Below are 60,948 nucleotides of genomic sequence, written 5' to 3'. Positions count from 1 at the left end.
TGGAAGTATTCTTGAGGTCATTGTCCATTTGGAAGACCCATTTGCGACCAAGCTTTAACTTCCTGACTGATGTCTTGAGATGTTGCTTCAATATATCCACATAATGTTCCTTCCTTATGATGCCATCTATTTTGTGAAGTGCACCAGTCCCTCCTGCAGCAAAGCACCCCCCCCCCCCCCCCCCCCCAGCATGATACTGTCACCCCTGTGCTTCACGTTTGGGATTGTGTTCTTCGGCTTGCAAGCCCCCTCTTTTTCATCCAAACATAACGATGGTCATAATGGCCAAACGGTTCCATTTTTGTTTAATCAGACCAGAGGACATTTCTCCAAAAAGTACGATCTTTGTCCCCATGTGCAGTTGCAAACCGTAGTCTGGCTTTTTTATGGCTGTTTTGGAGCAGTGGCTTCTTCCTTGCTGAGCGGCCTTTCAAGTTATGTCGATATAGGACTCGTTTTACTGTGGATATGGATACTTTTGTACCGGTTTCCTCCAGCATCTTCACAAGGTCCTTTGCTGTTGTTCTGGGAATGAGTTGCACTTTTCGCACCAAAGTATGTTCATCTCTAGGAGACAGAACGCGTCTCCTTCCTAAGCAGTACGATGGCGGTGTGGTCCCATGGTGTTTATACTTGCATACTATTGTTTGTACAGATGAACGTGGTACCTTCAGGTGTTTGGAAATTGCTCCCAAGGATGAACCAGACTTTTGGAGGTCTACCATTTTTTTCTGAGGTCTTGGCAGATTTCTTTTGATTTTCCCATGATGTCAAGCAAAGAGGCACTGAGTTTGAAGGTAGGCCTTGTACATCCGTCAATTAGCCTATCAGAAGCTTCTAAAGCCATGACATCATTTTCTGGAATTTTCCAAGCTGTTTAAAGGCACAGTCAACTTAGTGTATGTCAACTTCTGACCCACTGGAATTGTGATACAGTGAATTATAAGTGAAATAACCTGTCTGTAAACAATTGTTGGAAAAATGACTTGTGTCATGCACAAAGTAGATGTCCTAACCAACTTGCCAAAACTATAGTTTGTTAACAAGGCATTTGTGAAGTGGTTGAAAAACAAGTTTTAATGACTCCAACCTAAGTGTATGTAAACATCCGACTTCAACTGTATACCCAATACACACAAATCTAGTAAGGAATGGAATTTAAGAATATATACATATATGGACAAGCAATGACAGAGCGGCATGGACTAAGATACAGTACAATATTATAGAATACAGTATATACAGTGGGGGAAAAAAGTATTTAGTCAGCCACCAATTGTGCAAGTTCTCCCACTTAAAAAGATGAGAGAGGCCTGTAATTTTCATCATAGGTACACGTCAACTATGACAGACAAAATGAGAAAAAAAAATCCAGAAAATCACATTGTAGGATTTTTTATGAATTTATTTGCAAATTATGGTGGAAAATAAGTATTTGGTCAATAACAAAAGTTTCTCAATACTTTGTTATATACCCTTTGTTGGCAATGACACAGGTCAAACGTTTTCTGTAAGTCTTTACAAGGTTTTCACACACTGTTGCTGGTATTTTGGCCCATTCCTCCATGCAGATCTACTCTAGAGCAGTGATGTTTTGGGGCTGTCGCTGGGCAACACGGTCTTTCAACTCCCTCCAAAGATTTTCTATGGGGTTGAGATCTGGAGACTGGCTAGGCCACTCCAGGACCTTGAAATGCTTCTTACGAAGCCACTCCTTCGTTGCCCGGGCGGTGTGTTTGGGATCATTGTCATGCTGAAAGACCCAGCCACGTTTCATCTTCAATGCCCTTGCTGATGGAAGGAGGTTTTCACTCAAAATCTCACGATACATGGCCCCATTCATTCTTTCCTTTACCCGGATCAGTCGTCCTGGTCCCTTTGCAGAAAAACAGCCCCAAAGCATGATGTTTCCACCCCCATGCTTCACAGTAGGTATGGTGTTCTTTGGATGCAACTCAGCATTCTTTGTCCTCCAAACACGACGAGTTGAGTTTTTACCAAAAAGTTCTATTTTGGTTTCATCTGACCATATGACATTCTCCCAATCCTCTTCTGGATCATCCAAATGCACTCTAGCAAACTTCAGACGGGCCTGGACATGTACTGGCTTAAGCAGGGGGACACGTCTGGCATTGCAGGATTTGAGTCCCTGGCGGCGTAGTGTGTTACTGATGGTAGGCTTTGTTACTTTGGTCCCAGCTCTCTGCAGGTCCTTCACTAGGTCCCCCCGTGTGGTTCTCGGATTTTTGCTCACCGATCTTGTGATCATTTTGACCCCACGGGGTGAGATCTTGCGTGGAGCCCCAGATCGAGGGAGATTATCAGTGGTCTTGTATGTCTTCCATTTCCTAATAATTGCTCCCACAGTTGATTTCTTCAAACCAAGCTGATTACCTATTGCAGATTCAGTCTTCCCAGCCTGGTGCAGGTCTACAATTTTGTTTCTGGTGTCCTTTGACAGCGCTTTGGTCTTGGCCATAGTGGAGTTTGGAGTGTGACTGTTTGAGGTTGTGGACAGGTGTCTTTTATACTGATAACAAGTTCAAACAGGTGCCATTAATACAGGTAACGAGTGGAGGACAGAGGAGCCTCTTAAAGAAGAAGTTACAGGTCTGTGAGAGCCAGAAATCTTGCTTGTTTGTAGGTGACCAAATACTTATTTTCCACCATAATTTGCTAATAAATTCATTAAAAATCCTACAATGTGATTTTCTGGATTTTCTTTTCTCAATTTGTCTGTCATAGTTGACGTGTACCTATGATGAAAATTACAGGCCTCTCTCATCTTTTTAAGTGGGAGAACTTGCACAATTGGTGGCTGACTAAATACTTTTTTTCCCCACTGTACATATGAGATGAGTAGTGCAAGATATGTAAACATGATTAAAGTGACTAGTGTTCCATTTCTTAAAGTGGCCAGTGATTTATATAGGTGCCAAGCCAAATTTCTTCAGCCTCCTGAGGTTGAAGAGGCTCTGTTGCACCTTCTTCACCAGACTGTCTGCGTGGGTGGACCATTTCAGTTTGTCAGTGATTTGTACGCCAAGGAACATGAAGCTTTCCATCTTCTCCATTGCAGAACCCGTCGATGTGGATAGGGGGGGTGCACCCTCTGCTGTTTCCTTAAGTCCACGATCAGCTCCTTTGTTTTGTTGACGTTGAGTTAGATGTTATTTTCCTGGCACCACACTCCCAGAGCCCTCACCTCCTCCAAGTAGGCTGTCTCGTCATTGTTGGTAATCAAGCCTACTACTGTTGTGTCGTCTGCAAACTTGATGATTGAGTTGGAGGCGTGCTTGGCCACGCAGTCATGGGTGAACAGGGAGTACAGGAGGGGGCTGAGCATGCACCCTTGTGGGGCCCCAGTGTTGAGGATCAGTGAAGTGGAGGTGTTGTTTCCTACCTTCACCACCTGGGGGTGGCCCGTAAGGAAGTCCAGGACCCAGGGCCTCGAGCTTAATGATGAGCTTGGAGGGTACTATGGTGTTGAATGCTGAGCTATAGTCAATTAACAGCATTCTTACATTGGTACTCCTCTTGTCCAGATGGGCTGAATCAATGGGTACATATCAATTTATAAGTCAAATAAATTATGTAGCAACTGCTGATTGACCCTTTAAACTATGGCATGTGTTTTCTAAAATAAATTCAAACAAAAGAACATGCACAAAGGATTTCCAAATCCATACTCCTTTATAAAATAATTGTCACTTGGAAAATTACAATAAAATACAAAGTACTTTTTACAAACTCTTCTCCAAACTACCTTCTTGAAAAATAAAATAATGCATTAGCAGAATAGGCCTACCATCTCCAAATTAATCTGGGTGGTCATTAAAATGTGGATACAGAAGCAATCACATTGTAAATGCCTTCATTTTAGTGACCCATTCAACATACTGGCATCCCTGCAAATAATCATGTCTTATCAAGAGACTGACAGTACTATGAAATAATAAGACTGAAAATTAAAACTGTTATAAGTTGGTAATAACTAGTGACATTGTGGGAGTTACCTTTTTGTCTCCCAAATTTTACAGCATTTCTTTCATAAATGGCAAACCACTGAATGTGTCCCAGTTGTCAAATGTGTGCATTTGTTTTCGATTGTCAGAGAGAGAAAAAGTATAATCTTTTACATAATAAATATAATTGGTTACTATTTTTAAGTATTATAGTCACTCCCAAATAACATCACATTTTCAGTGTACACACTAACCTGATAAAATAATTTCCTAATTTCACTCAAGTAAAACATGACATAAATAATATCTCAGAAATACAAGCGCTTCCTTGGGTTACTAGGGACGATAGCTCAAGACACCATTTTAGACTGAGAAAAACAATGGGTGTTCATTTTTTACAAATGAACCCTAACTTAAATAACTACTGAGTCAACATCTTTAAGAGATAAATTACAAAACATTAGGACCTAGTAGATTAATTTAAGTTAACTCATCTTCATTCAGTGAATGTGATGTTCATACCAAAAACAGCACAGAGTACTTGTAATTTTGAAACATTCTCCAACGTAAAACTTAGATTTAGGCACTGAGTTTTTAGAAGTGTGTTTGATTTTCTCAGCAGTGTGTCCCGGATGGACGGAGTTGACACTTCATTTAGAAATTGGCAGTGCCGATTGTCAACTTTATCTTTCACTGTTGCTGTGACAAAGATCCTGACAGCTAACATTGAGTAAAAAATTACAATTGTCAATGGCACAATATGAAACTGCACTCAAAATAAAGCCAATCCTACAACACTAACCATAGCTGAATTCACCTATTACTTCATAAATGGCCCGTCATTGCTTTGCATTAAAATAGTTTACACGAAAAGTTACATTTTGGAGACAGAAAACGGTATTTCCCAAATCAAATCAAATTAAAAGGACAGACATCTAACCTACCTGACTGCACTACCTCTGGAGAGTGCTGTAGGAGAGTGCTGTAGGAGAGTGCTGTAGGAGAGTGCTGTGGGAGAGTGCTGTAGGAGAGTGCTGTAGGAGAGTGCTGTAGGAGAGTGCTGTAGGAGAGTGCTGTAGGAGAGTGCTGTGGGAGAGTGCTGTAGGAGAGTGCTGTAGGAGAGTGCTGTAGGAGAGTGCTGTGGGAGAGTGCTGTGGGAGAGTGCTGTGGGAGAGTGCTGTGGGAGAGTGCTGTAGGAGAGTGCTTTGATTTTGTATTTGGTTGTTAATGCATTCAAACTAAATACTCTAAACTACATATTCATAAATCCTTTGAGGGAGAAACTTAATAAATTCAATATATCATCATAAGTATGGTGGTCCTTAAATGAACCAAATATGTCTTTCCTTAAAATGTGTCTATTGCAGTCATCGGAGGATAGACTGAGGGTCGTGCAACTCGCTGACTAAAAGCTAAGCAGGGCTGGGTTCAAATCATTTCAAATTCAGGAAGTTTGTTGAGAGTTCAATTCGTGAACCAGAAATGTCCTCATTGAAAACAATGGATAATTTTTCCAAATTACTAAACGAGATTCAACAAAGTGCCTGAAGTGAATTGGGCCCGACCCTGATGCTAAGTGCAGTGTGTGTTAGCTCATCATGGGGGAGCTCTGCAGGACTGAGTTCTGCTCAAAACACACTCTCTTCAGTGGTGGAGCTCCAGAACACTCCTCTTCCTCCTGTGTGGGGAAATACGGCCAGGTTTGTTTGAATCCATGTTTTATCAGTTTAATGTATACTGTTCTGAGTATATTGTTGGTATATGATGTGGTGTATTAAACAGTCTTGAAAGCACATCGGTTGAGTGACAAAGCTGTGGTGTCAAAGTGGAATGATCATTGAGATGTTAGATGTGCTTTACCTGAGCAGTGAGGGGCAACAGGTCCTCTTTAATCAGCAATGGAGGTTCGTCAGCCAATTCACTTGGCAATGATGGCTCTGAAAACAAAAAAGTATAATAAATAGATATTTACTTAACCTCTAAATAATCAGAAGATATATTTGATCTTATTGAAATCAGAATAATAATTGAGAAAGTGTGCACATTTGCATGTGCATCTGTCGGTCTGTCTGCCTGCCTATCTCACCCTCCATGATCTCCTGGCCCAAAGTGGGGGGCTGGGAGTCATCTGTGCGGAAGTCACACAGGTTCTTCGGGCTCAGAGGTTCACTGAGCTGGGGGCTGGAGTTACTGCTGCTGTCCACTTTGGGCTGGTACGCATCAGACAAGGAGCTCTGGTTACTGTTCTCATCTGGGGAGTAAGAGAGTACAGGAAATATGAGGAAATGGAGAAAGCTCAAGGCCAGTATATGGTGAGGTCATATGTCACTCAAAACGGTTTTCCATCCTTACCATGAAAATCCAGAAGACTTGAGTGTGGGTTTTCTGAGGCTGGATCCGTGGAGAAGCGATTCAGCTCCCTGACTGCCCCAACTGGGACTGCCTTACTCTTCTCCTTCTACAAGATAAATCAAATTCAGACACTGCATTTGTAGGTAGCAACACATAAGAAACTGACATAGCTATCTTATTAAACAAGAAAATAACTTGCTTCCTTTGTATCCACCACTGGCACCCATTTGAATATCCTCAAAGATGTGTCTCCGACAGTCACCCATTTCTTTTCCCTGTAGAAAACAATGTGATTGCGCTCCTTTTCATTAAAAAATGGTTACAGGGTCAAGTGCACCTGTTTAAATATCCCTTCCATTGAGTGAGATGCTATTAGTGAAAGCTGCTACAAATTAGCGAGGATACACCTCACTGGCAATTGTTGGCTAGCATCTTATTGATTACTACATGACTGTCACTGCATAGTTGCTTCCAAGCTTGTCTGTCCATTCATTATTAGCAAGCTAGCTAATTAGGTTTACTCAAGTCCTACTTTTGGTTCCGCCTCTTGTTGAAAAGCCACTTGTCTTGAGGGAGAAAGCTTCACAGTGATTCTCATTGGCTGTGCTCTCGGTCTTTCACTGTCATTCTGTCTCAAACCACGCCTCCCTGTCGCTGAACTTTGTGTATGTAATCTTTTATGATCTTTCACACAAATAAACAGTGTTGTGCTTACCATCTTCTGACCCTCTCAATGACCGCCATCACCTTCTTCATGTCATCTTTAGCGCGGCTTCGTGTCTCAGCGCGAACCGAGCGTCCAGACATTTTGTGCTTGGTTTTAGTTTGATTTGCCTCCGACAGACTGTTTAGCCACAGACAGAAGGGGTAACCCAGACACGTCACAGTGGCTATAAAGCTGAAGCATCCGTTTTAAACGTTTTCTCACCACCAAATATAGTAGTGAGAGGAAGTCCAGTCGCGGGTAGTGGGAAAGGATGGAACTAGGTGAAACTGGGCCGGCATTCTGCTAATTTTCTCATCAATGAAACATCTGATCTCAAAACATTTTTCTGTTCCCAAAACTACAATCTATTATGGACACAGTGCACTAAGTTTTAGACTTGACACTTGCGTTGTTTAGGAGCGCAAGGTCGAATTGAGTGTGCGCACATCAAGGGGCGTTCCATAACGGAAATATGCAAATACATGCTACAACGCGCCAATAGGATCTCGCTATCTCGTGCTTGGCTTTGCCGACGTCTTTGCTTGTTCTGCCCACTATGCTTCATTTTCTCCCACTGTAAACTACACAGATGAACTATCTTGGGTTAGTTATATCTTTGGTTTAGCTTTTAAGCTCTCCGTCCTGCCCCATGATTCTCGCGAGCTTTCGGGACCCATTCTCTTCTTGTTCTCACAAAACGCCCTCCCTAAATTTGCATGTGTTACATTAAGTTACCAGCTGGGGTCACATGTTACATTGTAGTTACACCGTGGCATCCCTGAGCTTCATTGTTAGTTTAGTATGTCATGTTTCTACAGAGGAACTGTAGAAACACAAGACACCCCAGCAGAATTCCTATTATCTAACAAAACTTATTTTTTAAAAGGTACAAAGACCCCCAGAGTCAAAGAAAGTTCTCCTATAGTAGTAGCATTACACATTTACGTCATTTAGCAGACGCTCCTATCCAGAGCCATTTACAAAATGGTATTGCTCACATACGTGTTTAGCAGATGTTATTGTGGGTGTAGCGAAATGCTGGTGTTTCTTGCTCCAACAGTGCAGTAATATCTAACAAATTCACAACAATACACACAAATCTAAAGTAAAGGAATTACGAATATATAAATATTTGGATGAGCAATGTCAGACTAAGACTAAGACACAGTAGAACAGAATAGAATACAGTATATACATATGAGATGAGTAATGCAAAATAAGTAAACATTAAAGTGACTAGTGTTCCATTATTAAAGTGGCCAGTGATTTCAGTCTATGTATATAGGGCAGCAGCCTCTAATGTGCAAGTGGTGGCTATTTAACAGTCTGATGGCCTTGAGATATAAACTGTTTTTCAGTCTCTTGGTCCCAGCTTTGATGCACCTGTACTGACCTCGCCTTCTGGATGATAGCGGGGTGAACAGGCAGTGGCTCAGGTGGTTGTTGTCCTTGATTATCTTTTTGGCCTTCCTGTGACATCGGGTGCTGTAGGTGTCCTGGAGGGCTGGTAGTTTGTCACCGGTGATGCGTTGGGCAGACCGCACCACCCTCTGGAGAGCCCTGCGGTTGCGGGCGGTGCAGTTGCAGTTGCCATACCAGACGGTGATACAGCCCGACACGATGCTCTCAATTGTGCATCTGTAAAAGTTTGTGAGGGTTTTAGGTACCAAGCCAAATTTCTTCAGCCTCCTGAGGTTGAAGAGGCTCTGTTGCGCCTTCTTCACCACACTGTCTGCGTGGGTGGACCATTTCAGTTTGTCAGTGATGTGTACGCCGAGGAACTTGAAGCTTTTCACCTTCTCCACTGCGGTCCCGTCGATGTGGATAGGGGGGTGCTTCCTCTGCTGTTTCCGGAAGTCCACAATCAGCTCCTTTGTTTTGTTGACATTGAGTGAGAGGTTATTTTCCTGGCCCCACACTCCCAGGGCCCTCACCTCCTCCCTGTAGGCTGTCTCGTCGTTTTTAGTAATCAAGCCTACTACTGTTGTGTCGTCTGAAAACTTGATGATAGAGTTGGAGGCGTGCGTGGCCACGCAGTCATGGGTGAACAGGGAGTACAGGAGGAGGCTGAGCACGCATCCTTGTGGGGTCCCAGTGTTGAGGAACAACGAAGTGGAGATGTTGTTTCCTACCTTCACCACCTGGTGGCGGCCCACCAGGAAGTCCAGGACCCAGTTGCACAGTGCGGGGTTCAGACCCAGGGCCTCAAGCTTAATGATGAGCTTGGAGGGTACTATGGTGTTGAAGGCTGAGCTATAGTCAATGAAAAGCATTCTTACATAGGTATTCCTCTTGTCCAGATGGGATAGGGCAGTGTGCAGTGCGATGGCGATTGCATCGTCTGTGGATCTATTGGGGCGGTAAGCAAATTGAAGGGTGTCGGGTAAGGTAGAGGTGATATGATCCTTGACTAGTCTCTCAAAGCACTTCTTGATGACAGAAGTGAGTGCTACTGGGCGATAGTCATTTAGTTTAGTTACCTTTGCTTTCTTAGGTACAGGAACAATGGTGGACATCTTGAAGCATGTGGGGACAGCAGACTGGGATAGGGAGAGATTGAATATGTCCGTAAACACTCCAGCCAGCTGGTCTGCGCATGCTCTGAGGACGCGGCTAGGGATGCCGTCTGGGCCAGCAGCCCTGCGAGAATTAACACGCTTGAAAGTCTTACTCACGTCGGCCACGGAGAAGAAGAGCCTACAGTCCTTGGTAGCGGGCTGCGTCGGTGGCACTGTGTCATCCTCAAAGCATGTGTTTAGCTTGTCTGGAAGCAAGACATCGGTGTCTGCGACGTGGCTGGTTTTCCCTTTGTATTCCGTGATTGTCTGTAGACCCTGCCACATACGTCTCGTGTCTGAGCCGTTGAATTGCGACTCCACTTTGTCTCTATACTGACGTTTTGCCTGTTTGATTGCCTTATGAAGGGAAGGTCCAAGTAGAGATAAATAGTATTACAGATTTTTGGAGGCAGGCAGAGCATTCAGAAAACAAAACAGAGCCATATTTCTGTAGAAACACAATGATTTATTAAAACCAGCATGCAAATTCCACTTATACCTGACAGGAGTCGAATTGCAGGCCATTCTGTGAAGAGGCAGTGTGTGAGAGAAAGGGAGAGAGAGAGATAGAAAGAGGGGTCTACACAGCCAGCCCGGGGGTCATTAGTTCTTTAGTCCTTGGGTGCCGTGAGCACAGTGTCCAGCGCGCTCTGCGCCTCCTGTATCTGCTGTTGCAGCCTTTGTTTCATGCCCTCGTTCTGGGCCTTCTTCAGCATGGCCTGCATGTCCTGGATGGCCGCACGGTAGCCCGGCGCATTGTGGAACACACGCACCGCCCGGTCCCCGCTGCACACCAGGTAGCGGCTGTTGATGTCAAACCTAAGCTCAGTGATCTCCTCGCTGTGGACTCCATGGAACTCCTCCTCCAGCTGACCCGTGGAGGTGCTGTACATGGCCACGCTGCAGCGGTTGGAGATAGCCACCACGCGGGCGTCTGGCGACAGGGCCACCCGGCTGCCTTCCGACGACTGGCAAGGTACCGACTTCAGGAGGTAGGGGTCCTGTTGCTTCTTGTACTCCACGTCTGTGTCCCACAGCCGCCACGTGCCGTCCTTGGAGACGGTGGCCATTCTGGGGGAAACAGGAGACGGTTTCAAATGTCAATGGGGAAATCTACCTTATGAATGTAATCATAATGTCATCCATGGAAATCAACCATTGATGTTTCGATAGGATACCACACAATGCATGCCTTACCTGCGTGAGTCGTTAGAGAAGGCAAAGGAGTGGACCCCTGCTGAATGGCCCTTCAGGTCGAAGGCGCGGGTCACCTCTTTGAAGTCGCCACCCTTCCCGAAGCACACCTCCCACACCTTCACGTCAGGAGTGAAGCCACAGGAAGCCACAAACCTGAAGACAGAACCATCCAAAAATTATTTACCTGAGATCACTATTACATTAGCTATAACCCCCCCCCCACACACACACACACAGATTTAGAGGACGGTACTGACCTTCCACAGGGTGAGATGGCAGCGTAGGAGTTGGTCATCTGGTTGGTGATGATAGAGGCCAGTACCTCTCCTTTCAGGTCCCAAATGAGGATATTGGTGTCGGTGGAGGCACTCATGATGAACTTGCCTGGAACACAGAAAACAAAAAAGGGAGAGAAATTAGAGTTTAGACGACAACTGGAACAAGGGTTTCTTCCATAACTTCTAACGTTCATAACTTTTGAAAAATGTGCATATCACGCAGTCACATCTTCCTGCCTTTTAATCATTCAGTCTGAATACATTTAGCCGTCATACCCGTCTCTGCGATGCCGATATTGATGACATTGGCCTTGTGTTTCTGAGGGAAGTCTTCAGGGGCAGCATTGAAAGTGAAGCTACCATCATCCTTCTTGGTCATCTTGAAGATGCGAATGGTATCTCCGTTAGCCAGCCAAGTAATGAAGGCCCTTCATACCAAGACAGAGTAAGTATAGAAAGACAAGAGGCTCTATCCACCTATCTATATATACCCTTTGTTATGGACAGGAGTGTGTGTGTGTGTATACCTTGAATCAGGGCTGAAACAGACCATCGTGGCGTGGTCCAGCTCTACGTTGACCCTCAGACATTTGTGGTCTCTGTCAAGGAATTCCTTGGTGCTCCATATCCTGACGGTGCGGTCATCAGCACAGGTGGCTAGGTACTTCCCGTTGCTGCTGAAGTCCAGGGACGTCACATTTCCACTGTGACTCTGGGGAGAGAGAGAGACGAGTGAGCCAAGCAATGATCAAGCATCAGATAATTCTGCAACGTCGTCACACACCACTGTCATTACATTATGTTCTGTGAGCCTTGTTGGAGGAGCATTACACAAGACTGTGGCCTGTGGGATGGTTTTTAGAATTGATTAGATAGGCAGAGTATGCCTAAATATGGCAAATATAGAGTTCATAGTATGTAAAGCGTGGCCCACCTTCAAGGAGGATGCCAGGAGAGGGTGGCTGAAAGTGTGCTGCTGGGCTTTCTCCTTGCGAGGACGCTGTTGTTGTTTCTGTTTCTTGGCAGTGGGAGCCTTCACTGCATTTTTCTCTGCCGCAGGGGATGAATTGGCATTACATTACACAAGACGTTCAAGAAGACACTTTCTAGTACCTTCCATAGAGGCTAACCAAGATACTTTTTGTCATGTAGTGTATGTGGACACATGCTCGTCGAACATCTCATTCCAAAATCATGGGCATTAATATGGAGTTGGTCCCCCCTTTGCTACTATAACAGCCTCCACTCTTCTGGGAAGGCTTTCCACAAGATGTTGGAACATTGCTGCGGGGACTTGCTTCCATTCAGCCACAAGAGCATTAGTGAGGTCGGGCACTGATGTTGGGCGATTAGGCCTGGCTCGCAGTCGGCGTTCCAATTCATCCCAAGGGTGTTCGATGGGGTTGAGGTCAGGACTCTGTGCAGGCCAGTCAAGTTCTTCCACACCGATCTCGACAAACCATTTCTGTATGGACCTCGCTTTGTGCACAGGGGCATTGTCATGCTGAAACAGGAAAGGGCCTTCCCCAAACTGTTACCACAAAGTTGAAAGCACAGCGTCGTCTAGAATGTCATTTAACGCTGTAGCGTTAAGATTTCCCTTCACTGGAACTAAGGGGCCTAGTCCGAACCATGAAAAACAGCCCCAGACCATTGTTCCTCACCCACCAAACTTTACAGTTGGCACTATGCATTCGGGCAAGTAGCGTTCTCCTGGGATCCGCCAAACCCAGATTTGTCCGTCGGACTGCCAGATGGTGAAGCGTGATTCATCACTCCAGAGAACGTGTTTCCACTGCCGAAGAGTCCAATGGCGGAGAGATTTACACCACTCCAGCCGATGCTTGGCATTGCGCATGGTGACCTTAGGCTTGTGTGCGGCTGCTCGGCCATGGAAACCCATTTCATGAAGCTCCCAACAAACAGTTCTTGTGCTGACGTTTGAAACTCGGTATGCGCTTCAGCGGTCCTGTTCTGTGAGCTTGTGTGGCCTACCACTTCACGGCTGAGCCGTTGTTGCTCCTAGACATTTCCACTTCACAATAACAGCACTTACAGTTGACCGGGGAAGCTCAAGCAGGGCAGAAACTTGACGAACTGACTTGTTGGAAAGGTGGCATCCTATGACGGTGCCATGTTGAAAAGTCACTGAGCGCTCCAGTAAGGCCATTCTACTGTCAATGTTTGTCTATAGAGATTGCATGGCTGTGTGCTCAATTTTATACACCTGTCAGCAACAGGTGTGGCTGAAATAGCCGAATCTACTAATTTGAATGGGGTGTCCATATACTTTTGTATATATAGTGTAGGTAGCCTATATCATGTTTCTCATTATCAAAATGTTCAGGTTGATTTCTCCTCTGGGAACCGTAAGATGTTGCCTCATAAAACATTCACAATTCTGTAACAATAATACAATGTTTTGGTCACCATTTCATTCAAACTTTCTTCCATAACTTTTCCTCCAGCAACAAGTTTACAGCTGGCTACATTTAACCTTTTTTGACCTGGTGTCAATACTTTTAAATGAGTACATATATTGTTACTATCATCAAGGGCCACTGGCTTCTATTACAGTGTGTGTAAATTGCACCTGTTTGACACATTCACAGCTAGCTAAGTTAGTACAATAGCAATCCATAGCAACGCGACATAATATGCAAACAAGTTAAGAGAGCAATTTACCAACTGAGTCTTCTTCATTCTGCTCTAGTTGTTCACTTATTTCTCCTTTCTGCTTTCCCACTGCGACGGCGACCAAAATTATTAGCATTCCTATTAATAAGGTCAAGGCAATAAGAGCCGCAAACTCCATCTTCGCCGAGTTTGTGCCACGTTAGCACTAGCTATTGTAACAGCACAGCTAGCACGCTAGCAAACTCCTTTGACACAAGAGGCTAGCCTGGTTAGCTACTTGCTGTGGCTGCAGCTTTGTTCAGCTAACAATATCGTTGTATTTAAATAGTAACAATACTGTTGTAGTTATTAACTGTATGATAACGAATAATCTAACTTGCTTTACACATGCATACAAAATCAGTTACTGAAGTCAGCAGCAGATAACTGAGTTCTAACGTAAACCTCAATTTTTCAGCAGGCCGTAAAGTATATTGTCCACTTGCGGAAACGTGGGTGTCGTGGAGACATTCATGAAACATAGCTAATGATAACACATTCTCTTTTTAAAAATACTCTAAATTCGTTTTGTAGCAATGGCTTTGTACACGAAAGCTGCCGAGATTCTCGAGAAAGTGGAGAGGAAGCAGGCTACTGTAAAGACTTTGGTTTACGATAGTAAATTTCAGGTAAATTACTACAGTTTACTGAGTAGCTATTATTAGCTTGCTAACGCCTTGCTTTGTCAACATTTGCCATGTAGCTAACCAGTACACACACATAACACAGGCAACAACTTGCTGGTCATGGCTAGAAGCAAAAAATCCTGTGTGTAAAGTGACTTAAAACAGTAGTGTGTTGATATTGTTATAATGTTCTCACCTCACCAGAATATCAAGCAGCTTTTTGCCCTGGTGTGTGAGACACAGAAGTTTTCATCCATTCTCCAAGAGATCATTGAGTCCACCAAACTCCTTAAACAGACTAAGATCAAAATGAATCTAGCCAAGGTAATGTGAAACACATGGATACAATTCTCTTCCCCATCATGCCTTTTTGAAGAAAGCACGAAGTCCATTCAGTCCCTCCAACAGAGTTCTTCAAGCCTGGTCCTGGGAACCCACAGGTCATAATATGCAGGCATTTGTTTCTGCCCATTACGAACACACCTGATTAGCTACTGTAATTGAATCAGGCGTGTTAGAACAGGGATATAACAAAAGCCTGCACACCCTGTGGCTCAGATTCCCAGGACCAAGATTGAAGAACACTGATCCAACACTGGCTGGTAGCTTACCTCTTGTTTGGTCCTGTCCACATTACACAGGTTCTGGTGTATGACCTGGTCATCGGTAAGGGGCTGAAGTGTGGCGGAGCCTGGAAGGCTCTGATGATGAAGCACCGCTCCAGACTGCAGGCTGCCCTGGCCCGCATGAAGATCAAGCAGAAGGTCAGCCGCAACCAGGACCTGCTCCCCTCCAGTCTCCAGCAGCCTGAAGGTTGGATTGATTTATCCCTATTACTCCTGTTAGAAAACAAGACATTTGCGCTTCCAAGAGATGAGTGGCATAGTACTGTATCTGCGAGCTGTTCTATAGGCTATAGAGCGCACGTGCCAATACCAAAGTGGGCACATTTGCTATATAAACGCAACATTTTTTGTGACAAAACCATCGGTACAGTTGGAAATGCGATGGAAACCCATTTAACTTGTATTTTTTATTCGGTACATGGGAATTTAACCGCAGAAGTTATTTTTATTACATTTACATTTTAGTCATTATTATTATTATTATTATATTATATTTAGCAGACGCTCTTATCCAGAGCGATTTACAGTTAGTGAGTGCAAACAGATATTTTTTTTTCATACAGAGATGACAGAGAAACCTTTACTTTAACGATGTCAACCATACTGAACAAAAATTTAACGCAACATTTTGCTGAGTTGCAGTTCTATGTGCGCTACGTCATCACACACCGTATTTTACCCTCAACAAGTCACACATCTCTGGTGGGAAAATCCGCATATTGTTTTTATGCAGATTTTAGAATATTTGCATCTAAATCTGTCGCCAATTGGATGGAAACCTAGCTTGTAACCAGGTTTCCATCCAACATTTTTATGCGAGTAAAGTACGTCGGATAAAGAATGTCATGACAGGCCTGATGGAAAAAGCTAATTTTTCGGTAAACTTTCCAAATGTCGACAAAACAAAATATACGCTAGACAAGGTGGGATCATTTTGTGAAAAACCACTTTTCCTTCCAACCATTTTATGCGGATGAATCACCTGACGCATGGAAAAAGTCACCAATGGGCTGATGGAAACATGAAATGCCAGTACAATTTTATAAATGCCGTCAGACCATTTGTTGGTTCGACATGGTGGGATCTTTTGTCTGTAAAATGTATTATGCGAGAAATTGCAGTGGAAACGCCTTTATGCGCAAATATTGATATCATATCGAAGTAATGCGATATGTTGTGTGGTCCTCCCACTACGACTCCGGAAAGCATGCAGTTTATTAAACTACAGATTAAATAAATGATGATGAACTTCACAAGGTGATTAATGTGCAAGGTGATGAGCTTGATGCTCCTTTCCAATAAATATCGACGGTTTTATTCTGGTGACATGATGATCGATGCTTGGCTGCCGTTTGACAAATACAAATAATATCGCTGTAATCCATAATAATCTCCTAATGTAGGTAGCCTACCCGCAATGTAACTGCGAGCTGTTGGTTAAAGCATGTGCCAAGACCAGAGTGGGCATATTCGCTGTATAACGAAGATATTTTTTTGACAAAACCATCAGTACAGTTAAATGCAATGAAAACCCATTTATTCGGTACTTGGAAATTTAACCGCAGAAGTTATTTTCTGTGTACTACGTCTTTTCTGTGTACTACGTCATCACGCACAGCCAATGGAAACCTAGCTATTTAGAAAGTTCACAGATGCGACAATTCCCTGCTACAGTGCGTTTACATTGAACTCACTTGTTGGTAAAAACAGCTGGACGTAATGACGTCACTGCCTAGTGCCTACTGTCTGTCATACTTCACTGGAAATAAGTTAAAGCAGAGATCTGTATATAATGACGAGATGCTCATGTCTCCACCCTAACAATGGGAGTGGTTGTCAAAGGCGGGAAGGCAGGCCTGCATATTAAGCCCATAGAAACGCTTTGGGTTTATTTTGGACAGATTTTGGCGAGAGAGAACCCTCTCTGGTTAAAGGGCGACTGCACTTCCTGATTTGGCCTCGTTTTAGATTCGGTTCATTAAGAAATGCTAGTGGCCATGACTGCATTCAAACATGACTTGGTTTCAGGGTGTGGTTTGATGTGGATGTCATGTATGTTTGCAGGTGGGAAGACTTAGCCTAAATATTTCGCCAATTATATAGACAAAAAAATTAAAGCAACATGGAACAATTTCAAAGACTACTGAGTTACACTAGGCCCTAATCTATGGATTTCCCATGACTGGGGATACAGATATGCATCTGTTGCTCACAGATACCTTTAAAAAGAAAAAGGTAGGGGCGTGGATCAGAAAACCAGTCAGTATCTGGTGTGACCACCATTTGCCTCATGCAGCGCATGACACATCTCCTTCGCATAGAGTTGATCAGGCTGTTGATTGTGGCCTGTGGAATGTTATCCTACTCCTCTTCAATGGCTGTGCGAAGTTGCTGGATATTGGCGGGAACTGGAACACGCTGTCGTACACATCAATCCTGAGCATCCCAAACATGCTCAATGGGTGACATGTCTGGCAAGTATGCAGGCCATGGATGAACAGGGACATTGTCAGCTTCTAGGAATTGTGTACAGATCCTTGCGACATGGGGCTGTGCATTATCATGCTGAAACATGAGGTGATAGCGGCAGATGAATGGCACGACAATGGGCCTCAGGATCTCGTCACGGTATCTCTGTGCATTCAAATTTCCATAGATAAAATGCAATTGTGTTCGTTGTCCGTAGCTTATGCCTGCCCATACCATAACCCCACCGCCACCATGCATTCAGGTTAAGACCCTGGTGAGGACGACGAGCACGCAGATGAGCTTCCCTGAGATTGTTTCTGACAGTTTGTGCAGAAATTATTTGGTTGTGCAAACCCACAGTTTCATCAGCTGTCCGGTTGGCTGGTCTCAGACGATCCCACAGGTGAAGAAGCCAGATGTGGAGGTCCTGAGCTGGTGTGGTTACACGTGGTCTGCGGTTGTGAGGCCGGTTGGACGTACTGCCAACTTTGATGGGGGTGGGAGCCACAAATCCGGAATTTATGAGGGGCCTCAGTGGCTCGTGGGTCTGCGTACCCACGTCCCCACCTTGCGAGCAAAACATTTTAGCAGCCTCCCTCGTGACAGAGAAGAGAAAATGTGTTAGTTATTGTGTTATTTCCTGCTATTCTTTTGCCATGGGGCGTAGAGAAAATGTTACAGTTTTAAAGCAATTTTTTTTGCAATTCTACACATTTTGCCATGGGGTGGAGAGATGATTTAGCAATTTTATAACACATTTCATGCAATTCTACTCATTTTGCCATGGGGCGGAGAGAAAATGAGCAGTTTTACGCCTTGTGTATTCTATTATTCTAACTCTCAAAAGTAAGCTGAGACACCGACTGAGTTCCTAAAAGGGGGCCTACAAAAGGGGGGCTGCCAGCTGCCCACACCTGCTCTAAAATGACATTGGAGGCAGTTTATGGTAGAGAATTGAACATTCAATTCTCTGGCAACAGCTCTGGTGGACATTCTTGCAGTCAGCATGCCAATTGCACGCTCCCTCAACTTGAGACATCTGTGGCATTGTGTTGTGACACTGCATGTTTTAGAGTGGCCTTTTATTGTCCCCAACACAAGATTCACCTGTGTAATGATCATGCTGTTTAATCAGCTTCTTTATATGCCACACCTGTTAGGTGGATGGATTATTGGCAAAGGAGAAATGCTCACTAACAGGGATATAAACAGATTTGTGCACAACATTTGGGAGAAATAAGCTTTTTGTGTGTATGGAAAATGTCTGCAATCTTTTATTTCAGCTCATGAAACATGGGACCAACATTTTACATGTTGCGTTTATATTTTTGTTCAGTGTAGCTTCAGCGTGCTGGTGTGCGACCATGGCAAAGTTGTTTTGACTTTAGATAGCTTAGTTAGGGACCGTCAATAATCATGTTGCACACCTTTGTTTTCTCATTAAATGATTTCAATATTTGTATATGAATTTCTACAATTTATAGTTGGAGGTTTTTAAGTAATAAAAATGTGGAGTTATTAGCATATTAACATATTGACCCATGTGCATTGTGTATTTTATCGATGGCCCCTAACTAGCCCCATAGGGATTTCCAAAGTCAACCCAAATTTACCACAGGTCATGTGCAGCTGCACTCAGAATTTATAATTACTTGTGCGCTGCCAGCTGTGGGCAGTATTGAAACAAACCCAACCTTCATTTACGTTGTGATGCAGTCACAACCACAAAACTCGGTTTTGGACGAGACTGACTTTATGACCAAAATGATCCTTTTTACACTTTGTAGTCAATTTTGACAGTAGAATAAATGTTTGACTCATATCGATGCCACACAGGCTGTTTTCTAAATTATAAGTTGTTTTTTAGGGGCAGTTGCTCTTTAAATGTTACTCGCCTTTTTGTTTGTTAAAGAATAGTCATTTTCTCCTTCCTCAGGCGATCAGCTTCCGAGGTATGTGCGTGTGAACACGTTAAAGACCACGGTGGAGGATGCCATTGATTACTTCAAGAGAGAGGGCTTCTCCTACTTAGGACAGGCCTACAGGTCAGTCAGGGACAGGCCTTTGATGTTTCTTCCTTCCCTGTTTATTCTATTGACTGAGCATCGATTCATTCTAGTGATCGAGGTTGACATGAGGTAAATGAAAATTTGAATGTGTGTTTCTGATGTCCAGGCTCGATGACCTGAATCTGAAGGGGAAATCCTTTGTGGGTGACCTGCACCTTTCAGACCTGCTGGTTTTCTCTGCAAAGACAGACTTCCATGACCACAATCTGTACAAGGCTGGCCACATCATTCTACAAGACAAGGTGAGGGCTTTCAATGCGTCCTTCCTTCCTTGAGGTCATCACTGATCTGTACATGATTGGATGAGGTTACCTGGTCAGATCTATTCTGATAAAAAATAAGTTGCGATTCATTTAGAAGGTATTCTAACAGGGCCTATGGATTTGCCTGTGTACTACTGTCTCCCGTATATCCCAACAGGCCAGCTGTCTCCCTGCGTACCTCCTGAACCCTCCTACAGGCAGCCACGTCCTGGATGCTTGTGCAGCGCCGGGGAACAAAACCAGCCACCTTGCTGCCATCATGAAAAACAAAGGGTAAAACTTGATTGAAATAAAAAGAGGTCCCATTTCCCAGACCCAGATTAAGCCTTCTCCTGGTCTAAATGCGATGCACAAAAAATGAAGGACACTTTCTCTTTCCATGACAGAGACTGACCGGGTGAATCCACGTGAAAGCTATGATCCCTTATTGATCCACTTCAATCAGTGTAGATGAAGGAGTGGAGACAGGTTAAAGAAGGATTTTTAAGCCTTGAGCCAATATGTGTGCTATTCAGAGGCTGAATGGGCAAGACAAAATATTTAAGTGCCTTTGAACGGAGTATGGTAGTAGGTGCCAGGCGCACCAGTTTGTGTCAAGAATTGCAATGCTGCTGGGTTTTTTCATGCTTAACAGTTTCCTGTGTGTATCAAGAATGGTTCACCGCCAACTTGACACAACTGTGGGAAGCATTGGCGTGAACATGGGCCAGCATCCCTGTGGAACGCTTTCGAAACCTTGGTGGAGTCCATACCCCAACAAATTGAGGCTGTTCTGAGGGCAAAAGTGGGGGATGCAACTCAATATTAGGAAGGTGTTCTTAATGTTTTGTACTCTGTACTTTTTCTGGTTCTGGGAAACTATTGTCTAGTAGGAATAGGGTATTAACAATCTTGTGATGTTAATCCTGAAAAAAGAGAAGGTTACTAAAGGAAGGCTCTTTTGATCAAATTTCAAACCACATTGTAAAGGTTACTTGCCTCACCTTATACCTTTGACCCAAACCTATTTTCTCTGACCCGTGTTGAAGGAAGCTGTTTGCCTTCGACCTGGATGCCAAGCGTCTCTCCACAATGTCCACTCTCCTGCTCCGCGCTGGAATCACATGTCAGCAGCTGGCCAATCAGGACTTCCTAAAGGTGGACCCGGACGGGCCCCAGTATAAAGATGTGGAGTACATCCTACTGGACCCGTCGTGCAGCGGATCAGGTAACACAACCTGTCTGTCTGGTGTCCTCAAAACAAAATACAGATGTTTAGTGCTTGTTTATTACTCCAGAAAGATGCACCTCAATGACCCAGAAGGACTCACAAGTCAAAGTATCTGTATGACCTCTAAAACAAGTACCTTCTTTGTACTCGATGTCATTGTTGATCCAATAGTTTTTGTGTGTTTCTCTCTCTCAGGGATGGTGTGTCTGCGGGACGAGGCCTCGCCCTCCCAAAAGGAGCAGGACAAGCGTCGTCTGCAGGCCTTGGCAGCGTTCCAGCTGCACTGTCTCAACCACGCCCTGCGCTTCCCCCGCCTGCAGCGCCTGGTCTACTCCACCTGCTCCATCCATACCGAGGAGAACGAGCAAGTGGTGGCCGCCTGCATGCTGCAGAACCCAGGTTTCAGGTAGGACACAGAAATGTATAATTAAAGCTGCAAGCAGCTTTGCCGGGTTTCAGATGTGTGCCCACTGTGCCACCATCAGGACAAATTGGACACATTGCCCTAGGATGAGCTACTTCTGTACTGTTTACCACACTTACCAAATATCAGAACTCAAAATCAAACCGATCATGCAATAAGTTTTTAATGTATTGGACCGACTGGCACCTAATTTGGTATATAGCATCTATAGATGCACATCTTCAAACACAATATTTTCCAAGACTCTTGCTCAAACAATATGGCCGCTATGAGCCAATGAGCTTGGATGAATGATTTTTTCCTGTCCAACAGCACAACACTTTACAGGTTAGCTAGACTCATATCCCTGAGCATGTGTACCAAATTTAATCACTGAGTCAAACAGATCAAGAGATAGAAACATGTGGTCGATCTGAATGTGCTTAGATATGTTGAGTCTTGACAGTATTTGGAACATGTGTACCAAGTTTTGTTGCAAATGAATATCTGTGTCGGAGTTATATGCATTTGTGCCAGACCACGCCCACATTCATATTTATTGGTCAGTAGCGGCCATGTTATTTGAGATGCTATCTTGGAAAAACATCATTTGTGAGAGCTTGGTCCATAGATGCCATGTATCAAGTTCTGTGCATATCAGTATTTCGGTGCCAGAGGAGTAGCGTTTTAAGTGTTTTTAACAAAATTGAAAATGGTGGAACCTTGAGGAAAATGTGTTCCTTGTGAGGAGAGGGACCTATGTACTGGATTTCAGGACTCTAGGTCACATGGGGTGAGGGGCGTGACCTTTCAAAATGTGCTATTGCTTGTTATAGCGCCACCATGTAGCAAATATGCACGGTAATGGATGAGAGGGTGTATCCCCTGGCCCTTTACCATCATGCAAGGTTGCAACCTAGGCCTTACCATCTCACCGGAATTTGCATTATTTCACAAATCGGCAGAAGGAAAATAATCAAAGCCAACAAATACAATAGGGTTTCACCAGCTTCGCTTCTGAACCCCTAATGATCAATTCCCAAAAAGAATATAGATTTATCATGGAACAGACCTGTATTTGACCTGTGTTTCTAGGATCATAAGAACAGTATAGCATTGTGGAAACTGGCGTAAGCCTATGATCTGAGACACCGGCTTTGTTTTCGCAGGCTTGTTCCACTGCTCCAGCAGTGGCCCGAGCGTGGTCTGGCTCCCCTCACACAGTGTCTCCGAGCCAGCACCACCAAAACCCTCACCCATGGCTTCTTTGTGGCCCTGCTGGAGCGACACACAGCACAGAGTCTAGCAGAGCAGGCCTCCAAAACACTGTGAGTAACAGTTATACATTCAATGAAACTCTCATTAATTGAAAGCAAGGCAACTTAAAAGAGAAAGTCTAGATTATACAGTTGCTATGTGAAGTTAATCAACAGAAATGCAACATTGTTAATGTTAGTCTTCACTGTTGTAGCAATCCGGTCACTGAGATGAGTCCAAGTAGTCCTTCTGCCAGTAAGGACATCCATGAGGCTGAAGATGCCGATATCACAGAAGATGGGGATGAGGTTCAGGAGCCTATTAGCACCACCAAGGATAATACAGAAACCTCAGGAGGAGCAAAGAAGAAGAGGAGGAGGAAGAAAAAGAAAGATGGGGATAAGGAGGCTCTGGAGCCCAAAACCACTGAGGAACAGACAGATACCTCAGGAGGAACAAAGAAAAAAAAGAATGCTAAAGTGGAATGAGACTGACCCTTCAAAGCGACACTGACTTTGGGTGCCTTGGCGGTCACGACTTTGGCTGTCATTTAGACGAGCTATATTTTGCCCTAGCTCGAGTCGACATCGAAGCTAGGCTGTGCCACGTTCGGAAGGCGAACAGTCATGGTGACAATGATTTGGTACCTCTAATCCAGCATTGTCACAATGCCTACATGGCATTGCATTTTTCTACCCAGTCAAGTTCTGATATTATTGTGGAGGGTACTGAATCTGATAAATACCTTTTGTGTATTTGTCTGTTAATGCCATTAGTTGGGCAGTCACTTGTACCCTTGACCATATGTGTATTCCTCAAATAAACATCCAATCTTGCATTTGTTTTTTTGATCGGTTCAAATGTATAGACGTGTTCAGACAGACCAGTCACTAAGATATCTTTATCACATTTTATTTAAAACCAGTACATTTCAAGACATGAGCAGAGGGGAAAATGTTATAATACACTGCCCATGTCTGCACATTCACTCTTCTCGAACTGCCCATTGGAAACGCAAACATCTGCTCACACACAGTCACAGTAATATCCCTACATCACTCTCAAACACTCATAATTTAAGACGTCCAGCTCGAACACTTTGCATGTTTTAAAAAGTCTACATTTCATGTGTCATTTGGTGCTTCTTCGACAACAAAATAAAACACATGGAAAAGCCTTGGCCCTTGATTAAATCCATACAGGTAGGTACAGCCATAATAAGTCAAAATGTTAAACACTACTTCTTTACACAGCTCTGCACAAGGCTAAATGACAATGTTCGATTTACAAATGACTGCATTTGCTGATCAACTGAAGGACATCAAAGCACAAAAGTCACAAATCAGAGTAACTAAATATACTACATTCAATGTTTTGTGCTTTTCAATTGTGCATACGCAAGATCTGGACTAACAAGATAAGACAATGATAAAGTCCTGTCTATGGGAACAAACAAGGTGGCCAGGCCATTCAAGGTGGTTTGAGTTGACAACACCTTAACCACATTGTCCACCCATGTGTCATATGCAGGTATCACAAGATGCAAAAACACTTTCTCACTTCACTTCGAAATAACTGAGGTGGGGTGCTATCAATTGTTTTAAAGGGATTTTGAAGTATAACACAAAAACATGGGTATCATACATCGTGGAATGATGCTGCATATTGAAAGGATTTCAAATAATGAACAGGGCCTTGTGTCCCAGCAAAATAAACTCGCATTCAAGCCAGTCCTTTTCTATACACACCTACACTCACACAGTAACACACGCAAAGCCACAAGTCTCAAGCAACACAATTCACCTTTGTCAGGCTTGTACTGTACACAATGATCAGACAGCATTCATATACAGTACTCATACAGTAGCAGACTAAGTATGCTCTCCTATAAAAAAAAGTGGAGCTCTTACAAAGGGAAACTTTTAGACGCTTTTATTCCACCATTGCATTACGGTTGAGGAAACCTTAACTAGAAAAATGATTCTAATTGCCTCAGTGAGCCAAGCTTGAAGGAATTCTAAAAGGCAACCTGCCTTAATACAAAAATAATGTTTGTGTGCATTTGGCACTATTTAGCCAAATCATACCCCAACACACATTCATACACTGCTCCACCCCTCTTGATACAGAACTACCCTAACTGGCTCGACCAGGAGGGTTAAAAATGAGTATTCAAAATCCTAGTTCTGTATCAAGAGGGGTGGACCAATTAAGAACCGATTCAACACCAGAGGTCATTTTTGTAACCTACATGGTTAGTAAAATGTTTAGCGCACAACAAAGAGGTTAGGTTTGAATTTTAAGACAATTCCCCTCCAGTTCCTTTAGTCCTGAGTTTCGATCCAGCATTAATGAAAATAACATATCTTTCTGTGCACATTTGTGAATCCAGTTGTATAGTCACACAAACACATTCATCAATACATTGTTTTAAAAAGTCCCATCAAAACTCCTAACCTCACCCACATTGAATGTGCAGGTAAAACCATGATCGGCACTACCACTATGCCACCATTCACCACTTTATTTCCTCCAAGCCTGACTCACCGAAGCAAAAATAGTAACAAGCTAAAAACACCAGAAAATACTTGAGGGGATTCATACAAGGGAGGGGAAAGCGGTTTGACTGCTGAAGGCGCAAGTACAGTACGTCTATCTTCAACATTTAGGAGGGGAGCATGTAAACTCCAAACTCAGTTCTCTTATAAACGCACTCATCTTTGTCTTGATAGTATAAAGATGCAGGGGTATTGCGGTACAGGGCCCACCCAGATGTTTCTAGTTTCTATCATTGCCAATCTGATGAAGGTGGGGGCTAGCATTCAAGACAGAAATTGTTCTGTGCCATGTTATTGGTGAGGAACACGTAGAACACTGGATTTAACTGATCAAACAGGTTCTTCTTCAATCAAGACTGTGACTAGTTGAATCTGTGTTCAGTGCTGGGCTGGGGAAAAATCCTTCATCTCCTATGGCTCTCCAGGACCACTTTACCCATCCCTCCCATAGCACACCTGCTCTGATTGACCACGTTTAAAATGCATCCTTACTTCCTTTCTCGCTTGTAGTAATAACTAGGTTAGGATAAGTGGAAAGTACAGCAACTTGCTTTTACGCATCCAATGTAATACAATCCTCAGAAGTTACTTCAAGGAGAGGAGGAAGGATTTGTTAACATTCTCAATCAGTCCCCAGATCTGTCTTGAATGCCCCCACCTCCCATCTTCACTATGGTGATAGCAGGAGTAGAGTGGGGAAAAGGAGAGGTAGTCTAGTACAAAAGGACCCATGAAAGGACTTAGTGGTAGAAGAGAGATTATTTTGTAGGTCAAACCTTAAGTATTGGCTTTGGTTTTCAGCGCAAGTCCAGGGTAGCCTATTTACACCAACACAATATCGACCCATTAATGACTACAACCCTGGGACTCCACATTATGTATACATATTTTATGTTTAACCGATCCCGTGATGGCATTCTGATAAAGGATTTTATTGTTTACCTTATTCTGTCATTCAGGATCAAACAAGTATAACAAATTCCATTGTAGGAATGCTTCCAAGTATAACAAATTCCATTGTAGGAATGCTTCCCAGTGCCTGTGATACTGTACAATAATACAAGGGCATCTCTGGGACCACTACACTAAGCACTCATTCAAAACAGCTAAGGCCTAACTAGTGCAGAGATGCCATATACCAGTCTTCATTAACTGAGTGAAATAGTCTTTAGGAATCCAAATAAAAAATCAATTTAAAATGTAAAATAAACGCAATTCATTATCTCAAAACTGTCAACATCTCCTATACATTATGGTTCCCATGTACAGCTGGATAAATCCACACAGATCATACTGTATGTGAGCCCTATTTTGACCGTGGGCATACGTCAGAAACACACGTTCAGCCCTTGTATAGCCGTTAACGCACAGCCCTGCTTAGAATTTAATACAAAAACAAAGTGAGCGTGTCTCGATTCAACTGTACCGCATGTCAGATCTGAACAAAACCTCTTCTGTCAGCAAGTCCCTCAAAGTCAAAAGGATTTCAAGTCTTTTCTCTTTCAAGTATAATACACTATCGTTTTGCCTCCTATCCCCCTTTCTTTTCCTCACTGTGAGAGTGGCTACACTGTCAGTAGAGCGGTAGGCATCCTAGGAGGGGTGTATGTGCTCCTCTGCTAACCCTGTACCACAAAGCGGGCCAGCCCAGGCCGGCCAGGGTAACAGGAGGGTAGGGAGGGCTGTTGGTCTGACTGGGGTTACAATGGAAAGCTGTGTTAGCCATATTAGCCATAGCAGTAGCTCCTCTGGGGGGTGTCATGGCAGTGCTGAATGGTAAGGGCTTCCAAGCCATGCCAGATGCTACCACACCTGGCTAGGCTACTTCTTCCTGGGGTGCTGCCTTCGGGCCTGTAGCCTCTGGCGCGCCCCTGATGTCTTGGAGCCAGCGCCGATGGAGAACGAAGGAGCTGATGGAGAGCCTGGTCACAAAGAACAAGAGAGGAGTTTGTGTGTCAATACAAAAATCACAGCTTCAGAGTCAGAAAGAAATACAGATGTGATGGTAATTGAATAACCGTGTAACTCACGGTTATGGAAGACCATCATGAAAATAAAATAACCGTCAAAACCGTTTAAATAGGCCTACATTCATTTTAGGATTTTAAAAAAAATTCTTAACTTTATTTTCATGTAGATAAACTTTACCTAATAGTGGGAGTGTTCACTAATGATAAGCAATTGTTTTGCTAACTCCGTCTCTTTCCAACTTTCCTTTGACGCTCGAGCAGCTAATCCACTAGAAGCGCGGGGGTGTAGAGCACTACAGGCTTTGGCACTTCAGTATAAAAATCGTTTGACATGTGGACTTTCTTTTATACAATGCACGTTTCCATTGCTTGCTAGTAAACAAATAAATCGATTTTCAAAAAAAAAGGTTGGATGTGTGACTATTCAACAGCAGTCGACAAGGTTGTTCTGCCTATGAGGCCTATAATGTGCTAATGTGTCAAATGGACAATGCGCCAATCCTCTCCAACCTGGTATTGTATAATTTGATAAGGAATATTTTCTTAATTTATACACTACTTAACGCTGATCAGGCCGATATGCCGCCCTAGGCGAGACCAAATAAATTGCCGCCCTCCTATCCCCACAAAGTAGAATAGTAGCCTAGGCTATACAGTGTTGGCCCGCAATGCACTTTTATGAATGCCAAGTGGTAGCCTACCGTTTGAAAAAACAGGCAATTTATCGTTAATCCCTGTCATTTGGTTACATTAAATTCTGTCCCCTATATACTTTCCTTGTCAATAAATTATCTTATAGCCTACTTTCGGAAAGCCTAGGTTTTTTTCTTACATTTTAAGGAAAGGATAAATATTTGCTAGTGTCTGACATACGCTGGTGGCTTTGATTGATGGGTGCATTTACAGGGCTGTGCGTGTGTGAGTTCGCTGATTCTCTCTATAGGCCTATACACTATATATATACACAAAAGTATGTGGACTCTGCGATTTCAGCCACACCTGTTGCTGACAGGTGTATAAAATCGAGCACACAGCCATGCAATCTCCATAGCTAAACATTGACAGTAGAATGGCCTTAGTGAAGAGCTCTGTGACTTTCAACATGCCACCTTTCCAACAAGTCAGTTCGTCAAATTTCTGCCCTGCTAGAGCTGCCCCGGTCAACTGTAAGGGCTGTTATTGTGAAGTGGAAACATCTAGGAGCAACAACGGCTCAGCCGCGAAGTGGGAGGCCACACAAGCTCACAGAACGGGACCGCTGAGTGCTGATGCGTGTAAAAAATCATCTGTCCTCGGTTGCAACACTCACTACTGAGTTCCAAACTGCCTCTGGAAGCAACGTCATCCCAAAAACTGTTAGTCAGGAGCTTCATGAAACGGGTTTCCATGGCCGAGCAGCCTAAGATCACCATGCGCAATGCCAAGCGTTGGCTGGAGTGGTGTAAAGCTCGCCACCATTGGACTCTGGAGCAGTGGAAATGCGTTATCTGGCGTGATGAATCACGCTTCACCATCTGGCAGTCCGACGGACAAATCTGGGTTTGGCGTATGCCAGGAGAACGCTACCTGCCCCAATGCATAGTGCCAGCTGTAAAGTTTGGTGGAAAAGGAATAATGGTCTGGGGCTGTTTTCCATGGTTTAGGCTAGGCCCCTTAGTTCCAGTGAAGGGGAATCTTAATGCTACAGCATAATTTTTTTTTTTTTAAAGCACCTTTATTTAACCAGGTAAGCCAGTTGAGAACAAGTTCTCATTTACAACTGCGACCTGGCCAAGATAAAGCAAAGCAGTGCGATAAAAACAACAACACAGAGTTACATATGGGGTAAACAAAACAAAGTCAAAAATACAAACAGAAAATATATATACAGTGTGTGCGAATGTAGTAAGTTATGTAGGTAAGGCAATAAATAGGCTATAGTGCAAAATAGTTACAAATTCGTATTAACACTGGAATGATAGATGTGCAAAAGATGATGTGCAAATAGAGATACTGGGGTGCAAATTAGCAAAATAAATAACAATATGGGAATGAGGTAGTTGGGTGAAATCGCAGTCCACAATGACATACTAGAAGATTCTGTGCTACCAACTTTGTGGCAACAGTTTGGGGAAGGCCCTTTCCTGTTTCAGCATGACAACATCCCGTGCACTAAACGGGGTCCATACAGAAATGGTTTGTCGAGATCGGTGTGGAAGAACTTGACTGGCCTGCACAGAGCCCTGACCTCAACCCCATCGAGCAACTTCGGGATGAATTGGAACGCCGACTGCGAATCAGGCCTAATTGCCCAACATTAGTGCCCAACCTCACTAATGCTCGAGGCTGAATGGAAGCAAGTCCCCGCAGCAATGTTCCAACATCTAGTGGAAAGCCTTCCCAGAAGAGTGGAGGCTGTTATAGCAGCTAAGGGGGGGACCAACTCCATATTAATGGCCATGATTTTGGAATAAAATCTTTGACGAGCAGGTGTCCACATACTTTTGTTCATGTAATGTATGTCCATTCAGAAAGTTTCCTAAAGTAGCCTGTCTGGACTCCATCTCTAATAAGATTCAAACACTCATTACGGCATCCTCTCGTTGAAGAACATATGCCAATGCCATTGAATGACCGCAGCAGCAGGGTTTGTGACGTTATGCGAATATTTTGGGAAAAATGGGAGAAAACCCATCGAACTTCGTTTGAATGGTTCTCTGCGTCGAAATAGGATCTGTATTTTATGCAGAAAAGCCAACAGACAAGGACAAGTTAGGCATACATCTTTATTTTGACTCCATTAATGTTGTGTCAATACGACAGATCCTCTCCAAACTGGTATTTCTTAATATTTATAAATAATAACCTGAATAATAATAATGAAATCCCCCCCCCAGAACAGTTATGTTGGTGTCAGTGTACTGGCCAATTACCGTAACCTCAAATTCCAAGACCGTCACAACCCTAGGAAGAAACACACAGCACATGCTTTTTGCTGCACACTTCAGGCAGAAGGCGGGAGAATCAGAATTTTCTTACCGAATGGTGAGGATGCCATAGCACTGAATCCTTGGACTGGAGTTCCTGGGCTTCCAAAGGGGACAGGACCTGCTGCTGTGCTCTGGCCAAAAGCAGGGGTAGATGTCCCTGTACATGTGACAGCAATAAATGAACAATTAGGAACTAGAATAAAAGACATCAAACTTTGGTTTGAACTGGCCCTATGAATTGGCAAAAAATTTAAAATGCTACTTCTGCCACCAAATGCAGAATTGATAAACATTTGTAATTGTGTGGCATGGATGAAATCAAAATCAGTAAAAGAGTGGGTCTTTTATTATACTAGATATACTAACCAAAGGCTGGCTTGTCACTAGCAGCAGCCCCGAAGTTGAAGCCTGGCGTCTGTGTTGTGGGGTTAGGGGTTCCAAACTGAGTGCCTGAAATGGCCGCGCCGAAGTTGAATCCTCCGGTGGCTGGCTGGGCAGGGGTAGCAGGGGCCTGCTGTGTGGACACACCACCAAATGAGAAGGTTGGGGCGGAGGCTGGGAGTGTGCCGACAGTCTGGGTGGCAGAGCCAAAGGCAGGGGCTGCTGGGGTGGCCGGGGAACCCGTGGTGTTGCCAAATGCAAAACCTGTGGAGTTGCCTCCAAATGCCAGCTTAGTGGTGGTCCCAAAGGTAGAGGCCACTGTAGTGGCAGCCGCGCCAAAAGCAAAGGGGGCAGGGGCTGGGGTGGCCCCAGCTGCAGCTGACCCAAATGTGAAAGGATTAGCTGCCGCAGGAGCAGCCGGGGCCTGAGTCGCACTGGGGAACGCTGATGCCGCCGGAGCTTCGAACGACGACTTCCCAAACGTGAACGTGGACTGGCTTGCAGGTGCGGCAGCAGTAGCAGTGGCTGCAGTGGCCATGCCAAAGCCACTGAAGGATGCGGTGGTAGAGTTCTGGGTGGCTGCAGCCTGGCCAAAGGTGAATCCCCCCTGGGCGGTGGCTGAGGGGGCAGGTTGAGTGGCGGCAGAGGCGGTGGTCATCGCACCAAACGAAAAGCCGCTGTTGTTAGTGGTAGTGGCTGCGGTGGAGCGGAGGGTGGGTGCAGGAGTTGTGGTGGAGGCGGCGCCGAACTGGAAGGTACTTCCTGTGGCAGGGGCAGTGGTTGTGGCAGCGGTCGTTGCAGGCAGCGCACTCCAGTTTCCAAACAGAGACTTGACAGATGGCGAGGCGGCTGGTTCGGTGGAGGGGGCTGGAGCTGGAGCGGTGCTGTTGGACAGCCCAGTGAACAGGGAGGCGGCTGGGGCCACCGTACTAATGTTGGTTAGCCCGCTGAACACTAAGGCAGACGCGCTGGCTTTGGAGGGAGCTGAGGTGGAGGCTGGCTGTCCAAAAGCACTGGTGGCTGTGGCGCTTCCAAATATGGGTTTAAAGGTGGGAAGAGCAGGTGTGCCCTCTGGGGCTGAGGCTGGGGCCGCAGCCCCGAAGATGGGCTTGAACACAGAGGCCAGGAGGGGATTATTACTACTGGTTGCTTCTGTGGTGGCGGTTGAGGTGGTGGTGGGGGCCGGTGAGGAGGACAGGGCGGTCAGTGGATTGGCCAGTCCAAACAGGCTAGCTCCACCCAGGGTGGGGACACTGCTGGGGGCCTTGGTGACTTGGCTCAGCACCTGGGTGAAGGCAGAGGGCATGGTGCTGGCAGGCTGGGAGAGGGAGGGTAGTGCAGGCTGGGAGAGGGAGGCTGGTGTGGGCTGAGGAGCAGTCAAGCTAGTTTTCGACTTCTGCTCTGCAGGCACCAGTGGTGCAGGGGTCGTCACCGCTGTCACCAAGGAGACAGCCGGAGCGGGAGGGAAAACAAGAGAAAAATAGGCTTTTGAGTAACAACTCAGATAAAACTAACAATCATCACTCAACGGCAACCACCAAACAAAGTGGCTTGCAACTTTACATTTTTGATATGTGATTAACAGACCTGTAGTATTGGCAGCAGCAGTACTGGTGAGGGGGTTGTTCCTCATCATTTTCAGAGACTCCAGGAGGGGGTTGGCTGCGGGGGTTGTGGTGGTGACGGGGGAGGCTGTGGAGGTTGGGGCCGTGCTGACGGTGCTTGAGGGGACGGGGTCCAGGTTGATGACAGGGATAGGAGCAGCCACACTGGAAGGTGTTGATACGGGAAGATGGCTGGCCAGCAGGGTGGCCAGGGTGGGTGTGGGGTCGTTTGACACGGGAGGCTTAGAAGATGTGGTCACTACTGGAGCTGGCGCAGGCTTCTCTGGCTCTGGAACTAAAAAATGGCCCCAAATCAATATCGTATTCTTTTTTTGTGTGACACTGGTTTATAAAAGTCGTGATTTGGGAATACTCACCAGGCTCTTCGAGGACTGTGTTGATCTGGCTGAGAGCGGCTTTCTTCTCCTGATCCAGGTCTTTCACCGTGATTGTGTAGCCCAGCTCAGGAGGTGGCGGCTGCAGAGACAACATCAATGTTAAGATTCCCTGTCTGTCAGATGATTAGCCACATGTCCCATTTGAGTACATGTTCTATTATGCAGTATTGCTCACCAGAGAGATTTGGTCTCCTCTACGGCTGGACACCAGCGGAATCTTGCGTTTCCGTTTCCCGCTACCGGCAGAGTCTGACGAGGCTGAAGCCACAGGGACTTCAGGGGCTGGAGTCAGCTTCCCTGTAACAGGTCATACAGCGCATTGACTTAATGTGGTGGCTACAGTTATTTTAAATCAAAATGTAATTCTCTTTTGGGACATGACTAAAGCCCTGAGCCTGATCTGAAATACGCATCACAAACATGTTCTAACCAGTGGTGGGTGCTGGGTCTGTCAACGTCTTGTCAGACCTCGCCGAGGACGCAGAGCTGGGCGAGCGAGCATCCTCTTCCCTGACATACAGAAAAAACAAGGTCACACACTGCTAGCAGCCATGGCAGCTCTAACTTAGAAATGTTGTCTAGAAGGAGGAAGGGTGAATACCTGGGCTTTTTAGAGGCTCTCTCTGGGGTCTGGGACCGGGACGACCCTGGGCTGGAGAGCGGGGAGAGGCTGCGGGTGGAGGCTTTTTTCCGCTTTAAAACAAACGTGAAAATTAGGTTTAGGTTAGCACTCACCCCGGTTTTCTGACACAATACAGCTCAGTGTAGGTCAGCTCCAGGGTTTCCATTAGGAAAATGTGGCGGCGGACAACGTCACCGGGAAGATTTAAATTTACCGGACCCATATGCATTGGGTGCATAACCCATTAGGGTGTCCACCCACAGTGCTCAGAATGACAGAAATCACATTTAGATTATGGTAATTCATCTTAATAGAACATGCAACTCATGTAATAAAGCAGCCAATAAAACATCATTTTCAAACACTTGCCAAAATGCAATTAGCAGGAAAACACCATTCTAAACAGCGCACCTGATGGGAGCAGTTCCATATGTGACAGAGATTAAAATCTCCATTAGAAACTTAGAAAGAGGAGGAATCTAAAGATGCACTATGACGGTTGCTAATATGACTAGGATTGTGCCTTTGTCTTCTGGACAACGAAAGAAAGTTGTTATGAAAACCAATAGAACAGGAGAGAAATAATGGTTTCAATGGCATATGAGGAAGTCTATAAAATAATTGCCTCCACGTTTGTATGGGCGGATTTTGCCTATTCTTTGAATTAAGGTAAGACACGCCTCATAATATGTATATGTTTTCAAAATAAATAGCCTACTTCCTCCAGCTAACATTGCAAAGTGGTGGTTGTCGTGCTGATATCCTGCCTACCGTTGCCAATGCACTTGAAAGGTGAATGGGAAGCGTGCTTCAATTACCAGTTAAGAAAAAACTATAACTCCTTTTAAATCGTGGCCATCAAAACAGTTAACATGCGATTGCATTTAGAATTGTTGCACAATGACTGCACGTTTCACTCCAGTAGCAATGACTGCACGTTTCACTCCAGTAGCAATGACTGCACGTTTCACTCCAGTAGCAATGACTGCACGTTTCACTCCAGTAGCAATGACTGCACGTTTCACTCCAGTAGCAATGACTGCACGTTTCACTCCAGTAGCAATGAGCTGAGGAGCTGCAGCAGCTCTAGCTCTGTCTGAGGTGATATTCCTCTCAAAATAGGCTCCATCTGTTGTGCGTGTGTGAAAAATAAGATACAAGACAATTTCATTACAATAAATTACGCAAATTAACTTATAGACCGATATGCATGACGGTCAAATGTATTAGATGAGGGCCTAACCTAACGCAGAGAGTTACTCCGCTGTGATAACAGTCAACGCAACAAACTCCAAGAAAAAAAAAAAAAGCTATATAAAGAAAGGTTGGAATATAATAGAGAACTAATATTGACAGAATATTGTGATAGCTCTGATCTCTCTCGTGTTCTGTGCTATGAACTGCTTCTCTCTTGGAGACATGGCAGCACCGCCGGAGGACTTTGATATCCCATGATGCCGCGCGTCAACATAGCCAATATATAATTTATTTGCGAGCCCCTATGAGCGCAGATTCTGCGCAAAACAATGTTTTACTGTTTACAATAGTTTATTGCAAAAATAAATCAGAAAATCTGAGAAATGTAATTGCTCTCACTTGGGTTTTAAACCAGCCGGCTTTTAAAAATAATGATTACTTAATCAATCATACATATGTGTCTTCTGAGGTATGGCTGAAGAAGCTATATGAGAAACAGCTCTAGCGCTGTCTGAAGTGATATTCCCCTCAAAATAGGCACGGTTTGTTGTGCGTGTGATAAATAACATAAAGTTGAAGTCGGAAGTTTACATACACTTAGGTTGGAGTCATTAAAACTCGTTTTTCAACCACTCCACAAATTTCTTGTTAACAAACTATAGTTTTGGCAAGTCGGTTAGGACATCTACTTTGTGCATGACATGTAATTTTTCCAACAATTGTTTACAGACAGATTATTTCACTTATAATTCACTGTATCACAATTCCAGTGGGTCAGAAGTTTACATACACTAAGTTGACTGTGCCTTTAAACAGCTTGGAAAATTCCAGAAAATGATGTCATGGCTTTAGAACCTCCTGATAGGCTAATTGACATCATTTGAGTCAATTGGAGGTGTACCTGTGGATGTATTTCAAGGCCTACCTTCAAACTCAGTGCCTCTTTGCTTGACATCATGGGAAAATCAAAACAAATTGTAGACCTCCACAAGTCTGGTTCATCCTTGGGAGCAATTTCCAAATGCCTGAAGGTACCACGTTCATCTGTACAAACAATAGTACGTAAGTATAAACACCATGGGACCACGCAGCCGTCATACCGCTCAGGAAGGAGACACGTTCTGTCTCCTAGAGATGAACGTACTTTGGTGCGAAAAGTGCAAATCAATCCCAGAACAACAGCAAAGGACCTTGTGAAGATGCTGGAGGAAACGGGTACAAAAGTATCTATATCTACAGTAAAACGAGTCCTATATCGACATAACCTGAAAGGCCGCTCAGCAAGGAAGAAACCACTGCTCCAAAACCGCTATAAAAAAGCCAGACTACGGTTTGCAACTGCACATGGGGACAAAGATCGTACCTTTTGGAGAAATGTCATCCGGTCTGATTAAACAAAAATAGAACTGTTTGGCTATAATGACCATTGTTATGTTTGGAGGAAAAAGGGGGGGCTTGCAAGCCGAAGAACACCATCCCAACCGTGAAGCACGGGGGTGGCAGCATCTTGCTGTGGGTGTGCTTTGCTGCAGGAGGGACTGGTGCACTTCACAAAATAGATGGCATCATGAGGAAGGAAAATTATGTGGAAATATTGAAGCAACATCTCAAGACATCAGTCAGGAAGTTAAAGCTTGGTCGAAATGGGTCTTCCAAATGGACAATGACCCCAAGCATACTTCCAAAGTTGTGGCTTAATGGCTTAAGGACAACAAAGTCAAGGTATTGGAGTGGCCATCACAAAGCCCTGACCTCAATCCTATAGAACATTTGTAGGCAGAACTGAAAAAGCGTGTGCGAGCAAGGAGGCCTACAAACCTGACTCAGTTACACCAGCTCTGTCAGGAGGAATGGGCCAAAATTTACCCAACTTATTGTGGGAAGCTTGTGGAAGACTACCCGAAACGTTTGACCCAAGTTAAACAATTTAAAAGGCAATGCTACCAAATACTAATTGAGTGTATGTAAACTTCTGACTCACTGGGAATGTGATGAAAGAAATAAAAGCTGAAATAAATCATTCTCTCTACTATTATTCTGACATTTCACATTCTTAAAATAAAGTGGTATTCCAAACTGACCTAAGACAGGGAATTGTTACTAGGATTAAATGTCAGGAATTGTGAAAAACTGAGTTTAAATGTATTTGGCTATGGTGTATGTAAACTTCCGACTTCAACTGTACATGACTAACGAAAATACAAGCAAGCCAATTTAATTCCACTAAATTATGCCAATTAACCTATATACCGATAAGCATGACTGTCAAATGTATTTCCATCAACTGGTATTTCTATCAATGATTAAAAAGCATTATTTTGCAGTGGAATTGTTTTTTCTCCTGGTCAATTTGGCCGGCAACAAATTATTAGCTGGTCATTTATTTATTGCCAAAAACCTGCAATTACCGGCTAACGGAAACCCTGGTGAGCTCTGTCAACTGAACTGCTGGCTGTTGATCCCAAACAGAGGAATCCATCAGAGGTGTACGGCCCATCCCAATTATAAAAGGTACCTGAGCAAAGCCTTGTGAGGAGCTGAGGGAGCTGAGGATGGAGTTGCGGACCGTGCCCAGGGTGCCGCTGGGGGTCAGGCCACAGCTCACAGAGCTGATGGAGAAGGTGCGTGACCTCTTCATTGTTGACTCCTCCACCATAGCATTTAGCCCTCGCTTCAGAGTACTGGGCCGACAGAGGAGACGGGAGTGGAAACAGGATTTCAGAAGTGATTGGAGGAGGGGATACAGTATTTGGATGATTAATGAGATATGTTTAGTTAGTTACACACATACATACATATATCTATATACACACAGCTGTGGAAAAAATTAAGAGACCACTGCACATTTTTCTTAAATCAGCATCTCTACATGTATGACAGCCATTCCATTCCAGTGTCTGTTGAATTCCAACACAGGCACACCTCATTCTACTGAATTGGGTACTGATTAGGTGATCACATGAACCTAATCTTATTTACCGAGGAAAAGTATAAAAACCACTGCTGTGGTCATCACTATCCGGTGAAGCAACAGACATTGGGGACAACAAAGCTACAGACAAGCAGAGGGCGAAAACGACTACTGACCGGGATGACCGCCAACTCATTCGAATGTCACTCAACAACCGTAGGATGACATCAAGTGACCTACAAAAATAATGGCAAACGGCAGCTGGGGTGAAGTGCACGCCGAGGACGGTTCGAAACAGGCTCCTAGGGGCAGGGCTGAAGTCGTGCAAAGCTAGAAAAAAGCCCTTCATCAATGAGAAGCAAAGAAGAGCCAGGCTGAGGTTTGCAAAAGACCATAAGGATTGGACCATAGAGGACTGGAGTAAGGTCATTTTCTCTGATGAGTCCAATTTTCAGCTTTGCCCAACACCTGGTCGTCTAATGGTTAGAAGGAGACCTGGAGAGGCCTACAAGCCACAGTGTCTCGCACCCACTGTGAAATTTGGTGGAGGATCGGTGATGCTCTGGGGGTGCTTCAGCAAGGCTGGAATCGGGCAGATTTGTCTTTGTGAAGGACGCATGAATCAAGCCACGAACAAGGTTGTCCTGGAAGAAAACTTGCTTCCTTTTGCTCTGACATTGTTCCCCAACTCTGTTTTTCCAGCAGGACAATGCGCCATGCCACACAGCCAGGTCAACCAAGGTGTGGATGGAGGACCACTAGATCAAGACCCTGTCATGGCCAGCCCAATCTCCAGAACTGAACCCCATTGAAAACTTCTGGAATGTGGAATCAAGAGGAAGATGGATGGTCACAAGCCTTCAAACAAAGCCGAGCTGCTTGAATGTTTGCGCCAGGAGTGGCATAAAGTCACCCAACATCAATGTGAAAGACTGGTGTAGAGCATGCCAAGACGCATGAAAGCTGTGATTGAAAATCAGGGTTATTCCACCAAATATTGATTTCTGAACTCTTCCTAAGTTAAAACATTAGTATTGTGTTGTTTAAAAATTAACATGAACTTATTTTCTTTGCATTATTCGAGGTCTGACAACACTGCATCTTTTTTGTTCTTTTGACCAATTGTCATTTTCTGCATATAAATGCTCTAAATGACAATATTTTTTATTTGGAATTTGGGAGAAATGTTGTCAGTAGTTAATAGAATAAAAACAAAAATGTTATTTTTACCCAAAGACATAACTATAAATAGTAAAACCAGAGAAACTGATAATTTTGCAGTGGTCTCTTAATTTTTTCCGCAGCTGTATTTAAACTCAGCTAAAAAAGAAACGTCCCTTTTTCAGGAACATGTCTTTCAAAGATAATTTGTAAAAATCCAAATAACTTCACAGATCTTTAATTGTAAAGGGTTTAAACACTGTTTCCCATGCTTGTTCAATGAACCATAAACAACTAATGAACATGCACCTTTGGAACGGTCGTTAAGACACTAACAGCTTACAGACGGTAGGCAATTAAGGTCACAGTTATGAAAACTTAGGACATTAAAGAGGCCTTTCTACTGACTCTGAAAAACACCAAAAGAAAGATGCCCAGGGTCCCTGCTCATCTGCGTGAAAGTGCCTAAGGCATGCTGCAGGGAGGCATGAGGACTGCAGATGTGGCCAAGGCAATAAATTGCAATGTCCGTACTGTGAGACGCCTAAGACAGCGCTACAGGGAGACAGGACGGACAGCTGATCGGCCTCGCAGTGGCAGACCACGTGTAACAACACCTGCACAGGATCGGTACATCCGAACATCACACCTGCGAGACAGGTACAGGATGGCAACAACAACTGCCTGAGTTACACCAGGAACGCACAATCCCTCCATCAGTGCTCAGACTGTCCGCAATAGGCTGAGAGAGGCTGGACTGAGGGATTGTAGGCCTGTTGTAAGGCAGGTCCTCACCAGACATCACTGGCAACAATGTCGCCTACGGGCACAAACCAACCGTCGCTGGATCAGGCAGGACTGGCAAAAAGTGCTCTTCACTGACGAGTCGCAGTTTTGTCTCACCAGGGGTGTTGATCGGATTTGCGTTTATCGTCGAAGGAATGAGCGTTACACAGAGGCCTGTACTCTGGAGCGGGATCGATTTGGAGGTGGAGGGTCCGTCATGGTCTGGGGCGGTGTGTCACAGCATCATCGGACTGAGCTTGTTGTCATTGCAGGCAATCTCAACGCTGTGCGTTACAGGGAAGACATCCTCCTCCCTCATGTGGTACCCTTCCTGCAGGCTCATAGCCACCAGCCATACTGCTCATTCTGTGCGTGATTTCCTGCAAGACAGGAATGTCAGTGTTCTGCCATTGCCAGCAAAGAGCCCAGATCTCAATCCCATTGAGCACGTCTGGGACCTGTTGGATCGGAGGGTGAGGGCTAGGGCCATTCCCCCCCAGAAATGTCTGGGAACTTGCAGGTGCCTTGGTGGAAGAGTGGGGTAACATCTCACAGCAAGAACTGGCAAATCTGGTGCAGTCCATGAGGAGGAAATGCACTGCAGTACTTAATGCAGCTTGTGGCCACACCAGAAATTGACAACTTTTTGTACAGGCATTGCTCATACTCACTTCGGCACCAGCTGTGATGGAGCTCCATTGGGCAGCAGTGGCTCAAATGCAGAGTGAGCACTCCCACTGCTGTCATGGCGCCTAAGTGAACAAAGAGCAGGTGTACATTGTAAACAGTCTTCAAGAGCCACACAATACCAAGAAACACTAAAGTGTGAGAAGAACAATTGTACATTGCATACAATAGCATTTAATCATGTGGTAGTCACATACCTCCTTTTGCTCTTTTGCCCTGCAGTGAAGCTCCTGTCATCTTCATCGTCCACCTCTCTTTTGCGACTCTCTTTGAGCACGCTCAGAACAGTCTCCCTGGAGCAGGGGTCTGCAGGGGCCGCAAGGCCTGGAGAGCCAAGGACTCCTGGAGAGTTCAAATGATCAAATCTGCAGACACAACAACAGCAATTACAGAACAAACGTCAGTTGGGCCATCCAACAACTAAGGATGTTTTCAAGCTTCACAGAGACACTCAAATAATGTGCCACAGAGCGATCACAGAAGTATAAGATCAAGTTGCTTGCATTATCACCAACAGATCTCCAAAAAGTTTGATAGAAAGCTTAAGATGAGGCAAGACAGGGACAATATGACTTACAACGGAGATCGAGTGGTGTTGTGATCTGGCCTAGCGATCTTCACTGTGACTGGACTGTGGACTGCCGGGGAGTTGCGAGGGGTGAGAATATTCTTCTTTCTGAAGCTGTCCCACTGGGCCGGGGGCAGGATGCCCACAGAGGTGGTGCCAGTCTGCTGGAGGGGGTAGTGGCGCTGGGGAGTGATGGTGAACCTGCCCATATTGCCAAGGGGCTCCCTGTACACAACAGATTGACCACAGGATTAGGTCATTGCATTCTATACTAGAAACTGTCTGGCATTGATCATTGCTAAACTGATTTTATATGCCACATAACAAGGACTTTAAAGTAACAAAATAGGGGAAATTTCCTCTGTCAAGGGTCTGAGCTCTGACCAACCATTTGTTTACATATCGACTTTCATAACCTTACCAATGTTTAGAAAATGATAGTAAAAGTTATTGTAACTGCAGTGATCATTACAGCTTAAACGTGTATTACTGTAGTAGCTAGTTAATGCATGTTCAAAACAACATCGCTTGTCTCGTGCCATTCAGGCATCCAAAGTACGGTATAGTCTCGGTCAGGAACCGAGGGGGGGAAGTTACACTCCCTGCCTTGCACAGAATGGAGCCGATAGCAACTCCCACATTTTCAAATCTTGGAGGGAATACTAGGTCGCGTTGCGGCGAAGCAGCAAGTCTTCTCAATATATTTCAAAACACATATGTTTTCCTATTTACTGATAACTAGCTAGCTAAGATAAGAACTTGACCTACATTGTAAAAGTTTAAAATCGTGTTTGACAACTGCACCATGTGTGTAACGTGATCCGCAAGCGAAACATTTTGTTCAGAATTTAGCACATTGCATTGGCCCTTGCAAACCAGTTAGCTACGTTAGCTGATGGTGTTAGGCTAACTAGCCACTGTTAGCTGGTCAGCGAAATGTTATGCTAACGTTAGCTAAGTAAACATTATTTCAGTACTCACCCCCCGAATGACAGTCGTCTGTTTGGAGTATGAACAGCCTGGTTGGGTCGCGCCAATCTTTCGCGTAGTTGTTCTCGTGCGTTGGGGTTAGCACCCGAAATTGCACCGAATCGCGGCCTCCCCACAACTGAGGGAGGACTTTCTGCCTTCCCAATGTAACTTCCCATGAGTATATCCCGAGGACTGAGCAGAAATGAGTCACTGTGTCCCGCGTCTTTCCGATAAATAGCGCTCTCGGAACGTCGTTGGCCAGTAAATACTACCGATTCCCTAACATCACCCTTGACGGTGCGACTTCTGACTCTTCCCGCTGTGGGTACTCCGTTCGCAATCCCTGGCAACCAGCGTCGAAGCACGGGTGGAATCGTGAGACCACGGCGTGGATGTGGGCCTAACGTAACGTAGAGTGATTCTCCGCTGTGATAACAACAGGCAACGGAACAAACTCCAAGAATGAAAGCTATATAAAGAAAGGTTGGAATATAATAGAAAATTAGACAGAATATTGCGATAGCACAGAACACGAGAGAGATCAGCGCTATTAACCGCTTCTCTCTTGGAGACATGGCGGCACCGCGCCGCCGGAGGACTTTGATATCCCATGATGCCGCGCGTCAACATAGCCAATATAATTTCTTCACGAGCCCCAATGAGCGCAGATTCTCAAAACAATGTTTTACTGTTTACAATATTTTATTGCAAAAATAAATCCAAGAATCAGAGAAATGTAATTGCTCTAACTTGGGTATCGCACCATCCAGCTTTTTTAAAATCATTATTCCTTAGTCAATCATACAGATGTGTCTTCTGAGGTATGACTGAATAAGCTTTATGAGAAACAATGACGTCTATGATGAGAGCCACAGACCTGAACCTACAACATTAGGCACATTCTCACTGGTTCATGACAGTGGAGGACATAGACATACAATTTGCTCAAATATCTCATGAGGTCTAACTTATTTCTTGCAGTGATTATCAAATATGTATTTTGCCAGTTTACATTACATTTTAGTCATTTAGCAGACGCTCTTATCCAGAGCGACTTACAGTTAGTGAATACATCTTTAATTTTTTTATACTGGCCACCAGTGGGAATCGAACCCACAACCCTGGCATTGCAAACGCCATGCTCTATCAACTGAGCTACATCCCTGCCGGCCATTCCCTCCCCTACCCTGGACGACGCTGGGCCAATTGTGCGCTGCCCATGAGTCTCCCGGCCGCGGCCGGCTGCGACAGAGCCTGGATTCGAACCAGGATCTCTAATGGCACACTTAGACCACTGCGCCACTCAGGCTCGAACCTCAGCTACATATGTAACTTGTCTTGAGTTCTGAGAGAAGAGAAATATGGCCATGATAATGTATTCATCCAAAACGGATAGTTTACTTATAGGCCTAGGAAGTCGGTAAAATAGGCTGGATTTTTACAAGAGATAGGCCTAGACCCATTATTTTGGGGGTCACGTAAAAATGTAAAAGTCTTTATAATGCAAAGAAGTTTGCCAGCCAGACAAAGCTAAGTGGCCCTGTTATGGTGTTGCTCTTTCTGCCAGGCCTATTGTGGAATGTCTGCAGAGGAAACTGCCATGCCAGCCAGGAAGGGCCTCAGAGCTGCACAGGAATTTCCTTTCACATCTTTGCCAAGGGCTATTATTTCAGTGATTCAGCTTTATTTAGTCATATTTTAACTACATTTACAGCCCAATCCTGATGACACAGGCCTGATGACACATTTTGTACAGATTTCAGTACTGCAATGCAGCTTATCCTGATCTCAAGGTTGGCACAGCTATATTATGTCTCCCAAAGCTATAAACAGAGCATGTTTACCATTCAACAATGTGTCCGATTTCTCATAATTTGGTTAGCTTGAGCAGACCTGTGTTAAAGCCAAACAGCACTGGCTTATAGGCTGCATATAATGTGTATAGCCTTTCATTTGGATGAGCCAGTCAGTCTATGAAAATGAATTTCCTACCACTCCTGGTCAGGGTGATGCAACTGTTTATGGGCTTCCATTCAACCCTAGAAACATGTACAAACTATTTGTTCCATGTATGTTTGGGTTTAGTGAATGTGTTATTCAGACCAACTTTCATGAATACTGGGAGGTAGCTTTGTTCTTGAGGCTGCACTTCCACATATGTCCAGCAGATGTCCATCTCAACACTTTTCTTTTCATCTCTGAAAATCACATCTTTGTGTGAAATGAACTGTTTTCCCCCTTGGGAATGAAATCCCCTCTCCTTCCCAATGTTGTTAATGACATTTACATTTTAGTCATTTAGCAGATTTACATCTTTTATTTTTTTATACTGCCCCCCCATGGGAATCGGACCCACAACCCTGGCGTTGCAAACACCTACCAACTGAGCTACATCCCTGCTGGCCATTCCCTCCCCTACCCTGGACGACGCTGGGCCAATTGTGCGCCGCCCCATGGGTCTCCCGGTCGCGGCCGGCTACGACAGAGCATTAATCTAGCATTAGCACTATACCACCTGTACTTGGTGAAGTCTGGATCATGGATGTACTGCTTACACTTTGATATATGTTGATGCACACAACATTTCAATATAATTGTATTTGTTTTTCAATTTGTTGAAAATATGGAGAGCATGTGATGTCTATTCTTTTTCAAAGTAGTGAACATTTTCATCTTTCTCTCTCTCTGTTCATTGTAATGTACACTGTGTGCGTGCATGTGTGCATGTCTTCGTGGAAAGAGGTTTGTCTAGGGGTTAATGGAGGACCAGCTGTCCCATTACAAGTTTTTAGGGGCAGGTGTGTAACGCTCCTCCCATCCCTTTTCTCTCCCCAAAGCTCATCTCCATTTAGTCACAGGTCAGAGGTCACCCCTAAATCAGTTGGCTCGTGTCGCTAGGGGACTGACACAACATGAAAGACATTATGGGGGTGATGCTGCCTTTGTAAGAGACTCTGTTGTCCTGTAACCCCCCTCTCCCACCCACCCACAAACACCCACCCCTATCCTCCTCCTCCAGTTCTGGTACTTTCAGAGAACAAAGACACCCCAATTGGCAAGGCTCTCACTCACTAGCCATAATCAACTCTGTGCAGATGGCTCTGGGCTAACCGCTCGTCTAATAGCTTTAACCTGGCACTTCTTGGATTAGCATTCTGCTGCCAGACCCCCAGCCAGCATCCACAGGAGAGGCCGGCCAGGCCAATTACCAACCCTAATCTGGATGCGGGCTGTGCCTGGTGGGGTGGGGTGGGGTGGGGTGGGGTGGGGTGAGGGGGACACCCCTGGTACTCTGGGGGACACCCCTGGTACTCTTTCACTGATTTACTCCCTCTCTTTGTCTCATTCCCACTCTCTCTGTCTGACTTACCAATTACCATTGTTTGTCAAAACATGGTCTGCAGAGAGTCTTAATTATGCTGTATCAGATGGTGCTGGTGTTTTGGGTCTGAAAATGTAACAGTCTTTGTGTCTGTTTGTTTTTGTTGTGGAAGGAATATGTAGATCTGCGAATTAGAGGCAACATTCTCTGTTGTTTCTCTCTTTTTGTTTCTTTCTCAACATACATAATTGTAGAAGACCTCCACTGTGGTGACAGTTTTACAGTGCAGTAAATCTTTCAATAAATAGTCATCCACTTATATTGGTCCAGTGATGACAGTCAGATTTAGTCATCATGTGTTTGTATTAACTGAGGTTGATAACATGAAGAGGACTTACTGTATGTCCTTGGTGCTTGTTACACTAAAGCAGGATGTTCTTGTCATACTTAGACAGCCTGAACCAGGACAATCATCTTCACTATAGGCTATGATGAAGCATATTGTTAGTCAGGCTTTATGTATGGTTTAGCATTCAGCAAGCCCGTACAGCAGTGGTGTCAAACTCATTCCATGGAGGGCCTAGTGTCTGTGGATTTGTGGTTTCTCATTTCAATTAAGACCTAGACAACCAGGTGAGGGGAGTTCTTTACTAATTAGTGACCTTAATTCATCAATCAAGTACAAGGGAGGAGTGAAAACCCGCAGACACTCGGCCCTCTGTAGAATGTGCAGTACAGGAAAGGCCTTTTCCTGTATTTGTTCAGTGTATTACCAGAAGCAAAGCATTAGATGTATGTAAACTTCAGTCTGTATGAATAAAGAGAGTATTCTCTAAATTATCAGCAGCTCTGTCCACTTATAATAACACATATACTTTGTATTTACATTAAGGAAGAGAGACAATGAGTGTTTTCAGTGGCACTTGCACCCTGTAGCCTACACCTCAGTCCAATCCCTATGGCGTGCAGCTAACAAACTGGCCTATTCAAACTGGTACAGCTATGTTCCACTCTCTATATATGAACCAGTACTTTAATGTACTGTGTGATATCTCACGTGGCAGCCTGATGGGCCTCTAAGTCATGGTTACAGCGTTGAACAATGGCCACCTTTCATGCTTCTCCCCTCCACCACTGAGAAGCCTGGCACGAGCCAGAAGTATCGCACACACGCACCAAAACACACACATAAACTGTCTTTCACATACAGACACACAAAAATGTACACAGAAATTGTCTCACACACACACACACACACACACACACACACACACACACACACACACACACACACACACACACACACACACACACACACACACAGCTGAATCAATCTGTATAATCTGAAACCAATGCAGAGATTACATGTCTAATCCAGGGAGAAAACACTGTGCTAAATCGCTGATGGGTTTTGCTTTTCCATTTGAATGCCAGTGAGACAGAACAAGCAAGGACACACACACATTAGAACTCATATACACAAAGACTCACATGTGCTTACATTTCATTCACACATGAACTGCTATTTTTTAGATGAATTGAGATGTTTAGATTAGATTACAATTATTTAGACACACCAAGTACATTTTCAATTGATTGATTATTATTATGATGATTCCAATATAGGCCCACTTGCCTGGCCAACTGAAGATGTGAGCAGAGTGGTTGAATGGCATTGACTTGCTGGCAGTGTTTGCTAATTCACAACAGGGCTTTGTATAAGAGATACTCCACGCCTGGCCGAGAGGTTGTGGTGGTTGGAGGCTGAATTGAGAGAGCACTGTCCTAGCTTTGACTGTGGGCCTTATGTTTGCATGACGCCATTGCCTGAACGTAGATTTTTTTAAAATGACTTTGGTGCAATTTTCACAAGTACAGTGAAGGAAAAAAGTATTTGATCCCCTGCTGATTTTGTACGTTTGCCCACTGACAAAGACATGATCAGTATAATTTTAATGGTAGGTTTATTTGAACAGTGAGAGACAGAATAACAACAAAAAAATCCAGAGAAACGCATGTCAAAAATGTTATAAATTGATTTGCATTTTAATGAGGGAAATAAGTATTTGACCCCTCTGCTAAACATGACTTAGTACTTGGTGGCAAAACCCTTGTTGGCAATCACAGAGGTCAGATGTTTCTTGTAGTTGGCCACCAGGTTTGCACACATCTCAGGAGGGATTTTGTCCCAGTCCTCTTTGCAGATCTTCTCCAAGTCATTAAGGTTTCGAGGCTGATTTTTGGCAACTCAAACCTTCAGCTCCCTCCACAGATTTTCTATGGGATTAAGGTCTGGAGACTGGCTAGGCCACTCCAGGACCTTAATGTGCCTCTTCTTGAGCCACTCCTTTGTTGCCTTGGCCGTGTGTTTTGGGTCATTGTCATGCTGGAATACCCATCCACGACCCATTTTCAATGCCCTGGCTGAGGGAAGGAGGTCCTCACCCAAGATTTAACGGTACATGGCCCCGTCCATCGTCCCTTTGATGCGGTGAAGTTGTCCTGTCCCCTTAGCAGAAAAACACCCCCAAAGCATAATGTTTCCACCTCCATGTTTGACGGTGGGGATGGTGCTCTTGGGGTCATAGGCAGCATTCCTCCTCCTCCAAACACGGTGAGTTGAGTTGATGCCAAAGAGCTCCATTTTGGTCTCATCTGACCACAACACTTTCACCCAGTTCTCCTCTGAATCATTCAGATGTTCATTGGCAAACTTCAGACGGGCCTGTATATGTGCTTTCTTGAGCAGGGGGACCTTGCGGGCGCTGCAGGATTTCAGTCCTTCATGGCGTAGTGTGTTACCAATTGTTTTCTTGGTGACTATGGTCCCAGCTGCCTTGAGATCATTGATAAGATCCTCCCGTGTAGTTCTGGGCTGATTCCTCACTGTTCTTATGATCATTGCAACTCCACGAGGTGAGATCTTGCATGGAGCCACAGGCCGAGGGAGATTGACAGTTATTTTGTGTTTCTTCCATTTGCGAATAATCGCCCCAACTGTTGTCACCTTCTCATCAAGCTGCTTGGCGATGGTCTTGTAGCCCATTCCAGCCTTGTGTAGGTCTATAATCTTGTCCCTGACATCCTTGGAGAGCTCTTTGGTCTTGGCCATGGTGGAGAGTTTGGAATCTGATTGATTGATTGCTTCTGTGGACAGGTGTCTTTTATACAGGTAACAAACTGAGATTAGGAGCACTCCCTTTAAGAGTGTGCTCCTAATCTCAGCTCGTTACCTGTATAAAAGATACCTGGGAGCCAGAAATCTTTCTGATTGAGAGGGGGTCAAATACTTATTTCCCTCATTAAAATGCAAATCAATTTATAACATTTTTGACATGCGTTTTTCTGGATTTTTTTGTTGTTATTCTGTCACTCACGGTTCAAATAAACCTACCATTAAAATTATAGACTGATCATTTCTTTGTCAGTAGGCAAACGTTCAAAATCAGCAGGGGATCAAATACTTTTTTCCCTCACTGTATGTGGTACATTTTCACAACTCTAAGCACAAAAACCAAAACAGATCATCAAAATGGCTAATGTTTCAAAACTCTAAGCACCTTTTTAATTGACTGAGTACAACAAACAAATTCACAGTCACCAATTCACTCTTTCAATTTGGACACATATTCAATCTAAGTATCTGCTTTTCAAAATGCAAAATTCACTTCACTTTTGATATGATTTTATAATATAAAAAATAATATGCCATTTAGCAGACGCTTTTATCCAAAGCGACTTACAGTCATGTGTGCGTACATTTTTGTGTATGGGTGGTCCCGGGGATCAAACCCACTACCTTGGCGTTACAAGCGCCGTGCTCTACCAGCTGAGCTACAGAGGACCATTTTCTTGTAATTTGTTAACAATACAATTAACTATTACCTGATCAAACTGCTCAAAACGGATAACTACTGAACCAAAATTATGTACTGCCTACCCACTGGGCAAAAACTGGTTGAATCAACATTGTTTCCACATAATTTCAACCCAAAAATTCAATGTGATGATGGTGGAAAATTGATTGGATTGGAAGTCCTCAACTTCAGGGAATTTTGTCTTTTTTTAATTCAACTTTTAACCTATATCCAATGACGGGTGACATTTTTGGTTGATTTCACTTTGAATTCAACCAAATGTAAATCAAAACTAGACGTTAAACTGACATTTGTGCCCAGTGTATAGTTAACATATATTGATAACTGCTGAACACTGTCAAATTCTATATTTTTACCTCATAAATGTATCAAATCATATATGGATGTGGCTGCAAATACTACATCATCATTCTCCATCAGCCAGTGTGCTTCAATAGGACAAAGTGGAAAGATTCACTCCATGTGCTACCGTTTGGAATTATAGTGTAGTGTACACTGCTGATGTACCTGGGATGTACAGCATATACAGTGGGGAAAAAAAGTATTTTTCCTCGTGTCCACATCACTAAGGAATTATCATGGTCCACACACACCAACACAGTCGTGAAGAGGGCACAACAATGTCTCTTCCTCCTCAGGAGGCTGAAAAGATTTGGCTAGCCTAACCAATGATCAAGCACATTATGGATTTATTCAACTTTTACTCTGGGGTAGACATAACATAGTAAACAGAAATCCGGGACACTCAAATTAGTATGATATGTTACTTATAGGCCCACCCATCCACCCCTACCAACCACCCACTGGGCACACCACGTCATTTTAACGTGGATAATACGGTAATATTTGGTTGATATGTTGATCAATGAGATTACAACCTATATTCACCCACTCAAAAAGACAACCAAAAGTTAGTTGAATTTCCAATGGGTTATTACTATGCTTTTAACCATCTAAAAGCACAACCAAATTCCAATGAAAAAACCAATGTCTGATTTTTGTTTAGTTGTCAACCAAATGTCTATCAATGCGCTTTCAACCATTTAAAAGCATTAAAAGCACAGCAAAGTTCAAATGGGAATACAATGTCAGATAATTTGTTTATTTATACAACAGCTTAATGTGTTATCACTGTGCTTCATCTACACTGAACAAAAATATAAATGCAACATGCAACAATTTCAAAGATTTTACTGAGTTACAGTTCATATAAGGAAATCAGTCAATTTAAATAAATAAATTAGGCCCTAATCTATGGATTTCGCATGACTGGAAATACAGATATGCATCTGTTGGTCAGATACCTTTAAAAAATGGTAGGGGCGTGGATCAGAAAACCAATCAGTATCTGGTGTGAACACCACATACAGTGGGGAAAAAAAGTATTTAGTCAGCCACCAATTGTGCAAGTTCTCCTACTTAAAAAGATGAGAGAGGCCTGTAATTTTCATCATAGGTACACGTCAACTATGACAGACAAATTGAGGAAAAAAAATCCAGAAAATCACATTGTATGATTCTTAATGAATTTATTTGCAAATTATGGTGGAAAATAAGTATTTGGTCACCTACAAACAAGCAAGATTTCTGGCTCTAACAGACCTCTTCTTTAAGAGGCTCCTCTGTCCTCCACTCATTACCTGTATTAATGGCACCTGTTTGAACTTGTTATCAGTATAAAAGACACCTGTCCACAACCTCAAACAGTCACACTCCAAACTCCACTATGGCCAAGACCAAAGAGCTGTCAAAGGACACCAGAAACAAAATTGTAGACCTGCACCAGGCTGGGAAGACTGAATCTGCAATAGGTAAGCAGCTTGATTTGAAGAAATCAACTGTGGGAGCAATTATTAGGAAATGGAAGACATACAAGACCACTGATAATCTCCCTCGATCTGGGGCTCCACGCAAGATCTCACCCCGTGGGGTCAAAATGATCACAAGAACGGTGAGCAAAAATCCCAGAACCACACGGGGGGACCTAGTGAATGACCTGCAGAGAGCTGGGACCAAAGTAAGAAAGCCTACCATCAGTAACACACTACGCCGCCAGGGACTCAAATCCTGCAGTGCCAGACGTGTCCCCCTGCTTAAGCCAGTACATGTACAGGCCCGTCTGAAGTTTGCTAGAGTGCATTTGGATGATCCAGAAGAGGATTGGGAGAATGTCATATGGTCAGATGAAACCAAAATATAACTTTTTGGTAAAAACTCAACTCATCGTGTTTGGAGGAAAAAGAATGCTGAGTTGCATCCAAAGAACACCATACCTACTGTGAAGCATGGGGGTGGAAACATCATGCTTTGGGGCTGTTTTTCTGCAACGGGACCAGGACGACTGATCCGTGTAAAGGAAAGAATGAATGGGGCCATGTATCGTGAGATTTTGAGTGAAAACCTCCTTCCATCAGCAAGGGCATTGAAGATGAAACGTGGCTGGGTCTTTCAGCATGACAATGATCCCAAACACACCACCCGGGCAATGAAGGAGTGGCTTCGTAAGAAGCATTTCAAGGTCCTGGAGTGGCCTAGCCAGTCTCCAGATCTCAACCCCATAGACAATCTTTGGAGGGAGTTGAAAGTCTGTGTTGCCCAGCGACAGCCCCAAAACATCACTGCTCTAGAGGAGATCTGCATGGAGGAATGGGCCAAAATACCAGCAACAGTGTGTGAAAATCTTGTGAAGACTTACAGAAAACGTTTGACCTGTGTCATTGCCAACAAAGGGTATATAACAAAGTATTGAGAAACTTTTGTTATTGACCAAATACTTATTTTCCACCATAATTTGCAAATAAATTCATTAAAAATCCTACAATGTGATTTTCTGGAATTTTTTTTCTCATTTTGTCTGTCATAGTTGACGTGTACCTATGATGTAAATTACAGGCCTCTCTCATCTTTTTAAGTGGGAGAACTTGCACAATTGGTGGCTGACTAAATACTTTTTTCCCCCACTGTATCTCCTTTGCATATGTTAGCAGTTGATGTTATTCCTCAATAACACAGACCCCAAAGCAAATCAGGGGGAGAAAAATATATTTATTAAAAGATAACAAATTATAGTTGTTATGCAGGAAAGTAGATGGTAGATCTTCATTCTTCCCTGTCCTCAATGTTTCTCCACTGAACAAAGAGACAGGATGTAGTTTAAACCTTAGCCTGTGGTTGACCAATTAGAATTCCTTGCAATAAAATTGTGCCACTGGCCAAATACCAAGTATCCCATTTCAGGCTCAATGTATAGACAATTTGGACCAATGAGAACTTGCCACATGTAGCTATGAGTCCCGGACTGGAACCCCATACACAGATTCTTAACAGACAACTATTTCTATTGATCGTTAATTCCCTCTTGATCTCTAGTCCTCTGAGTTGTGTGTTTATCTTAGAATATTCTTACACATAGAGTTGATCAGGCTGTTGATTATGGCCTGTGGAATGATGTCCTACTCCTCTTCAATGGCTGTGCGAAGTTGCTGGATGTTGGTGGGAACTGGAACACACTGTCGTACAAGTCGATCCAGAGCATCTCAAACATGCTCAATGGGTGACATGTCTGGTGAGTATGCAGGCCATGGAAGAACTGGGGCATTTTCAGCTTCCAGGAATTGTGTACAGATTCTTGCGACATGGGGCCGTGCGTTATCATGCTGAATCATGAGGTGATGGCGGCGAATGAATGGCACGACAGGATCTCGTCACGGTATCTCTGTGCATTCAAATTGTCATCGATAAAATGCAATTGTGTTCGTTGTCCGTAGCTTATGCCTGTCCATACCATAACCCCACCGCCACCAAGGGTCACTTTATTCACAACGTTGACATCAGAAAACCGTTCGCCTACACAACGCCATACGCTGTCTGCCATCTGCCCGGTACAGTTGAAACAGGGATTCATCCGTGAAGAGCACACTTCTCCAGCGTACCAGTGGCCATCGAAGGTGAACATTTGCCCACTGAAGTCGGTTACAAATGCGAAACTACAGTCAGGTCAAGACCCTGTTGAGGACGACGAGCACGCAGATGAGCTTCCCTGGGACGGTTTCTGACAGTTTGTGCAGAAATTATTTGGTTGCAAACCCATAGTTTCATCACTTGTCCGGGTGGCTGGTGTCAGACCTATACATCCGCAGGTGAAGAAGCTGGATGTATAGGTCCTGGGATGGCGTTGTTACACGTGGTCTGCGGTAGTGAGGCCAGTTGGATGTACTGCCAAATTCTCTAAAACGACGTTGGAGGCGGCTTATGGTAGAGAAATAAACATTCAATTCTCTGGCAACAGCTCTGGTAGACATTCCTGCAGTCAGCATGCCAATTGCTCGCTCCCTCAAAATTTGAGACATCTGTGGCATTTTGTTGTGACAAAACTGCACATTTTAGAATGGCCTTTTATTGTCCCCAGCACAAGGTGCACCTATATAATGACAATGCTGTTTAATCAGCTTATTGATATGCCACACCTGTCAGGTGGATGGATTATCTTGGCAAAGGAGAAATGCTCACTAACAGGGATGTAAACAAATCTGTGCCCAAAATTTAAGAGTAATATGTTTTTTTGTGCGTATGGAAAATTTCTGGGATCTTTTATTTCAGCTCATGGGACATGTTGCATTTATATTATTGTTCAGTGTATATATATACAGTGGGGAGAACAAGTATTTGATACACTGCCGATTTTGCAGGTTTTCCTACTTACAAAGCATGTAGAGGTCTGTAATTTTATCATAGGTACACTTCAACTGTGAGAGCCGGAATCTAAAACAAAAATCCATAAAATCACATTGTATGATTTTTAAGTAATTAATTAGCATTTTATTGCATGACATAAGTATTTGATCACCTACCAACCAGTAAGAATTCTGTCTCTCACAGACCTGTTAGTTTTTCTTTAAGAAGCCCTCCTGTTCTCCACTCATTACCTGTATTAACTGCACCTGTTTGAACTCCTTACCTGTATAAAAGACACCTGTCCACACACTCAATCAAACAGACTCCAACCTCTCCACAATGGCCAAGACCAGAGAGCTGTGTAAGGACATCAGGGATAACATTTTAGACCTGCACAAGGCTGGGATGGGCTACAGGACAATAGGCATGCAGCTTGGTGAGAAGGCAACAACTGTTGGCGCAATTATTAGAAAATGGAAGAAGTTCAAGATGACGGTTAATCACCCTCGGTCTGGGGCTCCATGCAAGATCTCACCTTGTGGGGCATCAATGATCATGAGGAAGGTGAGGGATCAGCCCAGAACTACACGGCAGGACCTGGTCAATGACCTGAAGAGAGCTGGGACCACAGTCTCAAAGAAAACCATTAGTAACTACGCCGTCATGGATTAAAATCCTGCAGCGCACGCAAGGTCCCCCTGCTCAAGCCAGCGCATGTCCAGGCCCGTCTGAAGTTTGCCAATGACCATCTGGATGATCCAGAGGAGGAATGGGAGAAGGTCATGTGGTCTGATGAGACAAAAATAGAGCTTTTTGGTCTAAACTCCACTCGCCGTGTTTGGAGGAAGAAGAAGGATGAGTACAACCCCAAGAACACCATCCCAACCATGAAGCATGGAGGTGGAAACATCATTCTTTGGGGATGCTTTTCTGCAAAGGGGACAGGACGACTGCACCGTATTGAGGGGAGGATGGATGGGGCCATGTATCGCGAGATCTTGGCCAACAACCTCCTTCCCTCAGTAAGAGCATTGAAGATGGGTCGTGGCTGGGTCTTCCAGCATGACAACGACCCGAAACACACAGCCAGGGCAACTAAGGAGTAGCTCCGTACGAAGCATCTCAAGGTCCTGGAGTGGCCTAGCCAGTCTCCAGACCTGAACCCAATAGAAAATCTTTGTTGGGAGCTGAAAGTCCGTATTGCCCATCGACAGCTCCGAAACCTGAAGGATCTGGAGAAGGTCTGTATGGAGGAGTGGGCCAAAATCCCTGCTGCAGTGTGTGCAAACCTGGTCAAGACCTACAGGAAACGTATGATCTCTGTAATTGCAAACAAAGGTTTCTGTACCAAATATTAAGTTCTGCTTTTCTGATGTATCAAATACTTATGTCATGCAATAAAATGCAAATGAATTACTTAAAAATCATACAATGTGATTTTCTGGATTTTTGTTTTAGATTCCGTCTCTCACAGTTGAAGTGTACCTATGATAAAAATGACAGACCTCTACATGCTTTGTAAGTAGGAAAACCTGCAAAATCGGCAGTGTATCAAATACTTGTTCTCCCCACTGTAGTGCCTTCAGAAAGTATTCACACCTGTTGACCTTTTCCACATTTTGTTGTGTTACAGACAAAAATAGAGATTTTACGTGATTTTTGAATGGCTACCTCATCTCTGTACCCCACATATACAATTATCTGTAAGGTCCCTCCGCCGAGCAGTGAATTTCAAACACAGATTCAACCACAAAGACCAGGGACGTTTTCCAATGCTTAACAAAGAAGGGCACCTAATAGTAGATGGGTAAAAAATGTTTTACAAGCAGACATTATATATCTCTGAAGTTATTAGTTACACTTTGGATGGTGTATCAATAAACTCAGTCACTACAAAGATACAGGTGTCCTTCCTAACTCAGTTGCTGGAGAGGAAGGACACCGCTCAGGGATTTCACCATGAGGCCAATGGTGACTTTAAAACAGTTACAGGAGAAAATTGAGGATGGATCAACAACACTGTAGTTACACCACAATACTTACCTAATTGACAGAGTGAAAACAAGGAAGACTGGACAGAATACAAATACTCCAAAACATGCATCCTGTTTGCAATATACTGTGTATATATACACTGCTCAAAAAAATAAAGGGAACACTAAAATAACACATCCTAGATCTGAATGAATGAAATAATCTTATTAAATACTTTTTTCTTTACATAGTTGAATGTGCTGACAACAGAATCACACAAAAACTATCAATGGAAATCAAATGTATCAACCCATGGAGGTCTGGATTTGGAGTCACCCTCAAAATTAAAGTGGAAAACCACACTACAGGCTGATCCAACTTTGATGTAATGTCCTTAAAACAAGTCAAAATGAGGCTCAGTAGTGTGTGTGGCCTCCACGTGCCTGTATGACCTCCCTACAACACCTGGGCATGCTCCTGATGAGGTGGCGGATGGTCTCCTGAGGGATCTCCTCCCAGACCTGGACTAAAGCATCCGCCAACTCCTGGACAGTCTGTGGTGCAACGTGGCGTTGGTGGATGGAGCGAGACATGATGTCCCAGATGTGTTCAATTGGATTCAGGTCTGGGGAACGGGCGGGCCAGTCCATAGCATCAATGCCTTCCTCTTGCAGGAACTGCTGACACACTCCAGCCACATGAGGTCTAGCAATGTCTTGCATTAGGAGGAACCCAGGGCCAACCGCACCAGCATATGGTCTCACAAGGGGTCTGAGGATCTCATCTCGGTACCTAATGGCAGTCAGGCTACCTCTGGTGAGCACATGGAGGGCTGTGCGGCCCCCCAAAGAAATGCCACCCCACACCATGACTGACCCACCGCCAAACCGGTCATGCTGGAGGATGTTGCAGGCAGCAGAACGTTCTCCACGGCGTCTCCAGACTCTGTCACGTGCTCAGTGTGAACCTGCTTTCATCTGTGAAGAGCACAGGGCGCCAGTGGCGAATTTGCCAATCTTGGTGTTCTCTGGCAAATGCCAAACGTCCTGCACGGTGTTGGGCTGTAAGCACAACCCCCACCTGTGGACGTCGGGCCCTCATACCACCCTCATGGAGTCTGTTTCTGACCGTTTGAGCAGACACATGCACATTTGTGGCCTGCTGGAGGTCATTTTGCAGGGCTCTGGCAGTGCTCCTCCTGCTCCTCCTTGCACAAAGGCGGAGGTAGCAGTCCTGCTGCTGGGTTGTTGCCCTCCTACGGCCTCCTCCACGTCTCCTGATGTACTGGCCTGTCTCCTGGTAGCGCCTCCATGCTCTGGACACTACGCTGACAGAAACAGCAAACCTTCTTGCCACAGCTCGCATTGATGTGCCATCCTGGATGAGCTGCACTACCTGAGCCACTTGTGTGGGTTGTAGACTCCGTCTCATGCTACCACTAGAGTGAAAGCACCGCCAGCATTCAAAAGTGACCAAAACATCAGCCAGGAAGCATAGGAACTGAGAAGTGGTCTGTGGTCACCACCTGCAAAACCAGTCCTTTATTGAGGGTGTCTTGCTAATGGCCTATAATTTCCACCTGTTGTCTATTCCATTTGCACAACAGAATGTGAAATGTATTGTCAATCAGTGTTGCTTCCTAAGTGGACAGTTTGATTTCACAGAAGTGTGATTGACTTGGAGTTACATTGTGTTGTTTAAGTGTTCCCTTTTTTGAGCAGTGTATATATATACGGTTGAAGTCGGAAGTTTACATACACTTAGGTTGGAGTCATTAAAACTCGTTTTTCAACAAATGTCTTGTTAACAAACTATAGTTTTGGCAAGTCGGTTAGGACATCAACTTTGTGCATGACACAAGTAATTTTTTCAACAATTGTTTACAGACAGATTATCTCACTTATAATTCACTGTATCACAATTCCAGTGGGTCAGAAGTTTACATACACTAAGTTGACTGTGCATTTAAACAGCTTGGAAAATTCCAGAAAATTATGTCATGGCTTTAGAAGCTTCTGATAGGTTAATTGACATCATTTGAGTCAATTGGAGGTGTACCTGTGGATGTATTTCAAGGCCTACCTTCAAACTCAGTGCCTCTTTGCTTGACATCATGGGAAAATCAAAAGAAATTAGCCAAGACCTCAGAAAAAAATGTGTAGACCACAAGTCTGGTTCATCCTTGGGTGCAATTTCCAAACGCCTGAAGGTACCACGTTCATCTGTACAAACAATAGTACGCAAGTATAAACACCATGGGACAACGCAGCCATTATACCGCTCAGGAAGGAGACACATTCTGTCTCCTAGAGATTAACGTACTTTGGTGGGGACAAAGATCATACTTTTTGGAGAACTGTCCTCTGGTCTGATTAAACAAAAATATAACTGTTTGGCCATAATGACCATCGTTATGTTTGGAGGAAAAAGGGGGGAATTGCAAGCCGAAGAACACAATCCCAAACGTGAAGCACGGGGGTGGCAGCATCATGCTGGGGAGGTGTTTTGCTGCAGGAGGGACTGGTGCACTTCACAAAATAGATGGCATCACGAGGAAGGAAAGTTATGTGGATATATTGAAGCAACATCTCAAGACATCAGTCAGGAAGTTAAAGCTTGGTCGCAAATGGGGTCTTCCAAATGGACAATGACCCCAAGCATACTTCCAAAGTTGTGGCAAAATGGCTTAAGGACAACAAAGTCAAGGTATTGGAGTGGCCATCACAAAGCCCTGACCTCAATCCTATAGAAAATGTGTGGGCAGAACTGAAAAAGCGTGTGTGAGCAAGGAGGCCTACAAACCTGACTCAGTTACACCAGCTCTGTCAGGAGGAATGGGCCAAAATTCACCCAACTTATTGTGGGAAGCTTGTGGAAGGCTACCCGAAACGTTTGACCCAAGTTAAACAATTTAAAGGCAATACTACCAAATACTAATTGAGTGTATGTAAACTTCTGACCCACTGGGAATGTGATGAAAGAAAAGCTGAAATAAATAATTCTCTCTACTATTATTCTGACATTTCACATTCTTAAAATAAAGTGGTGATCCTAACTGACCTAAGACAGGGAATTTTTACTAGGATTAAATGTCAGGAATTGTGAAAAACTGAGTTTAAATGTATTTGGCTAAGGTGTATGTAAACTTCCGACTCATTCAAGGGTTTTTCTTAATTTTTACTATTTTCTACATTGTAGAATAATAGTGAAGACATCAAAACTATGAAATAACACACATGGAATCATGTAGTAACCCAAAAAGTGTTAAACAAATCAAAATATATTTTATATTTGAGATTCTTCAAAGTAGCTACCCCTTGCCTTGATGACAGCTTTGCACACTCTTGTCATTCTCTCAACCAGCTTCATGAGTTAGTCACCTGGAATGCTTTTCCAACAGTCTTGAAGGAGTTCCCACACACGCTGAGCACTTGTTATTTGCTTTTCCTTCACTCTGCGGTCCAACTCATCCCAAACCATCTCAATTGGGTTGAGGTCGGATGATTGTGGAGGCCAGGTCATCTGATGCAGCACTCCATCACTTTCCTTCTTGGTCAAATAGCCCTTACACAGCCTGGAGGTGTGTTTTGGGTCATTGTCCTGTTGAAAAACAAATGATAGTCCCACTAAGCGCAAACCAAATGGGATTGCGTATCGCTGCAGAAGGCTGTGGTAGCCATACTGGTTAAGTGTGCCTTGAATTCTAAATTAATCACAGACAGTGTCACCAGCAAAGCACCATCACACCTCCTCTATGCTTCACGGTGGGAACCACACATGCGGAGATCATCCGTTCACCTACTCTGCGTCTCACAAAGACACGGCGGTTGGAACCAAAAATCTCAAATTTGGACTCATCAGACCAAAGGACAGATTTCCACCGGTCTCATGTACATTGCTCGTGTTTCTTGGCCCAAGCAAGTCTCTTCTTATTATTGGTGTCCTTTAGTAGTGGTTTCTTTGCAGCAATTCGACCATGAAGGCCTGATTCACGCAGTCTCCTCTGAACAGTTGATGTTGAGATGTGTCTGTTACTTGAACTCTGTGAAGCATTTATTTGGGCTGCAATCTGAGGTGCAGTTAACTCTAATTAACTTATCCTCTGCAGCACAGGTAACTCTGGGTCTTCCTTTCCTGTGGCGGTCCTCTTGAGAATTACTTTCATCATAGCGCTTGATGGTTTTTCCAACTGCACTTGAAGAAACATTAAAAGTTCTTGAAATGTTCCGTATTGACTGATCTTCATGTAATGATGGACTGTCGTTTCGCTTTGCGCTGTTCTTGCCATAATATGGACTTGGTCTTTTACCAAATAGAGCTATCTTAATGTATACCAACCCTACCTTGTCACAACACAACTGATTGGCTCAAACGCATTAAGGAAAGAAATTCCACAAATTAACTTTTAACAAGGCACACCTGTTAATTGAAATGCATTCCAGGTGACTACCTCATAAAGCTGGTTGAGAGAATGCCAAGAGTGTGCAAAGCTGTCATCAAGGCAAAGGGTGCCTACTTTGAAGAATCTCAAATATAAAATATATATATATTTATAAATAATGGTGTGTATAGACAGTTTGGACCGTATATGAATAGAAAAGGTGTGTACAGCAGTAGTTGTATAGAATGAGCCATGACTAGAATATAGTATATACATATAATGTGGGTAAAACAGTATGTAAACATTATTAAAGCAACCAGTGTTCAATTACTCTATAGTGCACAGCAGTCTCTAAGGTGCAGGGTACAGTACCGGGTGGTAGCCGGCTAGTTACAGTGACTAAGGTTCAAGGCAGGGTACTGGGTGGAGGCCGGCTAGTGGTGTCTATTTAACAGTCTGATGGCCTGGAGATAGAAGTTTTCTATCAACCTCTCAGTCCCAGCTTTGATGCACATGTATTGTCTCCTCCTTCTAGATGGTAGCAAGGTGAACAGGCCATGGCTAGGGTGGATGAGGTCCTTGATGATCTTCTTGGCCTTCCTGTGACACCGGTTGCTTTAGATGTGTCCCCCATGATGCGTTGGGCTGACCACACCACCTTCTGGACAGCCCTGCTGTTGCGGATGGAGCAATTGCCGTACCAGGTGGTGATACAGCCCGACAGGATGCTCTCAATGAAGCATCTGAAGAAGTTTGTGAGGGTCTTAGGGGCCAAGATGAATTTCTTCAGCCTCCTGAGGTTGAAGATGCGCTGTTGCTCCTTCTTCACCAAACTGTCTGTGTGAAGAGACTATCTCACGTCGTCAGTGATGTGCACACACACAATGTCAAGACCACTCACCATTGCTAATTAAAGATCACACACACACCTCTAAACCTCTACTGGGCTGTACTACTGAACTAAAAGTATATCCCACCTAACCCCCATCCCCCAAGCAAATTTATTTCATACATATGTTCACTCTTTCCAAAAAGCCCACTCCACACCCATTGGCCCCGCAGATGAAAAAGAGCCTGTGGTTTTTGAGGACAGGAGAGCAGCAGCAGCAAGAGAGGAAACTCTGCTCTCAATGTTCATGAAGGACTCTCATAAAGGAGTACAGTATGTGACAAGGCCAGCACTGTTCATTCATAGGACCATTGTATATGACTATCTATAGCACATAATGTTATGGCTTTGGGACTAAGACACTGAAAATGGATCTCAAACTAAATTAAAT

General features: G+C 44.1%; 4 protein-coding genes across 5 annotated transcripts; 1 reads left to right on the top strand and 3 right to left on the bottom strand.

Annotated features, from left to right (window-relative positions):
• Nucleotides 1–3,677: 3,677 nt before the first annotated feature.
• LOC311135643 (B-cell CLL/lymphoma 7 protein family member B-A-like) lies at nt 3,678–7,178 on the bottom strand. Of its 2 annotated transcripts, XR_014613797.1 has the most exons (7): nt 7,033–7,178; nt 6,517–6,592; nt 6,318–6,423; nt 6,052–6,216; nt 5,826–5,902; nt 5,170–5,643; nt 3,678–4,934 (listed from the first exon to the last, which is right to left on the bottom strand). XR_014613797.1 is itself a non-coding variant. In XM_084169668.1 (6 exons), the coding sequence occupies exons 1-6, from the start codon at nt 7,122–7,124 to the stop codon at nt 5,554–5,556; spliced, it is 606 nt and encodes a 201-aa protein (XP_084025794.1). In that variant the 5' UTR covers nt 7,125–7,178; the 3' UTR covers nt 3,678–5,553. The 2 variants fall into 2 exon arrangements, 1 of the variants encoding a protein (XP_084025794.1); XM_084169668.1 differs by having other exon boundaries at nt 3,678–5,643.
• A 2,854-nt stretch (nt 7,179–10,032) lies between these two features.
• Nucleotides 10,033–14,153, bottom strand: LOC311135936 (transducin beta-like protein 2). Its single transcript, XM_084169968.1, has 7 exons — nt 13,742–14,153; nt 11,991–12,106; nt 11,584–11,768; nt 11,333–11,484; nt 11,036–11,162; nt 10,779–10,931; nt 10,033–10,652 (listed from the first exon to the last, which is right to left on the bottom strand). The coding sequence occupies exons 1-7, from the start codon at nt 13,869–13,871 to the stop codon at nt 10,193–10,195; spliced, it is 1,323 nt and encodes a 440-aa protein (XP_084026094.1). The 5' UTR covers nt 13,872–14,153; the 3' UTR covers nt 10,033–10,192.
• Nucleotides 14,121–23,493, top strand: nsun5 (NOP2/Sun RNA methyltransferase 5). The gene is made up of 10 exons (XM_084169967.1): nt 14,121–14,361; nt 14,563–14,682; nt 15,000–15,171; nt 19,390–19,498; nt 19,629–19,764; nt 19,943–20,058; nt 20,814–20,992; nt 21,191–21,401; nt 22,568–22,726; nt 22,870–23,493. Exons 1-10 carry the CDS (start codon nt 14,269–14,271, stop codon nt 23,141–23,143), a joined length of 1,569 nt encoding a protein of 522 aa, XP_084026093.1. The 5' UTR covers nt 14,121–14,268; the 3' UTR covers nt 23,144–23,493.
• A 58-nt stretch (nt 23,494–23,551) lies between these two features.
• LOC311135934 (uncharacterized protein) lies at nt 23,552–42,023 on the bottom strand. The gene is made up of 13 exons (XM_084169966.1): nt 41,449–42,023; nt 40,477–40,692; nt 40,097–40,264; nt 39,884–39,964; nt 36,870–37,035; nt 33,137–33,228; nt 32,966–33,045; nt 32,711–32,832; nt 32,515–32,614; nt 32,121–32,432; nt 30,519–31,967; nt 30,202–30,309; nt 23,552–27,135 (listed from the first exon to the last, which is right to left on the bottom strand). The coding sequence occupies exons 1-13, from the start codon at nt 42,012–42,014 to the stop codon at nt 27,035–27,037; spliced, it is 3,561 nt and encodes a 1,186-aa protein (XP_084026092.1). The 5' UTR covers nt 42,015–42,023; the 3' UTR covers nt 23,552–27,034.
• Nucleotides 42,024–60,948: the final 18,925 nt, after the last annotated feature.

The sequence above is a fragment of the Coregonus lavaretus genome, assembly GCF_964263955.1.
Source record: "Coregonus lavaretus genome assembly, chromosome: 10".
Lineage (NCBI taxonomy): Eukaryota > Metazoa > Chordata > Actinopteri > Salmoniformes > Salmonidae > Coregonus > Coregonus lavaretus.
This window is presented reverse-complemented; position numbering and strand designations above follow the sequence as displayed.

What these genes read in the sequence shown, in the direction of transcription:
- LOC311135643 (XM_084169668.1), bottom strand. Translation starts at nt 7,124, where the DNA reads ATGTCTGGACGCTCGGTTCGCGCTGAGACACGAAGCCGCGCTAAAGAT. An exon ending in ATTGAGAGGGTCAGAAGATG is followed by an intron (nt 6,593 to 7,032) that starts GTAAGCACAACA and finishes TGTTTTCTACAG; the next exon opens with GGAAAAGAAATGGGTGACTG. An exon ending in GGGCCAGGAGATCATGGAGG is followed by an intron (nt 5,903 to 6,051) that starts GTGAGATAGGCA and finishes TTTTGTTTTCAG; the next exon opens with AGCCATCATTGCCAAGTGAA.
- LOC311135936 (XM_084169968.1), bottom strand. Translation starts at nt 13,871, where the DNA reads ATGGAGTTTGCGGCTCTTATTGCCTTGACCTTATTAATAGGAATGCTA. An exon ending in TCCTGGCATCCTCCTTGAAG is followed by an intron (nt 11,769 to 11,990) that starts GTGGGCCACGCT and finishes CTCTCTCCCCAG; the next exon opens with AGTCACAGTGGAAATGTGAC. An exon ending in TATCGGCATCGCAGAGACGG is followed by an intron (nt 11,163 to 11,332) that starts GTATGACGGCTA and finishes TCTGTGTTCCAG; the next exon opens with GCAAGTTCATCATGAGTGCC.
- nsun5 (XM_084169967.1), top strand. Translation starts at nt 14,269, where the DNA reads ATGGCTTTGTACACGAAAGCTGCCGAGATTCTCGAGAAAGTGGAGAGG. An exon ending in CAGTCTCCAGCAGCCTGAAG is followed by an intron (nt 15,172 to 19,389) that starts GTTGGATTGATT and finishes CTCCTTCCTCAG; the next exon opens with GCGATCAGCTTCCGAGGTAT. An exon ending in ACATCATTCTACAAGACAAG is followed by an intron (nt 19,765 to 19,942) that starts GTGAGGGCTTTC and finishes ATATCCCAACAG; the next exon opens with GCCAGCTGTCTCCCTGCGTA.
- LOC311135934 (XM_084169966.1), bottom strand. Translation starts at nt 42,014, where the DNA reads ATGTCTCCAAGAGAGAAGCGGTTAATAGCGCTGATCTCTCTCGTGTTC. An exon ending in AGACCCAGCACCCACCACTG is followed by an intron (nt 32,833 to 32,965) that starts GTTAGAACATGT and finishes GACCTGTTACAG; the next exon opens with GGAAGCTGACTCCAGCCCCT. An exon ending in GAGGAGACCAAATCTCTCTG is followed by an intron (nt 32,615 to 32,710) that starts GTGAGCAATACT and finishes TTGTCTCTGCAG; the next exon opens with CCGCCACCTCCTGAGCTGGG.